We start from the raw sequence: 72,089 nt of genomic DNA on the forward strand, positions 1-72,089 counted from the left end.
AATTTTTTTTTGTTTCTACCACCAAGGGACACATGAGCAGTGGTTGAACAATTACCTTTTCATACAATATTAAGTTGTGTGAAAAAGTTGGGATAGTCCCCCCCACTAATAAGTGAAACTATGAGTGAGTTTTTTTTTTTATTTCCTCAGGTGATCTGTGTGAAATATGAAAATTTGTTTCATCATCTGAAAGCATTTAAGTCTGACAAAACCGCAAAAACAGAATGAATCTGTAAAGGGCCAAATACCTTTCCACAGCACATTCATGCTTTCCCATGAAACAGATTTTGAGGGGTTATAAGTACTTCTTTCTAAAGTCACTCAGCTTGCTGCGTGTGAAAGATTGCCTCAAGTAGGTGTGATGTTGCCGCAAGGAGTGCTGGGGCACCTAAAATTCAAATCATCATCTGTCGTTCGCACCTGCGCTATCTCAGAGAAATGCCATAAATAATGAGAAATCCCTCGAAAATGTTTTCAGGGTTGAAAATGCATTATTTACAAGTTAGAGGTCGCAGATTTCTTTTGCATAATTTTGAGTTTAATAGCCCCTTTTAGTTGGGAGGAAAATGGCATTTTCGTGCAAATGATCACACTTTGGGGAGTGCAAGCCGAGTGCACTCCTGAACCAGAAACACATAAACCGAGAAATCTGTTCTCTCATAATGGGCCCACGTTTTTTTTTCCCATACCGAAGAATAAGGTAGCGAACATTTCACAAAGGACAGCTCCAGCGGTTTAGTCATGCCAGCCGCAGGCTATGAGGCTGTGACACTTTGAGGGGAATAAAAGTCAAATGTATTGACAACGATGTGTATCCCATCTCGACTCTGTGATCAGAATTTTCCAGTTGGAAAAAATGATCTTGAGCATCTTGACAAACCTTCTGAAACTAGAATGCTGACTGTTAGGAGTGTCTTACCAAAATCCAACTGCAAATCCAATATGGCCGCCCAAACTAAAGTAGTAAACTTTAAGGGTGTTTCTCTTCTAACAGTTTACATCTTACCTTTCCACACCAGAATGTTTAGTCTGCTTTAACCAAACTCCATTTAATTTGCCCAGAAATATTACTTTGTAACACGACATTTGTACTTTTGTGGCTTTGGTAAATTCCAAATTTAGTCTTTAAGTACAAAACACAACATCTTGCTTTGAGACGAGGCGTGCACCGATTGCAGTTTTCTGGCCGATTACGATCTTCAAAAAACCTGACCTGCCTATTCTGATTTTGTTTAATACCTTTTTTTTTTCTCTGAATTGTTGCACCAATAAACCGGCCAGCTGATAAATCGGCTGGGCAATAAATCTGTGCACCCCTATTTGGGGCATTAGTTACTGACCAACCGTGTGCTTTTGGGGGTGTTTTGTTCCAGCAACCAAAAATCATTTTCTTTATTGTAGTCATACTTTTCTGTAGAGAATACAGTTGTATGACTACAAACACTACTGGCAGTAGAGCTATAATGTTTGTTTTGGTTTGAGCAGGAGTTACAGTCTATATTTAATTGGAGCTAATGGTGTAATATGTGACAGGGATTACTGTTATACAAATTTTAGTGCTGTCAGTCGATTAAATTTTTTTATCAGATTAAGTACACTCTAGTGTTGTGATTAATCATTATTAATGGTTTCAAAAACGTACATATAACATGCTTATAAATGTGCATATAAAATTGTCTGTTTTCCAGGTTTTCATATTCATCCATCCATCCAGCCATCCATTTTCTGCCGCTTATCCGGGGTCGGGTCGCGGGGGCAGCAGCTTCAGAAGGGAGGCCCAGACTTCCCTCTGCCCAGCCACTTCTTCCAGCTCCTCCGGGGGAACCCCAAGGCGAACCGCTCCAGTGAGAGCTGCAGGTCACGACCTGATGAAGCCAACAGGACCACATCATCCGCAAAAAGCAGAGATGCGATCCTAAAGCCACCAAAAATGCGCCTAGAAATTCTGTCCATAAAAGTAATGAACTGAATCGGTGACAAAGGGCAGCCTTGGCGGAGTCCAACTCTCACTGGAAACGAGCCCGACTTAGTGTCGGCAATGCGGACCAGACTCTGACACCAGTCATACAAGGACCTGACAGCCCAGTGTTCCACGACCAGGACGAAAACCACACTGCTCTTCCTGAATCCGAGGTTCGACTATCTGACAGACCCTCCCCTCCAGGACCCCTGAATAGACCTTACCAGGGAGGCTTAAGAGTGTGACCCCCCTGTAATTGGAGCACACCCTCCGGTCCCCCTTTTTGAACAGGGGGACCACCACCCCAGTCTGCCAATCCAGGGGAACTGCCCCCGATGTCCATGCGATATTTCAGAGTCTCGTAAGCCATATTCAGGAAGGCTTAAAAGAAATGTTAATTTAGAAATATTAACTACAAACCGCTTGTGATTTGGTGGAAGGTTCCAAACTTATTTTTTAAAGCAAAATATGCCGCTCCTGATGCTCCTAGCTCATCTTTTCACTCGCATTTGCCAATGTGCATTGTTGACCGCAGTGCAAGACCGTGTGCATCTTTGATCTCAGTAATCCTCTATTGAAGAGAGACTTTAAGTCAAAATAGGTCATTTTTTACCAATTTAGGTCAAAATAGGTCAATGTTAACCAAAATAAGTCAATGTTAACATTAAGCATCTTTATATTAATAGCATGCATTTGACAACCAATTGTAATGTCAATTGTGTCAGTCGTAGCGTTGACATCCCTACTTAAGGCATACTAAACCTTTGAGCATTTTTGCTACAATCTATCTCCATGGCTCATAAAAAATAGAGTGATAAACTGAAACTAAAATTTCACTTTTTTGGAGTGAGATTGAAACTTTCCTTCCATTTTTCACTCTGCCCAGCTAAAGCAAAAATACTGTTTCACATGTTGATGTTTTTGCTTGATTATTGGAAAAAGACTTATCTACACGAGTTTCACGTTTTGGACTGAATCGCTGAAATGAATAAACCAATGGTATTATGATTTACTGAAATGCACATATCTAAAAACAAAAATGGGGCCCCAAATTAAAATCTGTTTATGGCCCCAACCAGTCTTGGACCGACTCTGCTCACCATCACCGTTATCATCATCAACCTCTCCTAAAAACTTGACTCCAGCCAATGATCTTTCTCGGAGTTTGTGTTGCCCTCATCATGATGCGCTGGCTCGCCCTCTCGCTGTCTCACTATAAAAAAAAATCCCGAGGAATAAAAAGCTCTCTTTGTTGAAGCCAGAGATCATTCACTCACCAGCTCGCTCTGCGAAGAGGAGCAGCAGCAGCAGCAGGAGCCGGAGCCCCGCAGCCTTCCCTGGGCGTATATTTCGGTTTCTCGGGCATTTGAGCAGAAGGATTCCGGTCCGGGTGATGAAACCTGCCCCTCGCCTCGCTGCCCACCTCCGGAGAATGTCTCAAAGCGCGAGGACGGCCCCAGCGTGAACTCCGCCGCGCGCTTCAACTTCTCACGGGGGAGCGACGGCACGCGCGGACCCGCCGGCGAATTAAAGTTAACGAAGATTGAGAAAACTAGTTGGAGTTGTCGCCTGAAAATACGAGATTACCCGCGGGGTTTTGGTCGGATTTGCGAATCAGGACGGCTTTTCACCAGGATAACAGGTTCTCAGGAGCGCACCCTTTAATATTTGAAGGCTGAAATTCGTTATTTATTTGTCACTTTTTTCTCCATCTCTCTCTGGATGTTATTTCGGACTCCTGACAATCACCCACATCTGCGCCACGCGCGACTTTTTTCACCCCTACCATCCGTCCTCCCTCCAGTCCGGAGAGAATGAGGTGTCGCTGGGTGAAGCATGAGCCGTCAGAGGATCAGTCATAAGCGGCTGTCTCTGCTATGGAAGGGGCTTGCGGTCCTCAGCCTGTGGCTATGCTGCGGCTGGACCTCCGGGGCGGCCGGGCAGGGCGAAGGCGCCCCCGGCTCCCTGGAGTGGCTGCTGTCGGATAAAGGACCATTTCACCGGTCGCTGGAGTTCCAGGAGGCGTTGGAGAGATACCAGCAGGGCTTCAGCACCCGGTATAAAATCTATAGGTAAGAAGACCCCCATTCTGTTGGAGCTTTAGGTTTGGGTTAGCATTTTGTTCAGAATAACAGACACAGGGGCATTTCCAGAAAGTTTTAAAAGGGCGAGCAGATGGGGGCCACTTTTTATCCACCAAAGTGAATAAATTTATATTGCCTTTTTTAGTTAAACTGACCAGTCAAAAAGCCTTTTAAGCCCAGGGGGTAAACTGTAATTGACCCCTCGACCTTCCTATTGCAAGAAAATTACTCTATCCAACTATAGGGTGAGTGAGGAGCATTCAAAATGGGTACACTTTTTCAGAATTATTCAATATATTTAAATAAATAAATATCACACTCACTAGTGGTGGTTCTAGATTAAGTTTACCAACATAAAACAAAAGGTCAATAGTTCATTGTTTGATATATTAATTGATCTAGAAAATGAAATGTGTGATCTCAGGATGGCTAAAACCTAAAGTGCAACATCTTGATTTTTAATTTATTGCTAAAGTAAAACAGTGAAGGTAAAAAAACAAATTGGTCCAAAAAACCAATGAGCTATATACCACTGAACAATAAAACAATAATAATATATATTGAGATAGACACATGATCAATATCAATAAATAATAAGTCCAATAGAATATTCGATATGTAGAATTGATCCATAACCGCACAGCATTTTGGGGGTTGTAGGCAAAGAAAAGTCTTTATCCGGTTCATGTCCGGTAAGCAAGGTGAATGGCATCAACTAACTCACTCAGTTTGGTTACCTAGCAACGACCTATTGAGTAACTTGTGCAGCAGCAGTTTCATGTTTTGCAACTGTACCTCATAATGACTTAAAAAAATAAAAACAAAACTGTAGATAAAATGGGAAAGGTAATGGCAAAGGTTTGGCAATATTTCAGATATTTAAAACTAAAAACTAACCAATAGTTATAAATTTTGACTGATATGAAATGCTTATATTGTTATTTGTTTTTCAGCCATCGTCCATCGTATCGTCCAGCCCTATAGCTGTGGTTTCTGTGTCAGTGCATATCATCTTTGTGGCCATAACAGAGGCCAGGGCCAGTTCTGACACAGGCGCTGGCCCCTGTTGGTCCCCCATCTAGAACCGCCCATGCCATTGATTGAAACTTTTTCTATTCTTCAGTGAATTCATATTTAAATATGTATTAATGTAAGGACAGGGGTCAAGGAAGCATTTATGCAGGGGGGCAAAACCAAAAGAATTTCTGTCATATTTTCTGGGAAGGAATACATAAATAAATATTTATCCTTTATTCAATTTATATAAAAAAGTATAATGCATATCAGACTATATTTAGAAAGTTTTTAAGTTGAAAGCCAGATTTTTATTATCTAGTTTGGAGGGAGATTTGAATCTCAGGGGGTCATGTCTAAACCACCAAAAGTCAAACCAGGATTTCATTAGCCTCCGCTACCAAATAACAACAACAAAAAAATAAATAAATCAGATTCAGCATATTTTCTAGCCAAGTGTGGCAAGTGGGAGTGCTAGCAAATTTAAAGGGATGACTATTGCCTCTCCGGGCCCCACTTTAGCCCCTTACCCCTACTGTTCTAAGCCCCAGTACATTTTATCAGCAGAAACTAACCAGCATCATGTTTGCAGTTAAATCTTGCGTTGCCTCACAGGTATTGACAACCGCATCAAATTAGCAGACGAGCAAAGCCGAAGGACAACTGGAGCAATTCAACGTGTGCCTTTGCTTCCGTCGTTAAGTATTCCGACCGCAGTCCCCCCAAGCCCCCCACTCAGACTCGTTCCCTCGGATTAGGACTCTGGGATATTTTGGGTCTGCTTCTTGTGAATGACCTCTGCTGCAGGAGAGCAGGAGTTAATCCCCTTACAGTGCACGGAGCGCTGCATCCTTTCTGCCACTTCCTGCAGCTGCATTAGCAGAAGCTTCTGCCACCTTTGTCTAACTGTTCCTCACAAGCATTCCTGTGTATGCAGCTGTTAGGAGCTCGTCGGAGCGTGCGCCTCATATCCCCCCCCATCTGTCAGCATTTAGGCTGCGCGCAGAGGCAAATAAGCCGGTCTGAATCCTCTTCGTGATTTAACATGTTCACACATATTCTCCCTGCTCTCACAGTCCTGTGGGGTTCGGTTGAATAATAGAATGCTTCTTTTCTGCGGGTGACCACTGCCAAGGGTTTAACCAAGTGGAAAAAATACTTAGCGGGCTTCTTGCAGGCGAATAAATCAATTTCTCCATTTTCCTATCTCAGGAATCTTTTTTTTTTTTTTTCTTTTAGGCTCTGCTGCTAATCATTTATTGAGACCCGCATTGTTTGTTATTTTGTTTTTCCTGACGAGTCCGCTGCATCAGCTTTCTCTGGAGTCCCCTGACTTCACGCCTTTCCTCTTCCGAAATTAGTGAATAATCGGAGATAATTACAGAAGATGTTGACTGCCTGAGCCGTCGGAGGCGACCGGCATCGGTAATGGCCTGCTGCCACCGTTCTTCCTACGGGGTGTTTTTAAACGCTATGCTCAAGTCCCATTTCCTCACATTTCTGACCCGATGGCCACTTGGAGGGATTATGGATTAAGCATTTTAAGCCTGACAGCAACATAAAATACAACTTCTACACAGCTCTGCATTCAAAACATCCATCAATGGGTCGTCTACTTGAAAAAGATTCCCACATCTGTGTGTCCTGCAGGCTCAACATAACAAAATGTGGAACACCATAAAAAAGGATGGGCAGAATTTGTTCAAATTCATTCATGATTTATTATTTTTTTGCTGTTGGAGCATTTAGAAAACCTTTCATTTCAGCACATTTAATCAAAAAGAAAAACAAATTCTATTTCGAGAAGTAATTGTTTGAGCAGGATTACAGGAGGCACATTTATAAGTACATCTAAATAAATAATAAAAAAAACAATTTAAGTTGGACAGATTTTCTAGGAACTTTTCAGTGATCCTGTTTTCATCAAGGTTTTTTGATACACATCTTGAAGTATCATATTAAAAGTCGATGAAAACATAAAACGTAAATAACTTTCTCAATATCGTAAAAAACGATTATTTTTTTTACGCTAGCTTGAGGTGGATTTGGACTTTTCTGAAAAAGAGTAAATGCGCTAAAGTGGAGCTGGAAACATTTTCTAAATAAGGAAACTTACTCATACATCAATGCGTCAATGCCTTACCAGAGGCATGAAATCCGGAAACATTTACAAGTGCAGACCACCTGTATGAAGGGGAGTACTCTCCATTTTTCCTTTTTATTACAGCCATATGTAGCATCAACATCTGACAGAGTTATGCAGTGCATAGCCTGGTTGATTTGTTTCACACCAGAAGATGAAAACACGACTAATTCGTATTTCCTTTCTGTCATTTTTAAAAGTTCACTTGAAATTCACATGACAGTTGATGGAAACATACACAATGATATTCGGCTTCTTGTTTCTCTCAGGTATAAATATACAACATTATATGCAAACACAAAAGCCTGTTAGCTTTAGTTGCTGGTCATTAGGCTTCATAAGTTGAGCCACACATGTAAAGATCACTGTGGTAAGGAAGGCGAAGAAAATCTCCGTAACAGGGTTTGAGAACAGGAACATCTTTGGGTCGCCACATTCCTGTAACAACCATTACATTCTACCAAAAAGTGTACTGGATTTTTCTTCTATTATTACACTTTTAAACTTACGGTGGTTGATTAACTCTACTAGGATTTTAACTGGGACTTTTGGCATCGACCAAATGAGACTAAAAAGTCAAACTTTTCAAAAACAAACACCTAAAGCAGGTTTGAAGTGAAACAAAGGATTAGTTATCTCATGCCAAAAATATGGTAAAAGAACTGTGGGCCTGTTTCCTTTTCCAAAAGATCTTGAACCCTTGTTACAGTGCATGACAACAAAGACTCTTTTTTTCCCCAGGAAAGTGATTCAAACTTCTTTGAAGTCTTCCCTGGAAATTTAAAATTTGACTGATTCCAATTTTAATTTTCTGTAGACTGTAACACCTAAAAGAGAAACATGGTGCTGGTTCCTTGTTGAAGGAAGTAGTTTTAAACCCAATAGAAAAAGAAGGAACTACAGTGGTATTTGTGTGGTTTATTGACCACAAAATGCGAGAGTCCCTCTAAAAACATTTCAAACTTCACATTTTAATATTTGAAACATATAATTTGTGTTACTATGCTTTATTGCGCACAACAGATACTATTTTAGTACTACAGAAGCTAGAGTCTGTCTTCTGAGTTTGGAAGTCGACCCAATCAGTGCCAAGGAAAATGAGTGGCACTCCAGGATTGGCTGCTTTGCAAACTCCAGCTAATAGTTTGCTCCTTGGTTTTTCAGCTTCCGAAGTTGGATTTTTTAAAAAATATTTTAGATTTTCTCCATATAATTAAAATCACTGAATAACCAATTTTTCTGTGAATAATTTGGAGTTATGTTCCAAAGCAAAATCTGCTAACAGGAGAATCTGTTAATACTCAACCATGAATTTATCCTTATTTATGCAAGTCCTACCTTTTATCAAACCTCAGAAATGCATCAAGGTTAGTGCTGTTAGTTGAGGCATTTGCAAACTGTAAATGACGGAGCTCTTAGATTTGATGCATTCCCAGTGTTTCTCAATCAGAGTTAATTAAGGGAAAATTGGCCGATTTCACTCTCTTGCTGTTTGACTGGTGCATGTCCATCCAAATCAACACTGAAAGGGTTTAACAGACACAGAATCGAACTTTGCCTAAGTGCTGCCCTGTTGGAAAAATACGTTACTGCCGACATGAGCCACCAATAACCATTCAGGCTGTGATTTTGTGAAAAGCAATTATTTCTTAATATTGGATCCTTCCCACTGAATACATGTAGTCAAATTAAAAGTTAAAAATTTTCTCCCAAAATATTTCATTGAGAGATTACAAAACTGTTATAAAAGTTGAACACATATTGAGGTGCTAGTTAAAGCAGCAGTGACGCCTGAGATGATTTCTCTACAGCCTCCTAAGCAGCCCGTGGGAATGGAGTGCAGTTCTACCCCTCTGACCTCTGTAATAGGCCAAACTCCACAGTGAACATAACATAGCTGTCAGTCATGTGGCAGCATGTGATTAAGCCGTCAGTTTGCTCCCCCACAGCGGCGCATTTCAAACAATTTTCCTCCATTTCCAAAAAGTTTTCTGTATCATGGCTGATTGCCTTGTGTGCACACACCGAGGCTTCCTGTTTACCCAGAGCTCCACCTCCTGTCACCTCTGCTGTTCGCCACACGCTGAGGGAATAGCTGCAGGCTCAACCGCCATCTGTCCAGCAGAGATGGACGCTCATCCCATCCTATTGTTATGATGATTGCTTGTAATGACACACTTCACACCGTCCCAGTTCACCAATTATCTCTTGTTCTTCTCATGGCACTGATATAATGGCCTCCCGGGAGGAGCGGGTGGGGTGTGTATGTGGAAGAGCCGGCAGCGCTTTGGGAAAGGTACACTGACCGACTGAGCGAGGGGTTAACGAGTATCTGGAGTTCAACAAGGAGTTTTGTCTTAAGGCCACGAGATAACAAACACGATGCGAGACGCATGTGAGATGTGAGATTTTGGTGTTGTGGCTTTTTTTTTTTTGTGCTGGGAGTTTTGCATTGCAGTAAGCTCTGTTTTCTATATGTCTTTTTTTAAAGCTAAAGTTCTGCACAGTAAATCACATAAAATATTTCCCCACTGGGCTGCTGGTGCTTTTTTTAAAGACAGCAGCCATTTCTGAGATATACAACCATGGACAAGTCAGCCGGCAGTCCTGATAAATGCGTAAAAAACCCTGAAATAATTTTAGCTTTTATTGCAGGTGGATAAATTCCATTCTGAATAAAATTTAGCCTTTTATTTGAGTATGCTTACCATATTTTAAGAATTTATTGGTTTTAGCACAATCTCAGGTTGTGCAATTATTGATAGCAATATCAATAATTGCACCATTAACTACCTTTAACCTTCCTGCGCTGATAAGAGATGGGGTCATTTGGACCCCACAAGCTTTTTACTTTGTGTGCGGTCTGGAGGGTCACACTCCACATGCACTTTTACAATGTTTTTTGTGTGTGTGTGTCGTTTTGGGAACTGATAGACTTAAGAGATTTATGGGAGAATGCAACTTGGGAAGAAGAAATATCCAGTATCAGTGCCACTTGACACACTATTAACTTCCATTTGCAAAGCAGCCAATCCAGGAGAGTCAATCATTTCCATTACTCCCAAAAGTGGAGACAAGGAAGACTCTAGAGACGTTAGGTAGACGTTTTCTACTTTGCAAATTAATGCAAGTTAGGATATACATTGTTTTTATCTATGAAAATACTCAGTCTTAGGAGGGGTCATGAGTATTTGCAGATTTTATTATTTCACAGGTGGCTGTGGTTCCCAACACCCACAAATACGTAACCTGGTGAAAACAGGCCCCTTGTTTTACGCTTTGCTTCGTCCAGAGGTTTTGGGCTCTTGCCTACTGAGAAACAATTTCTTCCCGGAAGCACGGAAATGTTAATTCAATATTTGGAAGCGTGGCCAACACGGACTGAACGTCAAGCCAATGTCCAATGGCAGTCGTAGTTTAGGTTCCATTGCTGAAACTACAGTCAGACTACAATTATAAAACAGCACAAAAAATTGACGACATCCTTCACAACTTCTCCGTTTGTTCTCTGATTGGCTGAGATTCTACTGGAGGAGTCAATGGGAAAAGCACAGATTGAGCTGTGAAGCGAGATTTGAGTCGATCGTAATGGCAAAGAAAGACAGTGGCCAGTCTAATAATACGGAAAGTTCACTGTTTACAATTAACGAGCATCAATCAAGGCCTGCAACATGTCAGATCCACCATTCTGTACAGGGCAAAATACATTACTGGACTGCAAACTTGGATGCTTCTGAACAGGACAGTTTTTAACAGGATCATCAGATGCTGTCACTATATGATTCCAGGCTGGTGACATTGGATAATCCACATTTGACTTATCTTAGAAAACAGTATGCGTTAGTCAGCAGTATCCAATGCAGATAGTAAGACATTGTGACAATGCACAGCAACCTTTCTCAGATTTAAAACACTGAATGCATATGTACGGCCTGGATCAAGAGCTCAGCCACATAAATACTTACACAGTATGTATGTGTAGGCCACATACACAAATTGTGATACGATGTGTACCACGATATTTGTTAAGCGATACAATTCGATACGATTCAGTGCATTTTTACGATTTTCTGAAAGATTTTAGACGGACAGTGATTTTAGTGACATTTTGTGTTTCATAGACTTGAATTTACTTAACTGAAAACTGATTAAAAGCACCAACTACACAATACCTGACTCTGATTGGACAGTCTAACAGTCTGCAGCTGGACAAAATGACTCAAAGATGCAGTGAGAGAATTACTTTCTGTCATTTAATTCATGTGGATTTGACATAAAACTCAAAAGTTTAAACGGTAATCCAGGAGCAGAGTGGGGAGATTATCAGCCTCTGTAGACTCTCAATATGCAAATAATTGCGTGTTTTTTCTTTTGGACACAAATGCAGTCTTTTGGACTATGGGGAAAAAAGCTTTTCAACCTTGGCTCCCGGAGTTAGCCGTGGCTGTAAGCTGCTTTCTTCTAACTGCTAAAGTAGTGGCTCCGCCTCACCCCGTAGTGATCGACTCCCTGCAGCTATGCAGCGCCGCTATTCCCCTGCTTGGATCTCTGAGTAGCTTCCTCTCAGACTGCCAGGATCTCATCGTACTCTCAGTCTCTGATACTCTTTGTCTGTTGCTAATAAAAATGATCGATCCGCCATTGTTATCATGGAAATCCTCACTGCGCCGCGGATTCCGGCTGGAGGTTTTTCCTCTTCGTCTTCCTGCTCAAAGCACAGCGCCGCTGCGCGCCCGCTTCGGATGTTATCAACCCATGTTCATTCTTCAGGTAATCATTTATATACAGAACAGAAACCGCTAAGCTAAAAACTAATTACGAAGTGAATGCTACCAGTCGAAATTTGCCTTAATTTCGCGATCTCACTGCTGCGTTCGCGCTGCTACTCCTTTCCGCTTCTCCGTTGCGCTTCTCTATTACGGTTACTTGCGCAACTTTACTTCGTTTCACAGGAACAAAATACAGCCCATCGTTATTTATTGAAGATTTTACATTTCCAAAAACACAGGAATCTAATGTTTCGTTTCGTTTTGTACGTTTGGAAGCTCATTCCCTCTCACATAATCGGAAAAGCCGGGGAATGGCGGCGCTTTTGACATTTCTCTGACAATCAGAAAAATATGGTTTACTAATTTTAGCATAACTCCGGTTATACTTGGCCTATTAACACAATTTAAAAACTGGTGTGTAGTTTATAATATGCACTTTAAGCTCGTGTTGAAAGTGAGACTGAGGGAGGCGGAGTCTTGCTGCTACGCTGTAACAAACTAGACGTTAAAAAGAGCTATAAGGCTATGGACCCCTGTGGTTTAACGGATCGATACTCGCGGATGAAAAATCGATACTTTCCGAGGGCGGAAAATATCGATATATATCACCGAATCGATTTATTTATACAGCCCTATGAGGCACCGACTTAATTATTTACAAATCTAGACCCCCTTTATGTTATTGTTTACATAAGGAAATTTTGCGCATGCGTACAATGCTGGAGGGCATAAAGACTATTCTTTAACATATGATGCTTAGCTGCGCCGCCGCCGCAGAATAATTCCGTTATCTCAATCAAACTTTGACATGTAGATATTAATTTCATGCTGTGCTTAACAGCAAAGGAAGAAACCTTTAAAGTACAACTCAAAACCACGTCTTTCTCGTTCTCTGTATCAGCGCAGCTACTGTAGGGCTAGATCGCTGTAACTGTCTCTTACTCTGCAGTTGTGGAGTTATAATGTCTGGGTTCATGAGCGCCCCCTGCCATGAGGCAGGAGAACTGCCTTCCTCACCTCGAATCTGTTCTCTGCCGTGTATGATCGCTCCTCAGCACACGAAACACGTTACACCCACAGTTGGTGACAATAAAAACACAGTACATTAAATGCATAAGCTAAATTATGGAAAATCAGATCATACATTAAGTGTTTTTAACCATTTTATTGGCGACGTACAGACAGGAGGAGCATGCTCTCATAGAGTGGCAACCGGTGCAGTAGCGAGAGGTTGCGCAATCCCAGGTGAGGCTCAGCTTGCTGCTGCCTCACCGGCTTCGCTTCCAAGCATTATAATGGGAAAATGCGGAAATCCAGCGATTTTGAAGAAAAAAACATCAGATTTGGTTAAATTAAATGGAAAATAGGTACTTTATAGTACAAACCACAGGGTGAAAATATCTTTATAAATGATTTTATTATTATATATTATTTTTCCATGATGACAGGTGAGGCTCTGCCTCACCTGCCTCCCCTGACCGCACGTCACTGATATATATATATATATATATATATATATATATATATATATATATATATATATATATATATATATATATATATGTATAAAAATTTAGAATTTGGGGTTTGTCTTCATTCCGATCTCTAACTCGAGACGGTTGAGACTACTGCTAATTAGCTACACCCTTGCCAGCTAGCTAGCTAGCTAGCTTTTTGTTTTGCGTCTGTCACGGGTTAAGTGCAAATTTATCACTAGTTGGCTGGACAAGTTTTTACATTTCTGTGGAGCTGTAGGTCTTACATTCCACCCATAGTGGTATTTAAATGAGTATTTAAACTTGAGTTGTTGAAAGCTGATTAGCTGAAAATGTGTGTAAAATGGTTTGCTGCGTCTTACATGCGTCTTTGACCAAAGCTCACAGTTCTAATTAAAGTCCCAGTTGAGTTTGCCCAACTCTACTTTAATGTTTGTGATGGTAGGGAAAAAAATGCCTTTTTTGCAGCTTCAGACCCAAATTGGATTTTAGCTTGTAGATATCATCTAGCGGTTGCTATGGAGACTTGGTGACACTCAAGGTTTGGAGGTTTTTCTTACCTACTCACTGTGCATGTTGGCAAGATAAATATGGCCATGTTTAGCCACAGCCCAGTCTGTGGCAGAATGTATTTCCAAATGGGAAAAGACAGACATTAATTTTAAAAGTTCCCCCTTTTAAAGTCTGACCATCAAAGCAGCATATTAATTAAAAATTTACTTACCTGTATGTTTTGAAGGAGTTAGGGGTACTAATAATTGTGGAACTGGGTAAAAGTTTATTTTTTTAAGTATTATTTATTAATATGACATTTATTTCCAGCTGAATAAATATAGTTTCTACAGTTTCCATCTGTCAGATTATTTTAATACATAAGGTTAGGTAGTATTGACAGAGATTTGTGCAGAGAATAATAATGAGGAAAGTTTATCTAAGGTTATTTGCTGGCATCAGTCCATAATATACTGCAATATTGTAGTATTTTAGTCGAGAAAAAGTACAGTGACTGAAAAATGAAAGAAGTTCAGTTAAAAAGGAGCTCCTCTGTGCTAAAGATTAAGTTGACTGCAGTCTCTTCTGCTCAGTGCATGAAGGATATGAGGAAATATTCATCTCAAAGTAAAGCTGAAATGAAGGCTTTACTAGTTGAACTGCAGTAGCAAAATAAAAGACGTTGGCGCGCGGCATTTAAAACATTTGGAGAGTTTAATTTATCTCCTGAATGTCAGCTCATCCCATGGTGCTCAGCTTGTTCAATAACCAAACATGTCAAATTAACTACATGGCAGCTGCTATAAAACATCTTTTCATTTGGCTGCTTCTTTATAGTTTAATTGTGTTCCCTTTTTACTACTAGAATTATGCAGCTATGTCACAAAGACTTAAGACAACATAAATATGACTTAAAATACTGAAAATGGAAGGTATTAATGTACCGCAGCCAATGTCCAATTTTTGTAAAAAAAAAAAAAAAAGCATTTGAATAAAACAAGCAGCATTTTTATTATGTATTTACGCTTAGTGAGAGTATTACCTACAGAGGTTTCAGTAATCTTCCTTATTAGAGTAGCAGAGCTCCATTGTTGGGTGTAAGTACAGCAACAAACACATTTTATTCAATTAAAGTCTTAATTTGTCTCATTTTATTCTATCATTTCTGCTAACTGTGAGATGATTGCCGTCTGAAGCAACGGAGGCAGATGACTGATTCCAATGAGCAATATTTAGAAATTGGCTCAGCTCATGGTCAGTGTCCTACGCAGATTGGTCTATTTTCTCTCTGGCTGATATGGCCAAAGCAGACGTCTGTTTTTCATTCAGGGACTCTGCAGATCTGATAGTGGAGATATTCCAGTTTCCTCTGCAGATCTTTGGTGATTTTCTCAAGCATTCATGTTTTACCAGCCTGTTTGAAACCTGGCCTTGCTCAGACTTGGCTTTGTAAATTATTCCCGTAAAGAAGTGTAGGCTTATATAAGTCAGGTAGTACATTGACCTTCCTCTAGTAAACACATAAGTGAAGGTTGTTTGCAACCACAAAAGAAGAAATCCTCTGGCTTCACTAACTCACATCAGTGATTAGCCAACTGGACACTGAAAATTCTAATATTTTTCCATCATACATAAGCTCTGGTGGGTAGCACTAGCCAACAACACTGTTCAGTGTTGGTGCTTTGACTGACTGAAGTAAATTCAAAGTTTGCTATTTTCAGTAGCAATGAATTCAGAGGAAAAGCATAGATTTAAGGAACGATTTAAACCAAATGATATTTCCTTTGACATGCTATGATATGTCTGCAATTCTTTAAGGAAACCTCAAACCTAAACCTCAAACCATCTTCTTTTTAAGCTAAGCGTTGTGACTGTGCAAATTGTGACATTTTCATGTAAACTTGTTTAAAAATGGGCTATTTTCCAGGCACATGTTCACTGTTACTGTCAATTGACATGAAATGTATGTATCAAAAATAACTCAAAAAATATTTGACTTCACGTCACAGCTGTATTTGACACCTTTGAAATTGGCCTCTGTCTCTTTAAGAACCTCCTTACCCTTTCCGACACTGCAGCATCTTTTTGCCATTGATGCCGTTTACAGCCATATTCTTCAAAGAAGTTTGTATAATGATCTCAGAAGATGCGCAGTTCCACTAGGTGTTTGCTATTTGCTGACCACACCCCCACTAGACCCCTCCCACCCATCTCCATACTTGACCACGCCCCTCACATTTTCTTGGCACCGCCCACTTTGGTGGAATTTTTCAAATTGTTCCTATTTTGGGGATATGCTTCACATCACACATTGGGTTTAATCAATCAATTAATCAAGTTTATTTCTGTAGCGCATTTCAGGAACAAGACAGTTCAAAGAGCTTTACATCATAAAAACACAAAAGTACAAAATCATAGAACACAGTCAATAATTGAAGCATTACATTTTGTCAAATTCCAACGTTAAACATCAGGACATCGGTTAATGTGTCATTCATAATGTTTCATAGGTTTTTAGCCTAGGTTAGTTCAGTTCCACTATTCGGATGTTGGAGAGCTAGCAAGCTCTCTTACAGCATGTCATTACTTAATGGTTTTACCACTCCACCATCACTTTACCTTCTAGAACATTGTTACAAAGAGAGTCTGAATACGTGACGGTGCCAGTATTTATGGCAATCAAAGCAATTCTTGCAATATTGATGCTGTGCACAGTGCTGATATGCAGCGCTAATACAAACCAACCTGACTCTAAGCCAAAAGAATAATTGAACTTGCCCCCTAAATGCAATATCTTAATAATTTCCCTACAACTTCTATCCAGCATTTGCAATAACTGGAATGAAATCTTTTACATCTCTGTGGAGGGATTTTGACCCACAGTTCTTTGCAGAAATGATTTAATCCACATTCCAGTGGAGGGGAGGGTGTGAGTGTTTCGTTACTGTGGCGATGCCGCTGGAAGAAATGCGACAATTTGGGTAAATATAAATGACTCCGTTTGTATCAATTTGGACGCAGATGAGTATGTTTGAATAATTAATTTTTCTAGTATTGATTGTATTGAGATAGCGATTATTCTGACAAGCCTAAGTCAGGCAGCTGATGCCTGATTCATAATTTATCTCCACCTACTGGAATCCCAAAGTCTCAGAAATGGTTTTGTAAAACTTTCAATGCCTTTTTTGCCTATATTCAGAATCTCTTTGAGTGACTTCTACTCTGGTAGTAATCAGTAAAACTAAAACTGGGCAATACGTTTTTCACACAGACCTTCAGGAAGGTAAATTCTTTTTTTCAGCACATGAACGCATCTATGAAGTTCTGTTGTTTTTTTTAAATAAAAAGCTCAGAGTTTGTTTCTTACAGTAAATGGTAATGCTTTTAGTTCAGTTTTCTTTCCAGTTCAGCGGGATGCGATGGAGCTTTGCTGTCAGCTTGACCTGAGCCTCTGCATGTCGGTGTGTTTTCATCTTTGCTGGCGTTTCAGCAGAGTTTGCTCTGCTTATAGGAGAGACTTCAGTCGTTTCCAGCAGGCGTAGCTGCAAATGGTGGCAGCAGCCGAGCAAGGAGGCTCAGTCCAGTCTGGGTTTATTTTCTCTGTGTGTAAATCTACTTTTCAACTCAGCTGCTCCTGTGAATCAAAATGTAACTAAGCAAAATATTAGATTCGGTGTGTTCTGCCTTGCAGAAGTTTTCATAACCCCTGGAATATGGCATCATTTATTGGTCTATACTGTAAAACCCCAATAAAATAGCATCAGGTTTACATAACGGAGTATTAGGGCCATACTAAGAAAAACAAAGTAAAGTCATAATAATACGAGAATAAATTTGTACACGAATAAAGTCGTAATATCAGGACTTTATTGTCGTAATACTACAACTTACTTAATTCTCTAATCACTTTATTCTTGTGCGACTTTTTTCTCGTAATGTTACGACTTTATTCTGGAGCTATTACGACTTTATTCTCGTAATATAGCAAAACTAAAGTCTTATTACAAGAAAACAGTCGTAATATTACAATTTATTCTTGTAATGTTATAACTTTCTTCTCGTACTGTTACGACTCGTAATGTTTTGTAATATTACAAAATTTCGCAGTGTGACTTTATTCTCACAACTTTATTCTCATGATACTACATCTTCATTCTCATAATAATACAACTTGATTCTCTTGAGTTTATGTCATTTTTCTGGTAATTTAGGGTTGTTGTTTTTTTTTTCTTAGCGTTGCCCTAACACTCTCCATTGTTAGTGGGTGTAACATTGCAAAAATATTAAACAGCACAATGCCACATTACATCCTAATACATCATAACTTAATGCTGTGTGTTTGCAGGGAGTTTGGTCGATGGAAGGTAAACAGCCTGGCGGTGGAGAAGCGGGACAGTTTTAGTGGCAGCGGCGGTCTGGCTTTGCCCCTCGACCCCGACCTGATGCACACCATCCGCCAGCTGGGGAGGCGGCCCACCCTCCAGATGATTACAGAGAGTCTAATCAAGAAGTACGGCACCCACCTCCTGCTCTCTGCCACCCTGGGAGGTACTGAGAGCGCTTCACTGCAGGCCTGATTCCCACTGCTGCTAACGGGATTTTCTTCTGCTTCTCCAGCACTGATTTTACCATCTGCTGCCCACCAAGCAACAAAGCACATGATTTTTCTTTTTTATTCCCCTTAAGGATGTTGTTTGGCAAAAACATCCAATCACTTGGTTTAACATACAACAAATACATTAGAGGAAACAGTGTTTGTGTGGTAATCTTTTTGGAAATGCTTTCTTTCAAAGCACCATTAATGACCTTAATTTTGTCTTGATTTTTTTCCCATCAGAACATTTTATAACAGCAAAACAGAGAAGAATTAAAAAAAAATACAAATCAAGTAGAACATTTTGAGGTTGAGGGGGAGATTTAAGAAACTGAAAATACCAATGATGACCAGGCAGAAGTTTTGACTGGTTTTGAAAACTAACATTTGGTGTATCATAATAATATAAAACATCTTCTATTCTTGTTTTGTAAGGTGTAATAAAAATGCCTAGAATTATTGTAATTCAACAACATGCATCTAGGTAAGTGATCCAGGCAGATGCAGGTGTCTGAATATATTTTTTCAATATAGCTAATTATTTAGCAATATTATCTTGTGACTCTTAATCACCAAACAAAACAAGCAAAAAGAGCACTATTTTTCAGCTGTTGGAATAAATCTTACTTATTTCTCCTGGTTACATTCAGTTTATTATTTTATTTTGTTATTTTTTTAGGGTACTGTATATTTTTTGTATTATTGTCTAGAGTTACAGAAATTCACTGTCAATCAACTTCCTGTATGCTGCTCAATGTGCTAATGGTGGAAAACCAACTTCCTGTTACAGGAAAATTGTTTATCCACTGTCATCAGTGACTATGCTAACTGTGTTGTGGTGAACCAGTTGTAGCTTAGCAAAGAGCAAACGGGATAAGGTGAGCATGAGAGTGATTGACAGCGCTAAAACACTCCCCCCTTGGTCTGATTGGTTGTCTCTGACTGATGGGGATTTCACAGATTATCTGTCTTATATTGTCCTAACATAATTATGAAAAATTTTGTTTTTTCATAGAAGTGACATACTGCAGCTCTAATCTAAGATAAAACAATCTTCATTTTATTGACATATGGTGTCACATTGGGAGTTTTTAGTGTTTTAGATTCCAAAGTGTTGTTTAACTCAAAAACTATATATTTTTTTCTATTTTGTTTGTCTTTTTTGTTTGTTTTCCCTGTGGTCGGTTGGCAGCTATGTTTATATCTTAACAGACAGTTTATTCGCTTTAAAAACCGAAGTCTGCAGGAAAATCAAACACTGTTTTGCCACAGAGCAAAAACTTCAAGGGTAAGCCCACACCCACAGGAATAAAATATATTTATATTAGCAGTTATTTTTCTGGGCATGTTTCCTGAGCAGGAGTTCTTGATACTGAAAACCTGACAGAAAATAAAAAGCTGTTTGGAGAGGACGGTGCAGCCGGTGGTGTAATCACCAATCAGGAGACTCAAGTGTCAATGGCAGCTGCAGACTCACTCGCACTAACAAACTTATTCATAGCTGTTCATTTATGTTGCACTGTTGTTGCCACTGTGTGTTCTCATGGAAACCGCAAATTTAAATTCACATCCGTGAACAGAAAAACTCGCATTACAAAGTGAACGAGTTGGATCCTTGATACTAGAACCATTTCTACCAATCTTCTCTCTAATTTAAACACTTATTTTTAATCTGAAAACCCTCATGAAGCCACGTTTGAAATGGTAGTTTTCATTGTGCAAGCATTGTCATTCTGTGCAGTCCCATAACCTGCAGTATTTTGTTTATCTAGGAGATTTAAGCAGATGCTGGATCTATACATGTGGGTTAGGTAGTGGAGCCCCCAGAAAATTCTCCTGGGGTGACCAGAGACCAGGCCAGTAAAATATTTCTAGGATGACACAACAATAAGAATTTTATGTACATATTTTAGTCCTGTCAATCGATTAACAAAAAAGATCAGATTAATCACACTAGCACCGGGATTCATAAATAAGCTTGAAATATAAACATGCAGGTTTTCAAAAAAAATGTTTAAGAAAACTGTTTTATTGTCTGAAACCAAACATGTCTGAAGGAAGGCTTAAGACAAGTCACTTTGTTTCAAACCTTTCTGTAGAAATGTTAAAGGGGCAGCATTATGTGTTTTCCAGGCACGTAGTGCCATTTTATAGCACAATGAAGTAACTATGTCATCTTCAGTTGTTGGGATATATGTTATATGTATCAAATATGGCTTTAAAAAATTTGGCATCATAATTTAACGCCTTGAAATTGGGTCTCTGTCTCTTTAAGAAACTCCTGCTCTTTCTGAAACTCCGCCTTCTGGAAGTAAACACAACATGACTCCTCTATTAACCCTTTCACAATGTTTTCAGCCAGCATTTTACTGAGAAGTAGCTGATATAATGAGCTCAGCAGATGCTCAGTTCCACCAGGTATTTGCTAATTGGTCCTGGCTAGTCTGAAGGAGCTGAGTGGGAGAGTTGCAGGGGTGGGGAGCTCTGAGAGACAGAGCTTAGAAACGGCAACTCTTTGAAGGAGCTTCATTTTAGAAGGTGGCGATAGGTCCACCAAGGCATTTTGCACAACTGAATGGTTGCCATGGAGATTAAAGGATTATTTTCAAACATGCGTGAAAGAATCTAGGCAACAACGTTATTACATGAAGTAAAGTTCAAAAAGTTGACTTTACATAATCCTGCTTCTTTAACAATAAACTGTGCCTGCTTCGGTTGAAGGATAAATAATTGTTGCAATATCTACATACTAACCTGGTTTTATCCAAACTTCCATTAGGTGTTTTTTAAAGCTAAAATTGCTTATTCACATTTTTTTTTTGCTTGCTTTATTTTTCTACTTTTTTTTTTTTCAAGGTGGCCATGGCCCCCTCGTGCCCACCCCTCGGGTGCACCACTAGTGTTTGGAAAAAGCTTCCTGTTTTTGGTATTGAATATCTGTCACATCCAGCGGAGATCATTAAAGTTAAAGAAAAATCAATGCATTTACTTGACAAATACTGCAGTATGGACATCTAAGTGATTAAAGAGAGCTAGAAAGACTCAGCCAGTAGTGAGTGTGCTGGACTTTATGCTTTTGTTCTGAGGTGTGAGACTGACTGAGAAGAACATGAAATTCCTTCAGTATGTCTTGATTTCTGATCCATTCATGCAGATGCATAGTTTAAACACAAAAGAACTAAATCTGACTGAAGAAAAAGGTTTCAAGTATACAACTTTTGTCTCAAAGTGTGTCAGCCCTGATCTGAGATCTGTATTGTTTTCTTTAGATTTTATTTTCTGTCCATTATGATTAAGATAATCACGATCATTAGGGTAACTTCATTAGGGATCTCAAATAACCTCTATTTATTCATGAGGAGTCTAATAGATGCAGAGACCTTGTTTGTGTCTCTTCCTCCAATCATCCAAGCCATCAGTTCCTCCACAACACTTAATCACCACTGCGCTTTTCTATCTGAAAAGATCCTAATGAAAGGTGATTAGCGCCGCTCCGTCTGAGCTAATGAACCGCTCTGTCTGACTGTCACCAGGGGAGGAGTCTCTGACAATATTTGTGGACAAAAGGAAGTTGAGCCTGGACTCATCGCCCACAGGGGCCGACGGCGGTGGCGGTAGGGGCTCCAACACGACGGGGGCGGTGACTCTGGAAGCCCTCCACCAGCTGGCCGCTTCCTACTTCACGGACAGGGAGAGCACCCTGCGCAGGCTCCACCACCTGCAAATAGCCTCCACCGCCATACGGGTAGGTGAGAGTACAAGAAGCACACTTGCGGGAAATGAGATCGCCACGTAGTCGGCGCCTGAAGGCATCTGTGTTGCCCCTCCTGCCCCCCGCCTGGCGGTTTGTTAACCCTCCAGCATTCTCACTGGGGAACGGCCACATATAAAATGTTGATACTGAGCCAGATTCTCTTTTTGTTTTTTTCAAGGTGGGGTTCTGAAACCTATTCAGAGTAAAATAAAATAAAAAAATGATTCAGGCAGGAAAAAATATTACTTCAGAACTGATAAATAAATGCATATCATTGAATCAAGTTTATTTGTACAAGACATTTTAGCAACAAGGCAGATCGGAGCGCTTCAACATGATAAAACCTCAAAAACGAGAAGTTATAAAAATCTCAGACAGACAATAATTGAGATACCTCTTGCAGACATTTTGTTGAGTCCCATCCTCAAACTCATCATTACATATCAAATATGTTGGCCAATGTTCCATTTATTATGGTTCAGAAGCAACCAGGTGGGTTTTTAGCTTTGATTTAAAAGAGCTCAATGTTTCAGCTGTTTTGCAGTTTTCTGGAATTTTGTTCCAGACTTGTGCATAGATACTGAACGCATGGATGAGTTTCTCTAGATCTTCCTGACTTTGTAACAAAAGTCAGATCAGAGTCCATAACTCCACCTGGGTTTCGGGCCTGATCTCTGGTTTCCAACTGTAGTAATTGAAGCTGTGCTTTGACTCCAGATCGTACCTCTTTAGAGTAAAAGATAACTTCAGTTTTGTTTCTGTTCAGCTGGAGAAAGTTATGGCACCTCCACACATTTATCTGTTCTAAGCATCTGTTCAGTGATTAGATGGGTTCAGTGATGTAGAGTTATGTATCATTTGCATGGTTATGGTAGCTAATCTTATTTCTTGTTACAACCTGAGCTAGTGGGAGCATACATATATTGAATGAGAGGGGTCCTAGAACTGAGCCTTGGGGTACCTCGGATCAGACTTGAAATCCCTGCTTTTCATGAAAGAACCAGTTGAGTACCAGACCAGAGAGTCCTACCCGACTCTCCATTCATTTCAGTAATATGTCCTGGTCAGTAATTTTGCTGATGAATGGAAGAACGACGATTGACTTGTAATTAAGCAGTACTGATTTGTCCAGACTTTTCTTGTGCGTTTACTATTTAAGTCAGATCAGATGCAGTGACGAGCAGAACCTTCTTAAGGAAAGTTGTGGGTCTGATAAAGATGTACGATGAGTGAAACTGTCGTACTGTGAGCCAATATAACTACCACAAATGACTGGCTAACCTTTGATTCAGAACTCAGTTTATTAACAAAAAAAATATGTCAGCAGTAGATACTGACATGTTTATTAATGTCCTAAATGTTCAGCCAATCAGATCACGTCCAAAGACACACAGCTCCATTTTTCATGAACTCATAACAGGGATTTGTCAGAAGAAAACTCAATGGTAATATGTTCATTTTCTCTATTTATGTTTCTGAAATTACAGTATCAATATTTTAGAGTAGCTTGAAACCTAATTTTAATTTTAGATTTAAAAAATGTTTTTGCTGTTGCCAGTATTTCCAGATCTATGAGGAAAAAAACAAACACTCCTTTGGTCAATAAACTGATAAATAAATAAAAATTATGTTCCTTTTGGTTAACATTAGAGCTTCTGTTTTGCAAAATCACAGCAACCTGGCACAAACACACCATAAGAGACAATGTATAAAACAAGGATCCCCCAACCAAGGAATAAGATTAAAAAAATTGATTAGGATTTTTCTGTGATAAATTGGCTCTCATTTTTCTGCAGTCTCTTACTTTGACACCACAAAGGGAAAAATAATAATTACCACCAGAAAGCTCCCTGTACAGCCCTCACATTAAAATGGGTGGAATTAATTTTCTGGAGTAAAACACCAGAACAAGTTATTAATCCCATAAACTGGGGCAAAGATTAGTCCTGCTGCTAATTGTCTTCTGCTAAAGTCTTTATTTCTGCGCTTTAATAATCACCTCTAAGACACAAGCCTCAGGATGTTACATGAAATCCTATTGGTTATCCGGCCTTGGATTTATAGAGAGTGTTCTTACATTTATAGAGTTACTATGTGGAACTTAAAGGTCAAAGGGTAAATATGGAGGGCTGGAGTTTGATTTTGCAGAAGCAGAGATAAAAAACCGTAAGGTTTTGCAGATTTTTCTGTGTATTAATTTAGGTTTCTGTGTTCAGTTGAGTCTTCGTGTTGTCCCGTCTACCCCTCGATTGTCCTCAGCTGCCCCTCGTTTCCCCTGATTACCTTCCTTGTGTATTTAATCCCACCTGTGCCTGTGTTTCCTTGTCTATTGTCATTATCTTAGCCAGTGCTACCTGTGTTGTGTTTCTTTCCTCTGAGTTCACCAGTGCTGCCTGGACTTCTGTTTTCCTGCGAGAACTTTGATTAAGTCATTCATTTTCTACATAACCTGGGTCCTGCACTTCCATCCTTACCATTTCCAACCACAAATCATGACAAAAACATATTCTGATTCAAACCTGCTAAACACAAAAATCATTTTAGCAATTCTATCCACATGTTATGGAGGCTTATAAAAAAAAACTGGTTTAGATAAAAGAGAAAAAGACTTGGTCGTCATGATGAAGTTCAGTGGGTCATGATGTTGGGTGCATACCCTCCAATAACACCAGAGCCTGTTTAAAATGCCTGGGTTGTTGTGTGCAGAGGAACATGACTAGGAAGCAGGATAATACTAGTGAATATTGAAATCTGGATGCATCTTTTGTGACGCACGACATTGCAGAGTCAGCAGTTTGTGGAACCATCTTTAGGTCCGACCACAAGCCAGGTTACGTCTCTAGCATACAGCGTATAGACCCACATTTTTATCCATTCTTTTCTGAATAGTTTACACAGACTGATTGAATAGCATCTATGAAAAACTATTTTCAGGTCTTCTCACAGATTTTGAATTGAATCTAAACTTTGAATTGGCCATAGTAACACATGGTGGTACTTTGGTCCAGTCCAGTTGGAAGACTTAGGATCAACAGTAGCAGCGTTTGAATTATAAATGTGTACAAATAGTTTTCTATATTTCGCTTATGTCGGGGGGAAAAAAACACAATTGCTCTATTTCTGTGCTTGTTCATGTGACAAGTGATGTGGAAAAAAAGTGTTTCCGTTGCAGTTTTGCGAAATACCACCAGAAAGCTCCCTACAGCCAAAAAACTACCGCATCCTAAGACAGAAACATTTTTACCAAAAAACAAGTCTTTTTGAAATTGTTGTGTTTCCATTAAGCAAATTTATTTTCATATTTTCAATTTGTGCAATTTTACAGTTAATGGAAACAGCTTGTGAAAGATCACTACTTGTCTTCCCATCAGAGTCTCCCACCTTAGCTCCTGATCTCCAGTTCTTTCAGTGTTACAACCGCTCTTAACTCTCACTTTAGTTTTTGATTGATTTTTATTTCACCTGCTTTGGTGATTTTCATATTGTCTGACCTCACAGATGGATTACTTTAAATTTAAGGACTCTAGGGATTCTGATTTTCTGAACTCCAAGCTAAAGCTCGGAACAAGATGTCTCCTTTATCCAAGAAGAACATTGACAAACTACTCCACAAAATAGCAGGGATGGAAATGAATTTTTATCAACTCGAAGTCATTGTGGAGCGATGATTCAAAACTGTGAACATACTGACTGACAGCTAACCTGTCCATGAACCTCCATGCAAGTCTCTCTGTGCAAAGCCGAAGGAGGAATCCCTTCCTTTATATCTGTGAAGACGTTTAGCAGGAGGAACGCTGCAATTAGACCGAAACAAGTATAGAAAAATACCTCTTCAACCTCAGCGGACTGAGGTCAAAACAAACGATAACACCAATACATCTGTAACACAGGAGTTCCGCTAAGAAATATGTTTGCTATACTTCTACAAGAATCAGAGTCCCCAAAGCACAACTCAAGTTCAAACACCAGCGAGAGGTGTGAGGCAAAATCGAGCTCTGAGCAGTTTCCTCCTAAAAGATTCAGAAGGAGCAGTGCAGCAGAAGCAAGAAATACCACCTTCAGGTGGGGGTTGGCATTACTTAAACCCAATGTTTTTGATCAGTTTTGCTCTAGAAACTCAACTACATATGGAAAAATGAGGTGATATGTCAGTTTTGCATGAATCCTGTGAAAAGCTGGAGGAACTGACTGTCATTTGGTAGCATGCAGATATAAACTACTTTGATTTGACTAATATAATATTTGGCCATCTTTAAGGTTTTCCTTATGTGTCCCTCTTGTGTCTGGAGGGCCATTTCAGTTGCGTTTCCATGACCAATGTTCACAAAACTACGCAGAAATTCCGCTATTGTTGAAAAAAAGACAATTTTGCAACTGCAGTGTTTCCATTAAATAAGAAACGCAGTTACAATCTCATAGATAAGTTACTTACGTGATAAGTCATTAATAAACATGCTCCACCATGATCTTCCTACTACTTCCTGTTTTCTTTGTTTTTGCCAGTAAAAAAAAAAAAAAATCTCATCCTAGTGGCAAAACTTTTTAAAAGAAACAAGTTCTTTTTTTAAATTGCATGTTTCTATTAAGCACATTTATTTTCAAAATGTCAAATTGCACATTTATACGGTGAATGGAAATGCGACAAATGACACAAGTCTTTTAGTGCTTTATGTGAGAGATCAAGTATGTTTAACATTTTCAACTAAATGGAAGCTAAATTTACTTCCTAATTTAATTTAAAAAAAAGTCAAAAGTTGTCCAATAAGGAAATAATGAAGCACAAAATTTCCAAGGCTGCTTCCTTCCTGTACTCATCTACAGCAAAGTTTTTATTTATGACACTTGAGAAACTTAACTGGAGGACAACTTAGACTCACAAATCCTTTAATACCAGCTCAGGGACTTTCTACCCGTAGCTTATTTAATCAGTTAGATTAAGAGCAAATGCTTATTTACAGAATTGGCCAGAAAGTTGCATCTCCTGTGACTGCAGGCGAGCACCAGACTGTCAGATCTGTTTTCCTCTTTGATGCAGTTCGCGCTCCCAAAAATCTCACAGAAAGATAAAGAATTGATTGATTCTATGCAGAATCTCATGAATCACATCTCTGAGCCGCTGTAGCTAACATCCAGCCATACAGCGTATTAATAAACATACGATGCAAGCCTTTTTTTCTTCTTTTTTGGAGACTTTGCCCTGCTCTGTGGCAGACTGCAATCAGGAGGGTGAGGAGGCAGAACGACGCGGCGGTTGTGTATCCTCTCGTATAAAACACCAATCATCCATTTTATCATCTGAAGTGGCTATTAGAGCGCACGCATTAATCAGCCCGAGGGGCAAAACCTAGATGCTAAAGTGAGTGGCCACTGATGAAGACAAGTGCCCCCACCTAAAATGAGAACGTGTTAGCCTGGTTATGCATCAGTTTGATGGATTGAAGATACTGTTCCATTCATTTCCAGCCAGCCTGACTTCCATTCATTTGCCACTTTGAGGCGCGCGCCGGAGTTTAGGCAGATTGAAGATCAGTGAGAATGAGAGGAGGGAGATGAACGCCATGTTTTGAGGGATGTAAAGCTGAGCCTGCAACATGTGGACCTCCGTTAAAGTCAAGCATCAAGATATGGGGAGAAGGAAGACAGCGAATTAGGCAAAAAGATGGAAAACAAAAACCTCAGAAATGTACTTGTTTTTTCTAGAAAATGTTTGAGCTCCAAACGCCAAAAATGTGTTAGATTAAGAATGTTTCTTAGATTAGAGGAAACTTTTAGACGAGTCTCAGCAAATTTCTAGAAACCCCCCCCTCACAAAAATCAGTTTCAAAAGTTTAACATTTTTATTTTTCACTGAGAATAATTCCAAAAGTCAAAAACGTTTAGTTTTCTCACACATTTTCATCTTTTCGAACTCAAATATCCAGGCTTTTGGTAGAAAAATGCTGAAGATTTCAAGATTTCTAATTTTTTTTCCCCTAACATGAATTAGTGTCGACATTGAAGATAGAAATTCAAGAACATTATACTTGGTGCGTCTTTTCCTTTATCCTCAGAATCCTCCTTCTCTTTGACATATTAAGGCCATTGTAAATGAAAAAAAAAGTAACATTCTACCACAAAAACTTATATTTCTAAGACTGAAAAGTAAAAAAAAGACTGAAAAGTAAAAAAAACAAAACAAAACTTGGAAACTCAAAGAATAATCCCAGAAACTTTCTACAAAAATGTTTACAATTTCTGAGTCTAAGTTGAAAATTTGCTGCAATAAAACTCAAATTTTGAGTGTAATCACAGAAAAGAGAATTTAAAAAAAAAAAAAAAACAGCTTGTTAGAAGCAGTTTCTTCACACTTGTGAATTAGTTTCCAGTTTGGTAGGATGATGACCTCTTCCCCTCAAATATTCTGTCTGGGGAAGGAAGTCATTTTAATTAAAAGACCTTTATATTACTTCTGTCATGTCAAAAGTCCAGGTAGCAAAACAAAATAAACTCTGTTCCAAATAAGCGGGTCAGGGCGGGGCCTGCCACAAGGATTTCAGTGGATAGTGGTGAAGGAGGCGGGTCCATAGGTGGTGCAGGAGGAGGAGGTGGAGCCCTTGGGGGAGGTTGCTTTTCGGCTCGGGTCCTGTCCCTCTGTGCCAACTCCAAATCCATCTCTCTCGGTCAATTGTGTCCCTTTTACCTTGTCCTTTCCCTGAAGCCGCTTATCTCACCTCTGTTTTGATCGGGTCCTTCTGCAGTCACTTAGTTTCCCTGCTGAGACTTCAGGCGTCGCCGTGACGTCTAAGGGACTATCTGAAGCAGAATTAACCTTCAAGGGGTGGCCACAGGGGAATACAACCGTCCATCTCCAGAGATTCGGGCCAGCCTTGATACTTGTTGCTGCTCTTACCGTTCTTCATACGCTGCTTGAAGTGGCTCTGGTTCTCGATGCCCTTGGTTCCAACAAACTCCCAGCCGTCTCTGATGGCCAGCTCCTTCGCAGCTGTACTACCGAGCTCCTCAAACAAACGTCTAGACCAGGGGTGTCCAAAGTCGGTCCTCAAGGGCCGGCATCCTGCATGTTTTAGTTCTCTCCCTGGATCAAATGATGGCTCATTAGAGGCCTCAGAAGAACATTGACAAGCTGAGGAGTTTGTTACTATCACTAGGGAGAGAACTAAAACTAATCATTAAGTTTTGTAGCACATTGTCAAAGGAAGCAACAAACAGTGCTCCTTCATAAAGGGGCCACAGAAACTTCAATAAGTCGGACATATCTCCTGCCCACTAGTCTCCAATAGTTCGCCTATGTGTTAGATTCTAGTGTTAGATTAGAATCTATGTGTTAGATTCTAGTCTCCAATAGTTCGCCTGTCACCCCATACACTAAAGCTATAAAGTCCTCCATCAACATCTTATCCTCCGAGCAGAATTTGGGGCCAATGATGTTTGCAGCTCCAGACACCAGCGGAAAGCCAAATGCTTTGGAGGACAGGGTGCTGAAAGTCCACATTTGTACCTCCAAGGACATGATTCAGATTGGCTCCTCTTTTGTGCCAGTGTAGATGTTTCGCAAAGATAAACTGCTGTCGCCTCCAAATAATGCGCTTGCGAGCAGCCAGATGAAGCCCACCAGGAACAGAATCCCAGCGCCCCCCTTTTGTAAAAATTCCTGCCAGCGCCCCCTGCCGTCCTCTGAACGCCCACCGGGGAGGGGGGCGGGGGGGGGGCGGTACCGCCCACATTGAGAACCACGAGTTTAGACTGTAGAGTTAAGAACCAAAAGTCCAAAATCCCAGTCTGCATTTTATGATGAGTTCTGTCGGCAAAACGAGGAAAAACTGATTTTTATCCTGTTATCACTTCCGGATGTGTCCAAGTGGGGTGTAGATGGTGACGAGAAAAGTGGTAGACCCAGGTTGAAGTGAAGGCAATGATGATTTAATGACGAAAAGCTCAATCCAGACAACACAAGTGAGCAGAGGCAACAACTCACACTGGTAGTAAAAGAACTTGACTTGAAGACAACTGACAGAATAGACAAGAACCTGACAAGGAAGCACTGACACAGGTGGGATTAAATACACAAGGGAGTAATCAAGGAAACAGGACACAGCTGGCTGGGATCAATCAAGGGGGAGACACAGACTCAACTGAACACAGAAACCTAAATTAAACACAGAGACCCAAATCCCCACAACTGCTTTGATAGTGTTATTCCATTACTCATATCTTTGAGGCAGAATATGTTTTTAATGTGCTAATATGTTCTCTTGACCTGCTTTAGAAGGATGAAAAGTTAAGTAAGTGTATCTTATAATTAATGAAAACTAACACAGATGGGATTTTTCTGGGTATTCTCCATGTCATTTCAGGTGACTGAAACTAGAACCGGGCCTCTCGGCTGCAGCAACTATGACAATCTGGACACGGTCAGCTCTGTTCTGGTTCACAGTCCTGAAAACAAGGTTCAGCTGCAAGGTAAATGTAAAGCATGAGAGATTGTGTGAGAAGCTTACACACAGCTAACGCCACTTGGGGTTGAAAATACGTTCACAGACCATAGATGAGGCTAAGGCACTTTAGCCTGACAATGCCAGAACACATAGTATTGGAAAACACATAATATATCCCTCTAAAAGAAAAAAAAACCCATTGTGAAAGATTTATGCCGTCAACGAAGATGCATAGATTTCATGCGCACCTAAATAGAAGCGAAATGTTATGAAAGCAAACATCTGTATCAGAAAGTTCAAAAAGTTTCACCGCCTCCTACTGGACTGGCATGCACACTGCATCGTTTCTGGTGCTAATGGTGTTTTCATGTAGTTCTGAACTGTTTCTCAGTTTCAAAATTCTTTTAAAGATTCAAAATAATTTTTCTGTTTCACATTTTTTTCAGTTCTTTTTCAAATGTATTTATTTTTAACAAACCTTAAGGCCCTAATTTAGTTCCATATATGTTGCCTAAGTGAGGGCAATATGCAATTCTGATAATAAAATTGCGTATTTTTCTATGGGGTGGTTTGAATTGTAAGAAGCCTTTTGCTAGTAAAACAACCACGGTTCTAAAAGTCTCCAAACTGCTGAAATTTTCCCACAACTCACTTAACATCTCAGAAGTTCTTTTTAACGAGATACCAAAGAAGGGGTCAGAAGATTGGAGCAAAGACTGATGCAACACTGCCCCCTCCCCACCTGTTGCTGGAGACTTTTCCCTCACTTGAAAGAAGAAAAATAGGTTTTTTTTGTCATGGAAAATACATACAGTCATGATGTGAAAACTGTAGGACAATGCTGTGAAGGCACGTTTTGATAATGGTTTCCGAAACCAAAACCCAGGTGGTTTATGCAACACAAGACAAAAACAATGAAATCAGACTAACACAGCATTAATCTGAAATTCTATTATCATAGCAGTCATAATTTTTTAACCCACTGACCAAAAGTAGAGTTGATTTTAAATTACCTGCACCAAACTTGGCTCTTTGAGAGAAAGGAGGCAAGGAGAGCTCCAATCAGGAAGGCAGTTGGCTTTCAATAGAGGTGATTTTTATACAATTTCCTTGTGGCTAAGATCTGAAAGTGAATTAAAATCACTTCGAACTCAGAAGTAGTTTGCACAAATCCATTCAGACTTTAAACCAGTGAAATAATCAGCAATCGCTGGCAGATGTGATCACTCATCACTTTAATCTATGTCTCAGAACCAAAAGGTAAAAAAAATATTTTACCTTTACCGGTTAAAATCTTTTAATCTTTATTTCTCCCCACATCTGAAGAGATGCTGAAGCAGAAGTTCAGTCACACTCCCCTCACTTAAACATTTCCACTTTGAAGGAAGTTTTAAGGTTGAGGAATTTTCTTAATGTATTTGAATCCAATCTGTGTAAAACCTGGTGATATGGAGCATGGATGGCTGGATCTAATCTAATGCTGCGTTTGCAAATAGAACTACAAAACTCCTATCATATAATTCAAAGTGAACAGACAATTTGACCAGCTTTTGGGACGATGACTGACATAAAATGCGACACTGGTTCCTGCATAGAAAACTCACTTTAATTAACCAGTTTGTTATGCTTGTGTTAAAGAGCAGAATGGCAAAAAGTGACAATGATTTGCTCAATAAGTATTTAAAAATAACCACGAAATTTAATTTGTGTTTTCTGTATTTCTGAGATGTGTGTGGAAATCAAAATGACGAAAGATTGTAGATATTTTAATAGTAATTGTTATTGCATGCTTGTAGGAGTAGGGATAAATGTTAGCTTACTGCATTAAATAAAAATAATTTGATCACTTTGTGAATTTTGTGTCAGATATAAAAACTGTCATAGCAGTAGTTCATCTAGCTGTTAGCATATGGTGGTTAATTCAGCCTCTAAGCTAGTAGCTTCTAGTTCTGTTTAGCTTAGCTGTGTCTCACATCCTGGTCTTTTGCACTTCACCTACAGAAAGATGACTGTCAGTTTGTTGTCTTGTTACCAAGTCTTGATGCATTAATGCAGGTAATTTACAAATTAATATGCAACATTTGAGTATTTCGTTTTTAAATTGCTTTAATTCCATGGCTCAAACCTCCCAAAAACTTCTGTAAGAGTGTTAAAGTGTGATAAAAACAAAATTCAGCTTTGATGTAGCCCCACCATTGCCTTCCTACAAAATTCTGCTCAATTCTCGTCTCCCTTATGTTTCATGTCTGGGATTTCCGCCATTGAGCTCGATTTTAGCAGTTGATTTTTCAACCAGACCAATCAGCAAACAGACGGATGGATAAGCTACTTTGATTTTCTCCTCAGTTTAAGAAATGTAGACGAAGTGAACAAAGCCATTTAGTCTGCATTAGCCACCCTTCCAAATACAGCAGCACTCTATATTAGCTTTGTGTCGCATGTAAAATACTTGGATGTGAAGTAGTCGTCGTCGTCTTCTTCTTCTTGTGTTTATTAGTAGTTGACAAACGGCTATAAGGTGTGCATTAGCACCCCTCCAGGTCTGAATGTAAATATTGTTCAGATATGCATAAAAATGATGAGCCAAGAAAGATGTGAATTATCTCAGTTTCCAAAAGGAGAATTATTTACATTTACATTAACTTTACTTCAAATTGAATATGGCACTATGATGTTTCAACTTTTTTACTCTGCATTGTGTTATACTTATAATATATATTATAATATATATATATATATCTTATACTCATACACTGTTTTATATTCTGATGTTTTACTCTGTCAAAGCAATATGTACCACAATGGTTGTTCAATGACAAAAATAAGTAATACATAAAATGAGTAATAGATTCTCCAATAAATTATTTGTATACGTCTTATTACTAAATCAGTATCAAAGCATTTAAATCAATATTGAATCAAATTGTGACTTTCTTAACCAACTGTTTGCAGCCAACATATTTTGAACTGTTGTTTGTTTTTGGGTTGAGTCGTACCGGCTAAATGTCACACTTCATGTTGGAAAAGCTTTGAAATGATTACTGATAGTCCTTGAGATTGCTGTGATAGTAAAAGGCCCGCCACGATTAGCATTTAGTGTCAACGTTATGCTGTTCTTTCGTTGTTTTAATGCACATTTTAACAAAACACTTGCTGCTTTATGCGCCGGAGGGGGGGGGGGGAAAAGTGTAATTGTCTGCGTGCCTCCTTCCACTGTCAGTGGGAACAAGTCGTGCTGTGTCAAGCCATCTTGTTCATCATGAAGGGTACAGGCAGAATAATCCCCAACTCTGTAAAAAAAAAAAAAAAAAAAAAGACAGAAGAGGCTTATTTTTCAAAATGTCAGAGCTCTTCTTTAAAGGACACCTGTGATGCTCTTTTTGCTTCTCTTATTGACCCAAACCTGCAGCACATCGGCCTGTAAATTTGTACTTCCCCACGACACCCTGTACCTTAAAACTTTTATCTTTCATCTCCTCTTGCTTCAACTCGGATGTTCATGAAAAGATGACTCAAAGAACACGGCGTCCTTTTTTTGTTGGAGCAATTGCATCATTGGACTAATACACGTGATAACATTCAGGAATACAGCACGAGGAGCTGTATCATATCCTAAAACCAGGGTTATGTTGGTGGGTATTATATGACATGACAAAAATTCATGGGAAAAATGTCTAAATTTGGTTTAGTTTTTATTTGCTGCTCTGTAATTCAGCAGTCACTGAAAGGCGCTACACTTGCATCTAAAAAGTGAGAGTTTTATGTCGAGTTTTTTTTTCAGCTGCTTTTCATCATTGCGGCTGACAGCTAATGAAATCAACAATTCAATTCCTCAGATAATTTGAATATTACATAAAACCAAGGCTGTCAATGTTAACACTTTAACACATGCGATTAATCTGAAAATTTTAACTCGATAGTACATAATGCAGATAAATCAAACTACCTGTTTTTTGAGGTGTGCCGATAGATTGGCCACCGATCATAATCAGCTGATTTCTGTGAAAAAGTGTATGATTAGTGATCTTCAGACATGGTTAGTTTGAGACAATAAAACATTTTCTTAAACATTTTTTTGGCAATGTGCAGACAATGGCAGTTTTTCATATAGGCTGTATGGGGAGTTGCCCAGGGCAGTATCAGGAAGGGGTTGGGTGCCCAAGAACTAGAAAATAAAGTTGATCTCATCTGTAAGATTAACAGGTTTGCTACTACTTGTATGCATGCGTTGTGGAGTAAGTTTCCCTTAGTAACTGTTGAATAGTGGGAGACTACATTAGATGCTTTCTGCTTCAAAAACAAAACAGACAATTTCTTGTATTTTAATTGGTTGGTGTGGCAGAAGGAGAGGCTTATCCAGGGCACCATTCCTGCAAGAACTGCATGCATATTAATATTTTAAGCTTACAAGGTTAGGCATAGTGACTAATCAGGATTAATCACAGTGCTAGAGTGTGATTAATTTGATTAAAACAATTTATATCGGTTAACAGCACTACATAAAACCAGTAAAAAGATTCTCTATACAGAAATGTATAGTGGAATCAAAGTGGACGTCCACCTCAAGCACGCACGCCGCTTGTTCCTTGTGCACCTTTACAACTACATTTTTCCTCCACTCAACTTTCCATTTATATGGCTGGATACAGGCAGCCTCCTCATCTGATACCCTTTATGGAACCTTATCTTGTCAGTCTTCCCCTTGATTGAGTATGACATAACAAGTATGAAATATCTTTTAAAGGAGTTTTATGAAATATTCTGGCTGAAAATCTGAAGGGGGATTTATCAACTTGTGCATAACTAATCTATGTGGGTTGCACTTTTTGACTTACTGAAGTACATTTCAATATAATTGTAATCCATTGACATGAAAATGAGCTAAAATGTGTTTTTCTCTATTTCTTCCGTCTTGGACCCACCTCAGGGTTGCAGGTGATCCTTCCTGGTTACCTACAGAGCCGTTTCATTCAGGCAGCCCTCAACTACATCGGCTGCAAGTCAGAGGGGCAGTTTGTTTGTCGCAACAATGACTGCTGGTGCGAGTGCAGTGTGGACTTCCCTCAATGCAACTGTCCTCACTCTGACCTGGACACCCTGGAAAATAGCCTGCTGCACATCAGAGATGCGCTGAGGCTGTCCAACAAGGACTTTGAGGAATCTGGTGAGCAACAAGTTAATTTTGACCCTTCCAAATGTAAACTGAAAATGTCAGCTTGAATTGTGCTTTTAGTGCTGCGGGAGGAAAAAACTTGTCTTTTAAGACATTCCTCTCTAGAGTTTGAAGCAAAGGTGGTCTCTTTCTCTGACAAATAAAATGAATTTGTTCCTCTAAATATGAGCTCAAAAGATTTTTTTGCATTCTTTTTCCATTCTTCAGTGACTGTAGCGATGGAATGCACTGTAGACTCTGAATTCAAAGAACAAACAATTAGCATTCAGTGATTGATTTGATGTTTTAAGTGCTTAGTTAGTTCCTAAAAAAATCAATTTGTTTAGCCCAAAAGTGTATAAAGAGTCCCTGAGCAAAAATAATGAACATAAAAATATGTTCTCTAACTTCATAAAAGGGGAAAAAGAACCACCCACTGCAGTGTACATTATTCTAACACAGAAAAAGAAATATGACTTGCAGAAATGTGCAATTTGTTAGCTCCGACACAGCTTATTCATATTTCTTCTGTTTCTGCCTCGTGAAACAAGATGTGAGAACGCCATCATTTTTTCTAAGTTATCATTTTTACATAATGAAGAGTTTGAAGGCATAAATCATTTATTTCCTATATAACCGAAAAGATTATCTCTGCATACTGGCAAAAAGCAGCAAGAGAAGGCGCAAAGAAAGGAGAGAATCAGATTGATACATAATGGGAGCAACGCTACATAAAAATAGTAGAATGTGGTAAATTGTACTGAGGCTGCGACATCAGCCTGAATGCCTTGAGCAAGTTACACAAGCTTGAGGAAAAACAATTACAAAACAGGAAAGATTTTCTTTTTTTTTTTTTGAAGCGAGACAGTGATTCAGACATCCGTCACAATTCTGTAGTCTCCAGCTCATGTGTGCCAGGGAGCTGGTGTGCCTTGCTGCTTGACAAAGCACAGAGTAAAGTATTTAACATGTTTGTTTCCCAGATCAGGACTTCAGTTGTGGTTTTGCTGCCCACCAAGACATGCTTGTTTGATAGAACTTTGTTTTGCTATGACCAATTACACTTCTGTCTCAGCTCAGGTGCAGAATCCCGGACAAGCTCCCAAAAAGTGTTGTGGCTAAAAAAAATCTGCATGTTGCTGGATTTTCACAAAGTTCCCTGAAGTCTTCTTTTATGTTTATGTTCATTTTTAATAAAAAAAAAAGAGTGATAAACTCAATGAAAATGTTTTTTTGTTTTGGGTTTTTTTTTTTTGAATGGAATATATTTCACATTTGGACAGATATTAAAACAATGCTGTGAGAAAAGCCTTTGCCCCATAATAGATTTATTGTGTTTTTGCTTTTCTTTTGCTTTTAAAGAGAACAATAACTGGGGTGAATAAAAAAGTAGATTTTGAATGAATTAAATATTTAATTAAGGGGGGAAAGAACCCTTTTTTGATATGGAACATTTTTACCCCCCTCATTTCAAAGTCATGATTAACTTTTTTGTTTTGGAAAGCTGAGTTTAGTTTAATATTGCCAGACCACTAGAATCAAGAAGTCCCTTCAGTAGAACCTATCTGACAACACTAAGTAAGCAGACATGTCTGAAAAAATAAACACATCTTACCCAAATCTAAGAAAATTCAACAACTGAACCCAATATCAGTCCCGTCTGTCCGTGACTGACAATTACTTATTGAAACCATAGTTTCATTAAGTAATTGGAAACAATGTGTCACTGTTTCCAAAACAGTTTCTAAATTAGTTTTGGATCTTTAATGATATATGTAGGCCTGTCACGATAGCAAATTTTGCTGAGCGATTGTCTAAAAAATTATTGCAATAAACGATAATATTGTTTCAAGACCTTTTGACACTGATTTAATGGAAATGATGTAATAATGCTTGTGATTTCCTGCCATAGATAGATACACTTTATTTTCAAAAGAACACATAACACTGGAACTGATAAACTAAATAAACAAAACAACCAAAAACAAAAATAAAATGGATTCTCAGTCTCCATTAACAAAAACCGTACTTGAATGAAAACTAAACAACATAAAGCCAAAGTGGAAATAAATACTGCATTCAACAAAAGAGTCCAGATTATGAAGTCTGTATACTATATTCCCCTTCAGTAATCACTAGATTTAAATAGAGAAGATGAGCACATCCGACAACCTAACGTAGTTCACACTACATGATTTTTTGCTTTCCCCTTACTATAATCTCAGATCGTTGGCCGATCTGAGATTGTCGCTGAGATTTCATAACCGATTATCTTGTAGTGTATTGTGTGTTACAGTAGATCGTTGTGGCCGCTCCGATCTAAATCAGTTTTCCCCAACTGGGAGCTTAACGCTGAATGTGACAGGTAGCCAATCAGAAAGCGCGGATTCTCCTCCGTGTTTTCTGAGGGGAAAGAATCACAAACAGCTGCCGCACCCCAAAATCCAGCGGACATTGGAGATATGTGGAAACAACTTTGTTTATTTAACATTTCGTGCAAAGAATATAGAAATGACAAGGGGAGGAGTTGGAGCCAAATTGCTACCGCAGTTGATAAACCCGGTAAGTTTTCAGCTGTTCTTCGTTAACGTGACATAAATAGGTTAGAATGATTTTCATTCAGTCAGGACTTTACGCTGACTAGCCACGTGCATCACAGGTAGATTCTAGTTTAATACCTGATTTTAAAATGACTTAACTATACTGGTAGCCCTTATTTTGTGCCCATGTGGCTGGACACCACACAGGATCGAACCGTTAGGATTTCTGTCGGCTAATGTTTGATCTCTCAAGTTTTGAAAATGGACCGACAGTCGGCCGACAACTCCTGTCATGTGCGCTGGACATTACACTAAGGAAATGAGGAAGGGAGGGCCAGTGGAGAGCACCGGAGGTGAGCCCTTTTTCATTCAGTGTCATCAACAGAAAGAAAAAAAGACGGGAAGAGACGATAAAGCCGATAATTAAAATGAGGTCGATAGGTTTAATTTATCGTGCGATTAATTGATTTATCGTTTATCGCGACAGGCCTAGATATATAGATTTTATAAACATTTTATTTATTGTTTAGCAGGTAAAACTAAAAAAGAAAAATCAAAAAACAAATTTTTGCATTTGTAATTAATGAATTTTGTGGCCTAAAAGTATTTAAAATTAGTCAGTTTTGGTTCCTGGGGAAAAAGTTTTGGACAAAATGAAGGTCTTTGAGTGGCCTAGTCAAACTCCAGTCTTAATTGACACATCATTTCTGGCCTTTAACAGGCCATCAATGCACGCTCCAAAATTCTATTCTGGCTAAATGAAAAGTAATTCAGCAGAGAACTGGTGGGCAAATATACTTCCACAGTAATAATTTCTTTTCCCTTAATAAATTAAATCATCAAATGATCTCTTCCTTTGATGATCTGAAACTTATGTGTGGGGAGAAAAAAGCAAAAACAAAAAAAATTATTAGGCTAAAGCACTGATTCTCACATTTGAGATCTGCTGTTCAAGTTCAAAGAGAGGAAAGATGAGTTTTGCCCATCTCCAAATCTGTAATAATGCATGATTAATGGCTTATAGATTGCAATGTGCTTTAGTAGTTCATTTCTTACTGGAATTATGGATCCCAGTAGCACATATAGTCGTTTCATTGTTTTCTGTTTGCATGTTTTCTGCTATTGTGTTCATTAAATGGAAATAATCTCTTTGGACCAATTTGGGTTTAATTTATCACTTTTTTATAGATTGTGATAAGTTAGAGTGGTCATGAGTTTAAACAGTAAAACAATGCAGGTTTACAGGAGACATTTCCAAATAAATTATGCAGCAAACCTCAGCAGTAAACCTGTGGTGTTTTATGCATCCAACCCTAGATGTATAGCAGCCTACTGTTCTCTCCTCATGTGTGCTTATATATTTACCCTAACCCTATTTATTACACAGTTTCTCCACTGATAAAATACCAAAAGCACAGAATACTTCATTATTCTTTTTCGCTTTAATATTTAAGTCAGTGCTATGCACACAGTAGCTTCATGGGAATGATTAGCAGCCTTTTTATTTTCTCCACACAACACTTTAAAATATTTACAACTAATAAATACCTAACAAACACCATGGAGCCCCAAATGTCCGAATCATTCTTCCAAAGTTGGAGCAAGTTGGAGCTTAGACAGGTTATTAAGGAGGACCTATTATGTAAAATTCATATTTGCACGTTTTTGTACTTTCCACATGCTTTAAAAAAAAAAAAACACCTAGAAATTTTGTGGCAGTATTAGTCGTTTCCACTGGCACTGCGCCGTTAGCTAGCAACACCAGCCGAGCCCAGCCAGTCACCTAGCAACCTAGCACATTCGACTGCTGATTTTATTGCTGTATGCACTGTAAAAAAAGTTCATTTTTATTGACTCACCATCCAGAAACCACTTGCTGCATTCTTGTTTTTTGTGCAGGAGGCTCCACTACTGCTTTTCAAAAATGTACGGATGTATAACTGCACGTGTTTGAAGCCATTTTCACATGAGTGTAAATGCTGAGTTGGGGGTGAGGGTGTGGCCAACAGTAACTTATTTGGATTTAAAGTGACAACAGGTCCTAACACAGTTCATTCTGGAAGGAGCTCAAAATAGACAGAACTGAGCATAAAAATGTAAAAAAAAAAAATTAAAGAACATGTTTTGTATAGACATTTCCTAACCTGTTAAAGAAAACATAACAGGTCACCTTTAAAATGCGATTGGAAAGAAATGCAGAAATGTTCGTTCGTACTGCAGCAGTAATACCATGAGAGACTGAAAGAATTGTCAGGGAAAAATGTGTTTCTCTTCATGGTTTTCATACAGTCTTCTGGTAATTATTAGAAACTTGATAAGGAACAATAGCACAGAAAACTTCTACAGAGAGGTTGGGGTGCTTTGTTATTATGTTTAGGACGTAGTGCCAGTAAGTACAGCACTACCTTCAGGGTTCTTTTACCTAAAAACCTTTATGCACCAGCCTTGTTGCTGGTGGTGAGTTGCGAAAACGCCTCCATATTGCACATAACTTAGCATAGGCAGGTTGTTTTGAACAAAAACCTCAGCTTTCCATTCACTTATTCCATTCACTGGTGTGTTTGGTTCAGTCAGACACATTCATGAAAATAAAAACAACTTCATACTTTAGACGTTTGATGTCACACCTATAATATCTCTTACATTTTCAAATTTGCTCGCTATTTTTTTAATTTAACACCCGTTGTTTCATAGGTTAGCTCTAACAGTTACAACAAAGTTCATATTTGGGAAGTAACAGGAAAAAGATGCATAGTTCTCAGTGCCATATAAGTTATCTAGTCAGTACATAAGGTATATTGGTCAGTTCTTTAATAATTCAAAAGAATTGCTATTTGAGTTGTTTTTTTTAAATAAATTTTAAATTAAGTTATTTCTTGATAAACATAACAGTAGTAATGAAGTTTTAAAATATGTGTTTTATGTGAGAACTATTCTACTTTTGGGAGCGCCATATTTGCATGGATCCATAAACAGCAGCTTAGTGTGCTTATGCCTTTTGCTGGCTGTGTGCTGATAAGGTGGGGAAATTATTGATGGTCTTTCATCCACCTCAATAAAACTCTTTATGGGGTGCCACATGGCTCAGTGGTAGAGGCTACAGTCCTGTACGCAGTCATCCCCGGTTCCTTTTCTCTCTGCCCGTCTTCCTGCCTAGCTACCAAAGAATAAAGCCACAAAAAACCTTCAAAAATTTCAACTCTATGTAAAAATTATTCAACACCCACTTGGAAAGTAGAGCTTATTGGCAAAGTGTGTAAACTAGCAGCTGTTTGCAACAGATCATTCACAATTAATGTTTGTGAATCAATGCAACCACGACATTCCTCCAAACTTATTCAACCCTTACTATCCTTCATGACAAGCATCTTTCATTTTTAGTAAGGCATCCTTCTGGTGCCTGCATTTAGCGTTTCCTGTGGTTTCAAACTGTAATGCTTAATCCATGGTTCATGTAAAACGCTTCAGTCAAAAAAATGTGTCATGAAGAGGAAAAAAAACAACATATACGTTGCAGGGCCTCGCATCCGAACTATGAAAAAGCTGCAACTTTTTGTCCAGAAACTACGGTACCTTTTAGTCTACGTTAACAACATACAGAAAAAAGTTTTTTTCTGTATGTGGAGAGTGGAGAGTATTAGGCTCACACTAAAAAGATTTTAAAAAGCTAAAATTGCGAGAATAAAGTAGTAATACTATGACAATAGAGTCATAGTATTATGAGAATAGTCATTTTACAAGAATAATCTCATAAAATTGAGAGAACAAACTTATAATATTACAAGAATAAAATCGTACCAGAATTAAGTCTAAATAAGAAGGATCGAGTCATAGTCCTATATCATATTATCTTTGTATTTTATTTTTCTCAATATGGCCCTAATAATAATGCAATACGTCGTATGAATGGAAATGAAATCCAAAAATTTAGATAAGAGCCAGAAAAATGAAGGTCAAAATGTGAAACGGGTGTGAATACTTTTACATTCAATGCTAACATCGACACAGCTTTCTTAGCCAGTCGCTGTCGCTTGTTTTCTGACCTGACCAGCAAAGACTACATGCAAAACGTTTTCCTCCCGCTTCGCCGTGGTTACTTCTACTGTTTTGCCGCTCCATTGTGCCAGGCAAACAACAAAGGATGAAGTAACTTTTTTTTCTTTTACTTTGGATGTTGTTCATTTGTGGGTTTGTAGCCACGGGCCGAGTTCATTTATTAATTTTCCCTCTTCCTACCAGAGGAGTTCCAAGGCTTCGTTGGGAAGCTGCCAGTCCACTACGCTGTGAACACATCTGTCGTGGAGCACTTGTGGCGCATGGACAGCGGCCTGCTGCAGCGCCACAGGCAGCTGGAAACCAGCAGCAAGCAGCTCCTGGCCAGAGCCCGCCGCACCACTAACAAGCTCTTCAGCCTCAGCAAGAGGTGCCGAAAGCCGCCGAGGATTATCCTGCCGAGGCCGAGGTAAGACGCGGGACGGCCGGGGGGAACGAGAGGGGAGGGATGCTTGCGTTAACCCGAGCTGCTCCCCGGAACCCATAATTACCAGAATGATTTATGCGTGAGGCGGAGAGAGAGAGAGGGAAAGAGAGAGTAAGCAGCAGAGCGAGACGGCGCTTATTAGAAGGCACTTGAGGAAAAGTAGCCGGCGAGAGCGGAGAAAAGTGCTGACGGTAGCGAAGCTGCTTCCCCAGCCAGCCGAAGACAAAGGAACACGTCTGGCAAAACCCCCTCAAAAAAACAACAACAAAAAAAACCAACACAAATTTCTAACCATCTGCACAGAATCACTCTAATTTCTCATCAAATATTTGATTCATTTTATTAAAAATAACAGTGTTCCTGCTGCTGCGGGGATAGATAAGTTAGTCATTTCACTCCCACCTGGATGCTCTCTCTCTCTCTCTCGCTCGCAAATTTGATGGCTCTCTTATCAACACTCCATACTGAAAGCTATTTCTGGCAGGAAAATTAGCTAAATAATGCCGAGCCCATCAGTGTGCTTCTCATGTTAGTCCTTCTGGCTCCTCACCATCACACTCTGACAGCAACTCTGCTTCAAGCTTCTTCTATTAGAGGAGATTGAATTGGTTTGGCCTATTTAAATTTTTTTGTCATCCACAATTTACATGTTCTTTTTCCACACAAATTGTTGTTTTCATTCTTGTAATTAGGCCTGCTGAACGATAAATTATCCCACAAGTTACTGCGATAAACGACAATATTGCTTGTTTGGAGACCATTTTCAAGTCACATGATGGTGATGGCATATTAATGCATTTCTCAAAGATCAATAAACTTAAAATTCTGATGAACGTTTAACACCGGATCCTTAAGATACTTTAAATATCCAACAATAAATAAACAAAACAACAGAAACAACAAATAAAATTAATCATGAAGAAAAATTGCTCTTCTAGTTGAGACTAAAGCACCAGACTGAAGACTTCAGTCATCTAGATTTTGGTAGAAAGGGAGAGAGGAAAGAGAAAAACAATAAATCACGCAAATGGATATTATTGAGCTCATTTCAATTTATCATGTGATTAATTGTTGTATTGCTTATTGCAACAGGCCTGCTTGTAATTGTTTTCTACCCCCTTTGGACATGATGTGCTGGTTTGTATTAATCCATTGTGTTTTATAACTTCCCCCTTTTCGGTTTTTGTTGCTACCCTGTGTTGCCATAAGCACTCGCTCACCCCTCCGGATGATTGAATTCAGGTGTTCCAATCACTTCCACGGCCACAGGTGTATAAAACCCAGCGCATCGGCATGCAGACTGCCGGTAGAAATATTTGTGAGAGAATGAGCCTCTTTCAGTGGCTCGGTGGGTTCCAGTGCAGTGTCGTGATCGGAATACCGTCTGTGCAATAAGTCTAATTTTCCTGCATACTAAATATTCCAGAGTCAACTGTTGGTGGAATTATAACAAAGTGGGAGTGATTGGGAATGACAAGTGATCACAAAATGGAATGCCACTCAAAGTCACTAAGCGAGGGGTTCAGCTGAAGTTTCTTTAGAGAAAACAGATACAGACCTCCGAGCTTTATACGGCATTCAGAGTAGCTCTAAAAACTTTCATGGAATCTGTTTTCTTCCCCGAGCAGCTTATGTGAACAAGTGGAATGCAAAACGATAAATGAATTGCCGCGAGGTTGCCCACCACTGGACTGTAGAGCAGTGGATACGTGTTCTCTGGAGAGAGGCCTTTACGATTTATGTTTAGCAATCCACCGGACGGGTCTGGTTGCAACAGTTGCTTGGAGAACAGTAAGTTTGGTGCAGATGCAATTGTAGTGTAGGGCAGTGGTCCCCAACCTTTTTATTACCACGGACCGATCAAGACTTGGAAATTTTGCTGCGGCCCGGTTGGGGGGGAGGGGCGTGAAGCTCTACGTGCTTCACGCCCCTACGTGGCGAAGCAGTTTGAAGTTTCATTGCCTCATTAGCAGCCGGTTGCCGCATGTTACGCAGAGCAGGCTTGTAATGTGGGACTCATCTACCAGTCTGGGATAAATCCATTCTCCTGTCTCTTCTCTGGGCCTTTTCCCCTTTCCAAAGACATCTGATCTGTTTCTTACTCATTTTGTTGCTTGTGGGCTCAGCGTTGGCGCGCAAGTAACCGAGAGAATCCGGTTAAAGGATTTTCAAAATAAAAGATCCATCTATCCATCCATCCATTTTCTTTCACCCCTGTCCCTCAGTGGGGTCGAGAGGGTTGCTGGTGCCCATCTCCAGCTAACATTCCGGGCGAGAGGCGGGGTACACCCTGGACAGGTCGCCAGTCTGTCGCCAGAAATAAAAGATCCTCCAGACTCAAATAATACATGAAACGGAAATATTGAATTATTTCTTGCGTGGCCCGGTGCCAATTGGTCCATGGACCGGGAGTTGGGGACCACTTGTGTAGGGGATATACTTCCTTACACTGGCATCCTTAAAAACTCCTAAAAAAATAAATTCATGCAGTAAAATGAAAGCCTTAAAATGTCTTTAATTCATTTTAAAAATGTAAGTTGTCTTAGATATCTTCAAAAGTTTGAGTCATTACATTCAGTGACTCTAGGCACTCGGTAAGTACCTGCTAATAATCCCTTGCTATTTAGCCAGCTGGCTTTTTTTGTTTTGCATCCATCATGGAGAAGAACAAGTTGGCTGGACGATGTTCGTTTTTACCACAGGCTCATTTCTGTTGCCAACACTTACGAGCCAGCAGGACCCCCCAATCATTCTCAATAGTTATAATTTTTCCAGTCTTAAATTTCATACAAGCTGGCATTACAAAGTCTTACATTCAACTTGCTGAAATCTGCAGATACCGGGCCAAAAATTGCAACATTTTGGTGACTTTATACATGAATTACTGAACTTTAACATCAGAACATAATAGGGTGAGCACCTAAAGGGAATCCACCTCGAATGTTACTTTTTATGGTGAAAAATGTATATGGCAGCTTGCAAAGTGAATAGGAATAAGCCCAAGAGCAGTAGCTAGGAACTCTAACAGACTTGCACACTACCCAGGGATTTAATAGCAAGCCCAGTCTACTAGTAATTGGCCACAGTGGACTGTTTGTCACCAAAAACAGAAATTCAAAACACAGAAATTCTCTGTGTTTTGGTCCATGCTGTAGTTTAGGTGCTAGTTCCAACCAGCAACGCTTCTCTGCTGCTCAAAAGTCACTATAGAAGACTCCACATCAGCAGGCCACGAAGTGCTTGAGTTAAACTTAGAAACAATGGAATGGAACAGCTGAAAGTCAACATTTTCTTCACACAATCAGTCTGTGTTTTACTCATGATGCTCAACCTTTATTACTGTAATGTAGCCAAAATGGCGTCATAAGGACCCCAAACTCAAACTGTCCATCTACAGTTTGTTTTCTCTCACATTATTTTTTCTAAAAAAAAAAAAAAGGCCAAATAAGACTAGCTAATTATTGTTCATAAACAAGAGTATTACATTAAACAGATATTTGGAGAGAACGGTCTTATCTATATGATGAAGTGATCCGTGGACATCCGTGGTGTTTTGCACAGAAGACACATAAAAAACATATAGATAGTAATATTACCTTTTTTTTTTATTTGAGACACTTCATGCTCACAAACAACACTTATGTTTGCCTCAATAGTCTGGCTGTTGACTCTGCTAGAGCTTCTTGTTTTTGTCATGTGGTATTTGTTGTGTCCTTGTCTCACAGTCAAGATTCAAATGTCTTTATTGTCCCAGGACACGATGCGTTTCTAACAGAGTGACTGTTTCCATGGAGACATTTGTCCTCTTTACTTTCAAAATCTTGTCCACTTTTCCTGTGTAGAATTTTGGGGAACCTAAGATCATCTTCCTTCTTTCCGGTGCCATCACACACACATAGGCACACATCTATTTGACATATTCCTGTTTTTGTCAAAAAAAAAACTGTTTCTAACAATAGACATAAAACAATACAGATACGGTAGAAACCAGATATTCACACACATTCACAGGTGTGCCTTGATTTGCCTCAAATGTGTCAGTTATCATATCAGAAGTTTATGGAAGGAAACCCAAATGGTTTGACCCAAGACATACAGTTTAAAAGACAGTTATCCCTGATACTGATCAAATGTATGTCAACTTTTGAATATGAGGAAAGTTACAAAACAAATTCTAAAAAATGTCCTCGCCAAGTTTTCTGGGATTTAGCAAATAGAAATAAATTTGGTAATTCTAATTAAGCTAAAAGTTTGGTCTGATTTAACTTCAGACAGGGAGAAAAATGTGATTGTGTCTTTTTATACAATGTGTCAATATCTGGTTTCAACCGTATGCTTTAAAAATTAAAGGCTCCAAAAGTCCAAAGTTATTGCTTTAAAATTGTGATATTTCAAGTTTTTTTGTCAAACTAAATGCCACTTTAGAGGGCTAATAAATTATTTTATTATCCTAATGGAGCCAGTAGAGCAGCGTGGCGTCTCCAGACCCGATGTCTTCTCAGTCAGCTTGTTGTCTCTCCCATCAGGTCCCTGCTCTTCTGGCTGAACGGCGCTCTCTCCACGCTGTACTGCAGTGAGAACAAGCAGGTGGGCATTTACAGCGAGAGGAGCCGCAGCTGCTCCTGCCCCTACGACCACCCGCCGTGCCAGGGGCCGCTGCCCTGCTCCGTGGGCGACGGCCCCCGCTGCGCCTCCTGCTCTGCCGAGAACCGGACCCGGTGCGCCGGCTGCAACCCGGGCTTCACCCTGACCCAGGGGGCGTGCCGCCCCGCCGTGCCTGACCCCACCGACCCTTACCTGGGCATGGAGAGTGACAGAGACCTGCAGGACCTGGAGTTGCGCTTCCTGATCCAGCGCCGCGACCCGCGCCTGGCGCTGCATGGCGTCTTTGTGAGCAACGACGTGCGCATCAACACCTGGTTTGACCCGTCTTGGAGGAAGAGGATGCTGCTCACGCTCAAGAGCAACCGAGTCAAATCCAACCGGGTCCACGTGCTCCTGGGACTCGCCCTGCAGTTCTGCCTCACCAGGAACAGCACCCTGGAGCCCACCCTGTCACTGTTCGTCAACCCTTTCGGGGGCAGCCATTCCGAGAGCTGGACCATGCCGATCGGTCAGCACGGATATCCCGACTGGGAGCGCACCAGGCTGGACATCCCGCTGGACTGCTACAACTGGACGCTGACTCTGGGAAACAGGTGGAAAAGCTTTTTTGAGACCGTCCACTTCTACCTGAGGAGTTACAGCCGGGACTCGGCGGGAGGAAGCAAGAACGCGAGTCTGTACATCGACCCACCGGAGGACCCAGAGCCGTCCAGCAACGTCGGCTACATGAAGGTGAACAGCATGCAGCTGTTTGGGTACAGTGTACACTTTGACCCCGAAGCCATCCAGGACCTGATCCTGCAGATAGACTACCCGTACACTCAGGGATCCCAGGACTCGGCCCTGCTGCAGCTGGTGGAGCTGCGTTACCGTGTCAACCGCCTGTCTCCACCGGGGGCGCCGCATGTGGACCTGTTTGCCTGCCTGCTCCGTCACAGGCTCAAGTTGTCCGGCGCCGACGTGACGCGGATACTCACTGCCCTGCAAGCTTTCAGTGCCAAACATCCAAACTACACAGAGTACGAGGTGAATAAGCTGTGCAGCTAATGGCCTCGCTACTCAATGTTTTTCTTTTTCCTTTTTTTTTACTCTTTTCTCGGCACAGACAGGACCAGAATCCATGGGCAGCTGGATCATATTGTGTTGTGTGTGGTATGTTGTTTACGGCTGTGCTGTACATACACAACGTGCAATTAAATTTGATGTTTTTTTTATATTTTCAGTTGCAGATTTCTGGAGCTCCTTTCCAAAAAAAAAAAATTTTTTTTTAATCATCTTCATATACGACGCCTTTGAGAAGTATTCACCCCTTGAAATTCTACCCATTTTGCCAGGTTGTCTCAATATTTTAAAGTTTTAATTGGAAACCTATACCTTTTCTGTATTTTTAATGATAAAAAACTCTAAAAATCTGACATTAGAGTGTGTATCCTTAAAAAGTCTTAAATTAGTGTATCTAAAGTCTTACATTAGGGTATTTGCAATTAAGGTCTTAAAATGTCTTAAATTCATAAAAACAAAATGTACATTGACTTTCAATATGTTAATCACAAGTCTTAAATTTGCTCTTTGCAAATATCTATTTGTAGATATTCTATCTTATAATTCACACTCAGACGTCTTCATTGGGTTCTGTGACTTGAGACGGTTGAGGCTACGGTAACTTACTGCTAACATACCCTTGCTTGCTAGCTTTGTCACGCATATATGGGTAGACAAATGTATTGTTTGTTATAAGTGAACTAACCCACTCAAGACACCAAGACACACTGAATGTGTGCCTTAATAAAATCCTGCAGCTTTTTCTTTGTCAAATATCCTAATTTTGCTTATAAATAATAAAACAGTCCAAATCTTTCATTCACTCTCAAACGAAAAACGATGTTAAGTGATGTCAAGATGACCGAAGTTCTTTTTTCATTCCCCACTTAAAAATCACATTGTATGCAAAAAATACTTTAAAAAAACTGAAAATGTACTGGCAGAAAATTACCAGGATCAAATCTGTCCAACAGACCTGCGCCTTTAATGGTGGCGGAAGATTGTTCTATCAAGTACTGACATCCGACTCCAAATGTACGATACAGTTGTCAGAATTATTTTTTTGTGCGATTTGCCTTCCACTTCACTATTAGCAGTTACTTTCCATTTTATATTGGCATAAAACCATAAGAAAACACACTGACGTTTGAATTCTTAACATGAAAGTGAAAATATTCAAGGGCCGTGAATACTTTTCCAAGAACTCTGTAGTTTAACACTTAGACTCTTCTCTGGATAATCTTTGAGAATCTGAAATGTGTGTTTTGTTGGGGGGTTTTTCACACATAATGTTCAGATTTTATTCTCCCTCCCCACACAGACACACACCGTTCCTCTCCTTCCCACTTGAGAGTCTGAGTGGTGTGTGTGCTGTGTTGTTTTTGCCCATCTGGAACCTCAGAACACAAGGTCCCCATTCTCCATTCAGCGAGCGGCATCGCCACTGATTACTAAGTATATAGTGAGAGGAAGGAGGGCTGGGAGTTGCCTTCTTCGGTTCCTCCGCCGTCCCTGTACGCCATTCACAGTTACTGTGATGGATGAGTGGGGCAGCTGCAGAGACATGCCCGGCATCAAACAACAGCAGAGCGAGGATATCAGCCGCACGGACAGCGCTCGCGAGCTCACCCAGCGCACCTCGCACGCGCTCTCTCTCTCTCTCTCGGTTCTGGCCGAAATGGAAATCAACTTTAATCCCCCCGAGGGTTGTCGGCGTCGGTAGCCACAGGGTAGCCGCCGTGGTGCTGCTTTGATTGGGCTGGCATCTAGGTGAGCTCGCGAAACGAAAAATTGTGGCTTCATCAACATTCGCCGCACGCGCTTTCTCCCGAGATTGAAGACAGACACAATCTTCTCTGATGCCGTCATTCCGAATGAATGGGAACGAGGCCCGGGCGACGGTGTTTTGATTGTGAGATGAGCGGCTCCAAAACCCACACGCACAGTTACTGTACGACGCACCCAGCCGGAATGGTAATCTTAAATCGGTTTACGTGGCAGACGATCGATTGTCGGGGCTTAAAACTGAGCCCGAGGCACCGACTTCATTACAAGTTTTAGCACCACTTCCAACAGGCTGCTTTTAAGCTTCGGCATTGATTTTTCAGTGTTCAGTGGCCGGTTTTCAGACACAGCTCTGTCTCCAGACTGTGAGCCTTTTTATTGAGTTATCAAACATAACACGAGTATTGGCTAATTTAGCCCTCTCTCTGAATAATCACTTTTTATAGTTCTGTTTTTACAACCTGACTGCTTCCCCCCTCCTTCCTCCCGCCTCCTTCATGTTCTCGTTAAGTTAAAGTTTGTAAAGCTGCAGCTGGAATATTCAACCAAATAGAAAGTTTTGCACTGTGTTCAGAAAGGACTGCGGGGGAAAAAAATATTACAAAAATCTGGACCGAATCCCAGGAAAGGGTTAAGTCCTTGGGTTTAATAGGGAGCATCTGCTGTGCTTTTAAACCTTTTAAACAAGCAAATATTCTGCATCTGGGCATGAAAATGTGCTGCAGAGTTGTTGGAAATGCTCCAGAGTAGCTCTGGCGTGTTGGGAAGAAGGGAATAAGAAACAGTGGTAGCGGGGCTTCCATTTGGAAAGCAAATATGGGTTTATAGACGCTCACCTCATCCCGCTAATCAGTCTGTAAAACTTTCAGCTTGTTATTGGCTGGAGCTGCTTCGCAGGGCATCCATTTTAAATGATTTGCTTTCAGGGTCACGGCACAGAACACCGCGAGAGGAGATGTGTTGATGAACCGTTCCAAACGGCATAACTAAAATGCTCTTTTTTCCCCCCCCCCAGCTGTCAAGAAGGATTGATTCGTTGGTTTGTGCTCGCCTGTTGTTTGCCACAAATGTTATCTCCAAAACGGACTTTTACAGTTTATGTAAATGAGCTGAATGACCTCTTAGCCCATCATGATGAATTATTTTTGGAAGAACAGTATGGCGTGGCGTTTGTGAAGTTACACAGTAAAAAAAAAAAAAAAAAATACTGCAATTTTGTGGTTTCTTTAGCCTGTGGGTGTTTATATTTCAGTCGTGTTTTCGCTATGTTAGGCATAAATATATGAATGTAGCTGCTTCAGTAGAGCAGCTACTGATGTTTTTACCCCCAAAAATATATTGATTCATTTTTGTAGAAATAATTTTCCCTAAAGAAAGAGAAAACAGGAAGTCTTAAATTTTGATAGCCGCTTTAGAGGTTCACAACATCAAGTTTTAATTTTGATAGTCCACTTGCACTTATGTGCAAGCTGATTTTAATATTTGCTAAATATTTAGCTAGAAACCTACATTTTTAATTAGCATACCAAATATTTAGTTAGGGAGCTAAATATTTAGCTATTGATCTGAATATGTAGTTAGAAGGCTACATATTTATTTAGCTAATGTAATATTCAGCTAGCAACCCAAATTTTTAGCTATCAACCAAAATATTTAGAAACTAAGTATTTAGTTACTACCTTAATATATAGTGAGGAAGCTAAAAATTTAGTTAGCAACCTTATTGTTTAGCTAACCACTTACATTTCCAGTAAACAACCTAAATGTTTAGTAAACAAGCTGGATATATTTGCTTGCTTTGCTAAATGTTTAGCTAGCAATTTAACTTTTTAGTTTAGTTTAATTAGAAGTCGAAATATTTTGTGAGCAAGCCGAGTATTTAGGTCTGAACTAAATATTTAGTTTGGAAAATAAATATTTACTTTGGAACAATAATGAAATGAAATATTTAGTTTTAAATTTAGCTCAATGACTTCATTAATAAATTCAATGACATCCAGGTTTAAGTCGGTGACTCAATCTGTTGGGTTTATTTAGTTAGGAAACCATTTTACAAATTGGCAAAAGAAACTGATCTTCACTGCTTTGTTTTGCGTCTAGGAAAATACTAAAAAAACGTGATGACTGGTGGAACCGATTTTGACTTTTTATCAGATCAAGTAAAGAACGTAAACTCTTCGCTGGATGTCGCCGCGTTGATCTGCCCTCCATGAAGAAGCCATTTAATGTTCCTGCCTCGACGACAATATATGCATCATTATCCTGAAAAATGACCTAACCTCCTCTGAACTGATGGAATGAGAAAAATGATATTCTGCCTGTGTGATTCCTGCAGAGGTAATGACTGTCAGCTGCAGTGCTCCACCTGACACGCAGCCATACATCATCCATGACTGTCAAAATATGCTTGTTATCTTCATTTCTTTTCATGTTTCACTGAAAGTGGCATCAAACAAATTCCAGCACTATCACCCCGGTCAAGGAATCATCACTGAATCCCACTTTCATTCAGTCATCCAGTCTTCACCATGGAGGTAGGTTTCCATTTCCTTCAGGCAGTTTATTTTTTACATTTCTGTCATAAGTTTTATCCACTTTCACCAAACATTTCTGTCAAACAGCTGAAAACCAGCCTCTCTTTAAAAACCTCTCTGAGTTCATTAGCCACCAGTGGAGGTATCCCACACAGATGGAAGCTCTCTGAAGTTGCAGAACCGCAGGAGGCTCCGCGATTCTGGCTGCTCTGAAGCATAAAACACATCAGCAAAGTCAAAAAAAAGAAGAATAATTCTGCCTCTGTGTCTGTTAACCCCTTGTAGATTATTGCTGCAAATTTGTTTTAAACTGCTTCAGCTCGCTGCGTAAATTTGGTCATCTGTGTACAAAAAACAAACGTTTGTATCTTTTTGACAGCAAATAATTTCTCTGTTTTTCTATATTTGCAAGTCGATCCAGGCTGTAAGGGATTAGGCCACACTAGAGGCATCTGGATGTCTTTATTAACACTTATTGGACGTCGTGCTGAAGCGTGCGGTCCGATGTGTGGGTCTGGTGAGAACTGCTGCGTGTCAAATGTTTCACAGTGGGGATCCTGTGTGGTATGATCCTGTAGCCAGCTGGCAGGCCGTCTGCTGTCCACTACATCACAGCCCTGAACAGCACAGCTGCCTTACATAAGCTGACTGTTGCAGGTTGTAGTCGATCGGCTCAGTGGGTCGACTTCAACCCGCCTACCCACTTTAGTTCTTTCTGAAATCACACAGAAACGTTCAGAGGACGACCATGACCCAGTATGAATTTTTTTTGTATCTCCGTGTTTCTTTAACAAAATCTTTTTCTGTTTCCTTTTCTTTGAGGTTTTTTTTTTTTTTGTCCTGGTCCTTCGTTGCCTTAACAGTCTCTCCCATACTTCACTCAAAACATAGAAAATGGCTCTGATTTCCGTTACAAATGTGTGAAAAACTTTCTCGATATTCCGCAAAAATTGACAAAAGAACAGCATTTCACAAATATGTCGATTCCATTAGATTAAAAATGCTATTCAGTTCACACGTGAATGCATTTGCTCATGTGATAAGTCGTTCAAAAACATGCAACTACATCCTGTTGTCTTGTTCTTCCTGGTTTGCAACAGTAACAACATCCTGTTGTTGATCACGTGACTCTTGTGACACGACAAAAGGCGTTTCCGTTTTGTGAAACACACCAATTTTGATTCAGCCAACAAAAAAGAAACACTTCATCCTAAAGCCAAAACATTTTAGTTAACAAACTTTTTTTTTTAATTGCAATGTTTCCAATAAGCAAATTTATTTTTGAAATGTCAGATTGTGTAATAATATGGCCAATGGAAACACAGCTACTGACATGGTGTTCTCCTCCCCTTCCTTCTCGAGGATTGGCCAAAGTCGAACCATTTCGCTCGGGGGTCTGTGGGTGAGTGAGACTGGTCTGAAGTTTGCGGTTGCATTTTTTTTGCAAATATCTTCAACTTGTCCGTTTCCACTATCTGGTTTTTGTATTCGCAGGCAACCAGAACATTTTTGAGGAGCATTTATCAGATATGGTGAGGAATTCTGTACATTTTTATGAGCCTTCAAGAAAACACGTAGATTGTGGTGTTTGATCACACATTGAGTCTTCTGATATTTCTTGTTCTCAGCAATAAATCCTAGATGATTAAATGCTGTGTTACCATGACTCGGGCTGCACAGTGGCGCAGTTGATAGAGCTGTTGCCTTGCAGCAAGAAGGTTCTGGGTTCGATTCCCGGCCTGGGGTCTTTCTGCATGGAGTTTGCATGTTCTCCCTGTGCATGTGTGGGTTTTCTCCGGGTACTCCGGTTTCCTCTCACAGTCCAAAAACATGACTGTCCGGTTAATTGGTCTCTCTAAATTGTCCCTAGGTGTGAGTGTGTGTGTGCATGGTTGTGTGTCCTGTGTGTCTCTGTGTTGCCCTGCGACAGACTGGCGACCTGTCCAGAGTGTACCCCGCCTCTCGCCCGGAACGTTAGCTGGAGATGGGCACCAGCAACCCTCCCGACCCCACTGAGGGACAAGGGTGAAAGAAAATGGATGGATGGATGGATGGTTACCATGACTCCATTCAGGTATAGGTTCCTCGTGAGTTCAGTGTGTTCTGTGATCAGTGTTTGACCCATAAAACAGAAGTACTTCCTGAACAAGACTTGGATTTGTCTTTGAGTCATGAGGAAGCCATATTTGTTGGAGCTGTATGTCGACATTCCAGAGCTGACCTGACCGTTTCGTTAGAAAGCGGTAGGGGGTTTCCCCTGGCGGTCTGCGCCACGTGTGAAAGGTCTGTGTGGATTCACACGTCCAGAAACCACGTGAGCGCGCGCCGACTGTTCGGCTTCGGCTGAAGTATGGGACAACTTTCAAAGGTTTGCTTTTTCAACCTTCACAGTTTGTTCACGCTGCAAAAACACAAAGTCTCATCGAGTGTTTTTAGCTGGTTTCTAGTGTGCACTTGAAAAAATGCCAAACTACCTCACAGGTAACCTTGCGGAAAGATAAAGCAGCTTGTTTTAAGTCAATAACTCTTGAATATTGATCAAAAGCACTAGAGCCACTGGCAGATTTTTTCACTCATTAAATGGGAAAAAAAAAACATCGTTAAGAGTTAAAATAATCTACCAGTGGAACGTGTCGTTTGTTTTTAATCAATATTCAAGAATTATTGACTTAAAGCAAGCGCTTGTGTCTTGCTGAAAAGTTGCTTGTAAGTTAGTTGTATCTTATTTCATGTGTACGAAGATATTTACTGTAGAAACTAGACAAAAATGCTGGGGAAGATTTTATGTTTTTGCTCTCAGATGAATGTTCGCCTGACTGAGATCAACAAACATCTTTTGCCACGCTCTGTGTTGGTCTACCTTCTTAACGGACTTTTATAATCCCATATAAAATAGCGTTAGCTGACCTCTGTCCTGTCTTGACCGTGTTTCCGTTCAATCAGAGAGATGCAGCAGCTTTCTACGGTCACCAAGAACTGTCCTGTAAACAGACTTATTTGCGATATTAGACTCCCCCTGGGTTCTGTGATGATAATTAATCATCTAAGAAGAAAAAGAAGAATAGTTTCAAGACCAAACAAATAATTACACGAGCTAAAAACAGCCTCAGTCTGATCCAGGAGGAAAACAAGTGTTCAAAGGCAAATGTGTAGACGTCTCCTGGGTGCTGAGATTGAAACACAGCAGTGAGAGTGAGAGCAGACGGTAACGGGGAGATGCCTTTTGAACAAGTAGCCTGCAGTTACTAAGAGTCATTGAAAAACAAATGCTGCTGTTTATTAGTAGCAGGTTAGTCTAGTGGAGGAGCATGAAACCAGAGACGGGGGCGAATGTTTGAGAGTCAAATGACAAAACCAAAGATTTGAGCTTCAACTTACAGACACATTGATTCATATTATTTATAGTCAATTTTCATGTAATCAGAGTGAAAACAAGCTAGTAGATAATCTCTGATTTGAGGCATGGATTATGTTCTGTTAGGGGCACTTCTATCATTACGAAGGCATTTCCTGTTTTTCAAAATAAAAGGCAGGTAGTTAACATTCTCCCTCATTTGCTAACTACACTGCGCCTCACTCATGTTATCCTCCATAAAATGTTTTTATGATTAAGAGCCCCCAAGCCCTATGCAATGCAGTAGATGATGAAGAAGTGGGTAATATAAACACAGGTATTAACAAGTGAGGGGAGAAAGATGGAGAAAGGCTACAAGTGAACGGAGATGAGAGGAAAGGAGAGAAGGAAGCATAGAGAGAAGACGAGCCACCAACAGGCGTCTGCTTCTACAGCTGCAGAAAGAGAGAAAAGGCTAAACAACAGAGAAACCACGGCAACAATCAGCATGTTAGTGTAGAACAATTTTGATGTCACTAAAAAGTAAGCGACACAAGTTAATACAAGATGTAGTTAGTGGCAACCAGGCCTCAACGTGGAGCGTCTCCGAAAAACACCTGAATCAAAACACTTTGAGCAGCTAACAGTAGTTTTCTGCATCTGGAAACAATAGAATAAATGTTAAAAATCACAAATTGTAACATTTTTAGAATTACAGACAGTACAGGAGTTAACTTCCTTATCTATAATGAAGGAGTGTTATTGGTGGACTAGTTGACATACTGTTAATGAGAAAATTGTTATTTAAGTCATGAGAAACATGGACTGAAGAAAAATGACTAATTGACTGAACTGAGCTGAATGTTCGGACTTAAACCCGCCGTCGTGTTGCGTGAACACTCGACCGGGACGGAACGAAAAACAGAAACGTTTCTACAACGGCAATATCCACTGTTACTGGAGCAGAGAGGTTTATTGCAGAAAGACAAAACATTTTATTGGAAAAAAAAAATGTTTTCAACAGCAATGGCAAGAACAAGAAGTTTTACTTTGACAGTTCCCCTCGGATTAGATTACAGCAATTTCACTGCTCCGTACGTTTTATTTATTTATTTTTTTTATTCATTGAGGCTCTGAAAGATAGGACTGAGGTTTAAAGGTATTGGATTTTCTTTAACCACCGAGAGCTTAACCTCTAAGCTTTTGAATAAACCTTTTAAAAAGCTTCAAAATAAATCCTAAAGGATTATGGGTAATAAAAAGGCGAGAAACAGGAGTGTCAGCTTTAAAGGAAACCAGTTTTTGGAATAATCCCTGAAAATAGAGGACTAATGAAAAACACTACTCATGCCCTTTGAACTGTTCCCGTATTTTCTCAAGCTGCAGCTACAGGCTTTAACGATGTGACGTTTGTTCATATTCACCTTCACCACCAGACTCTGATACCCCTGAATAAAACACAGGTAACTGCCTTCTGACCTCACATTGTCCACCTGGTTGTAATTTAATCTCGGTGTGAGTGCGGCCGTTCCGTGAAGGCACCAGAGGATTTCATAAGAGAGCAAACGGCATCATGGAGACCAAGGAAAACAGCAGGCATGTCAGGGAGAAAGTGCGGAGACATTTAAAGCAGACTTGGGTAATAAAAGGATTTCGTCCCCTAAGGCAAGGAGAGGATTGATCAGAGGTAACTATGGAGGATCTGTAGTGACCCATATCCCAGTTAGGAGAACGTCTCTACAGCACAACCTGCATTTCACAGATATGCTGCTGGAAAAGGACTCAGACTGAGGTACAGGCTTTCAGGAGGAAAACAACGTTGACCAGACATTGTGAACAAAGAAGTTGCAGAAAACTGAAGAAGCTTTAGAATTGTAGTCTCCCTGTAGTTTCAGCAATGACGGCAAAGGAAGCGGACGAAGACGTTAAGTTTGTGCTGGCCACGCCTCCACTTCTCTCTCGTCAGTGGAGGATGGTCGTTTACATCCATTTCCAGCTGTTTCCGGTAAGCTTCATAGCATCAAACTGGCGCACTGCTTATGTCACGGCCAAACGTTAAGAGATTTAAGTTTGAAATAATACCTAAATGTTCATTTAACAGCAGAGAGCTCAGACCTCCGACACTAAGCGAAGCGTAGAACAAGGGCCTGGTTTCTACCACGGAAACTTGATGAGACTTTCTCTAAAAATGCTTTGAACTGCCTATAATAGATAAAACACGAAATATACAATAGCTTTTACCGTTCGTATTGCTCGGCATTACAGCAGAAATAATGCAGCATATCACTGTAAAAATCTTTCAATTTGAGGATACAAGCATCACAGTTGGCATGCTAACCCCTCAGGTTGTAAGTTTTTCATTTTTCCTAATGAAAATTCCAGGATGGTGGCCATTTTTGAGTCTTTTAAACTAGTGGCACTGATCGCGACATAACCGTTACCCAGATGTTCCAACAAACAAACAAAGCACAAAAAGAATGGCGACATCCGAAGACGTCCCAGGAGCTTCGTTTAAATATTCTTCAATACAGAAGCTCAGTGTGCAGCAATTTAAACAATGGTTGAAATGCAGAGGACTCAAAGAGAGCAGAAAGAAGCAGCGTTGGTTGGGAGGTAGGTTTTTTTTTTTCTGGATATTTGACTTGTACTGTTTGTTCACTACACAGGCTGACCGCTGATGTTTGTCCAAAACTAACATGGCCGAGATGCACTGTTCTGAATTATAGTAGCTTGATGGCGTTTTCAATCAGTGCTGTTATTGTCATCAAATGGTTTGGATGAACTCTTGTCACATCATATTTTTCAACTTTGGCTGTTCTTTTTTTTTAAATACAGCTTTAAAGTAATTTGTAGCAAAATAAAACGTCAAAACTGAAGCTGAGGACTTTGCTGTTTGTGAGTCTCACACCAGGCTTCAGCTGAAAGGAGACGAAGCGTGACACCGACTGAAGTGACACTCATCTTAATGTTTAGCATTAGCTTCTGCTCATTTAAAAAAAAAAAAAAGTGTTTAGCATGAGCAGAGCTAAGATCCTGGTTTAGCGAATCAGTGGTTAGTTTGTAAAGTCCACCACTGGCAGCAGCTGCTGGTGAAACCATACATTCTCTATTACAATCATGGTGGCCATTTTGAAAAATGTCCACCCGAAAAAGTCAACAAAAGATTAAATACATTATTATTATTAATAATATTATCATTGTATTATTATTAGTAGTATGGTTTTAAAGGGTGAATATTTATACAATTGTTATTTAACGTCTAAATTTGTGTAATTGTCATTATTTTGTACAGATCAATCTTCTGTCTGATATTTAACTTTTTTTTATTATTTCTTTTATCAGAAGTGAATCTCTTTTCTTTTTTTTATCGCAATTGATTTGTAAAAGCAAGAAAAAAAATAAACCATCCAAGAACAAAAAAATGACTTTGTGTACACACTACAAATACCTCATGATGTACAATTATACCATATGTTAATTATGATTAAAATGCAAAACAGAAATAAAACCTAGAATCAACATGATTTACTATAAATATACCTATCATCAGCATAATAAGTTGAGTTTCAACTTATTATGTTGAAACTTATTATGTTGAAACTGCCACCAGTTTTTCATTCAGCTGCATTTGCTCCTGCATGAACCCAAGTTTTTGCTCAGCTGTTTCTCCTTCTTCCAGGGTGAACTGAAAGGCCTCAGTAACACTTTTATAAATATAATCCCAAGAAGCTGCAGGATCTGTGCAATGGTGCTGTGATAAAAAAATAAATAAATAAAAAATCACTGTTAACGATATTTTACCATGAACACTAATACTTAAGTGAACAGCACCATGAATAATAAATCCTGTTAAACAACTGATATAGAGACTACTCCGTCACTCTAAATGCTTTTAATCACGCATATTTATTTTGGGAACAAAAGTTTAAAATAGACAAAACGTCAAAAGGTATCTTAAAACTTGACACAGAAAATAAATACATCTTATGAGTACAGTCACATATTACATACTCGGATTACTCTGCAGTTGTCAGGTGCATCAGAAAAGGAAAATAAGTTTACCAAGAGCTGCTCCAGGATCACTTTGTTGAATGATGTGGGGGGAAAACCTCATCTTTGCATGTCACCAAAACAAAGCAAATAATTGTACATATCAAAACAATCAGAATTACATCTAACATTGTTTTCGTCATGGGAAAAATACAATTGGTTGAGAAATACTTACAGTTAACAAATATCATCATCTACAACAATTTTCTACGGATAATTAAACTGCATTTAATTACCCTTGAAATGTTGAAACATGATTTATTTTTCTACTTTAATTAAAAATTCTCAATTAACATAAATTTGGACTATAATGAACAACAATTTAAGATTGTCAACACTTCCTCCACTGCTGAAACTACAGGCAGACTGAGACTGTAAAACGGTGAAGAAAATGAAAAAAACTGGACCAGCTGAGATTCTAACACGGATCCAAGTCGAGGGGAAAAAGTCAGACGGTTCTGCCAAGCAAGATTGTGATTTATTTCAACTAAACAGGAACACAGAAACCAGGATAGCATAATGTAGTCAACAATGTTTTGTTTTTTTTACTGTAAAAATGTATTTTCCATGACAACCACAATGGCCATCTTGACAAATAAAAAACAAAGAATTCCACACAAAAATAGTAAAATACTCAACGAATCCAGAATTCTTCTGGATTCCATGTGTTTCAACTGCCAAAGTTATGACAGAATGCTTTAGATCAAAGTATATTCGCTCTGTTTTTTTATTTATAATATTTAGTGAACATTAATGAACAAGTAAAGTAGTTGTGCCAGTTAGCCAAAGGCTGTTTTTCCATCTGTTGTCCCTGGATGGGTTTTACAAAGTCACTCTAATAAGACAAAAATAATGAATTTAAAACTGCCTCGACATTTAAACCTTACACTATAGCTTCATCTCAACATCAAGACATAAATCAAAGTTAGAAACTCTGGTCAGAAAATGACCAGAAATTGCTGTTAATAGTCAAAGTGCACGTCACACATTAAAGTACATTTTTCCTTCCGTTTTACAATTACTCACCACTTCTTGATCATTTTTCCACATAAAGTCAGTCGCCGCAGCAGGCTGCAGTCTCGCAGGGCTGTGTCTGTTCGGAATTGTTGGCAGATTAAATGGGGCTCTGCAGGAAGTCCTTTAACTCTGCAGGTTAGAGTGAACTGAAGCAGGCAGAAATTGCATGTAGCTGTTAGAAAAAACAACCACGAACATTTACAGAGAACAGACTTTCAGTTCAAGGAAAGCCAGGGCGGCCTCTGTGACTTGGACTGAGCCTTTGTGTGTGAGCAGCTTGGCTTCTTTCAGAGCTGCCCCGGGTTGTGTGGGCTGTCCGGAGGTCGGCTCTTCTCCTGGACGCTCTTGACGCCTTTAAACTTTACATTAAGACTCATCAGCGCAGAGTGTGGAGACTGAATCATCTCGGTCAGCATTTGAACCTAGTTGTCGATGCAAAGATTAGAAAAACCTCAGAAGGGCATTGTTATTATTTTTAATTCAAATGTCCTGTTGAGTTCATGACTGCAAAGAAAATCACTAACCAATTATGGGAAATGTTAACTGGGAAAAAACTATATGTATATATATGTTATTCATTCAGGATTATGGTAAAGATATTACATCTTATAAAATGTCACCAAATTAAAAAAACATTTTATGAAAAGAAATCCGAGGAAATCTGGTAGAATAAGTGGCAAAAGACCCGTATAAGAAAGGAACCATCAAAAAAAAAGAAAGACGAAATGTGACTTTAAAACCTAACAGTACATCTTAACAAAGTAAATAATTTGAAGTAACATAAATGTACAAAAACGTTGTGGTTGCTCGTTTCTATCAACTCATAGAACTCAAATTAATTTGGTTGCTTTGACTCATTTTTGTTTAAGTTTTGTTTAAATGAAAGCCCCACTGAGCATGGAATATATATATATATATATATATATATATATATATATATATATATATATATATATATATATATATAATTATCTGTACTTTGTGTTTATAAGTTCTAATATGGTGAACAAGTCACATTTTTTATGATCACCTACAGAAAACAAGTTGATATAATATTCTGGTGAAGTCTCTTTTTTTCCCCACTGATTACAGAGTGCAGATCATTTTTGTTGTGATGTATGAATGTGTTCTGGCTTTACGCTACATAAAGATGTATAATCATCTCAATCCAACACAATCATATAGACGCAGTCAGATTCAGAAACATACATTTGAAACGAGAAGTTTACATATGCAGAATAAAAAGACAAAACAAAAATCTCTCAAATGTTGTCAAAGTTTAGCTAACAGATAATTGTGTTGATTGTTATTTAGCTAAAATGAGAGAGAGAGAAAAAGAGAGAGAGAGAGAGAAAGAGAGAGAGAGGTTTAGTCTGACTTCACTTCAGACAGCGAGAGTAAAATGTGTATTTAAATTTTTATTCAGTGTATTTAAACATCTGGTTTCAACTGTGAAGTGAAATTGCCTCACAGTGTCGGTGGGTAAGAAGTCAACCAGCGTGAGGAAGTGGAGAGATGGAGAAAACCACGTGATAAGCAAATTATTTATTAAGCTCAATTGTTTAAATACGCCACAAAGTGTTGCGCTGCTTTGCCAAAAACAAGATTCTTTGATGCTTCTTGCAGGGCAGCACATGTCTTCTTTTCTTTTGAAAATAGAAATCAACAGGATGTAACAATTTACCAGCATCTTGCTTCAGCTGCAGCAAAACAGCTGGAACCTTAAAAGAGCCAAACGGAGCTGGAGGAGGAGGCTGCTGCTGCTGCTGCTGCTGCTGCTGCTGCTGCTGCTGCTGCTGCTGCTGCTGCTGCTGCAGCCTGCTGCCGCTGCTGCCGCTGCTGCTGCTGCTGCTGCTGCTGCTGCTGCTGCTGCTGCTGCTGCTGCCGCTGCCGCTGCCGCTGCTGCTGCTGCTGCTGCTGCTGCTGCTGCTGCTCTCTGTTGGCTGATGCTGTAAGAAATGTATTTTCTGAAGAAAGAAAAAAGAAATCAACACAAAAACAAAAAGATGACAGCAGTCCCAGAATGACAACCAGCAGCATGTGGACGTTCAGCTGACAGAGAATTTATGAACGACTACCGTTGTCACGACGCGGCTCACTTGTTTTACCCAGAGAAGCAGGAAGTGATTTAATTCAAATCAAAGAGCCAAACAAATACATGTTCTGTTCTGTTGTTCCATATCAGAGTCACTGTAATGCTAGAAATGTGTTATTTAGTGACACAACCAAAAGGAGGTTAAGTGAAATCTGAGTTTAGCCATAAACTGAGTCTGTGGTTCCAAACTAGCCACCATCTTCCTGTCGTCTTCTTTGTCATTTCCATCAGTAGTAACATCCGACTGGCGATCATGTGACTCGTGTGATACGAAAACACTGCTTCCATTAGAGTTTTGTGAAAATACTTATGTTTTGAAAAACCACCTCGTCCTATCGCAAAAACATTTTGTCAATAAACATTTTCTTTTTTTTAATGTTTCCATTAAGCAAATTTATTTTCATAATTTCTATTCGAGTGAATCTGTAAATGAATTTTATTCAGAGTGAATCTTCTGCACACTCACTTATAATCACTGATGATTGATTGATGATTCTAGCCAAATACATTTTGTGTTCATGTTCACAAGGGTGTGCATGTTCCATCCACTGACCACTAGGGGTTCTCCTAGAGGACGACCACCTCTTTGTTTGTAGACCTGATGTCACACCTGGAACCACTTCCTGTCTAAAAGCTTCGCTGATCAATTTCTGCAACATGTTCGACTCTGAACTGAAGACTCAGGTTTGTTTTTCTGTTTTTTGCATGTTCAGTGGGGAGTTTGATGAAGGTTCTCTGCCATTTTCTCTTTCATCTAATTTCTTCCCAGTTTTTGTGGCCAGCTGGAGAGTTTAGTAATTCGAGTGTTTGTTGTTTTGCTTAGACAAGAGTGATTTGTTGTTTTATTTCCTCAGAAACCCTGAAGTCTTTTTTTTTCCCCTTGTGTTTTTAAGGCTCTATGCCAGCGGAAAAACAGAAAGATAATCAACATAAGTTGAGTTTTCTTCTGGTTATTGAATTCCCCCACCCCAGACTGACTGACAGGGTTTCCATCCATCCATCCATCCATCCATCCATCCATCCATCCATCCATCATCCATCCATCCATCCATCCATCCCCATCCATCCCCATCCATCCATCCATCCATCCATCCATCCATCCATCCATCCATCCATCCATCCATCCATCCATCCATCCATCCATCCATCCATCCATCCATCCATCCATCCATCCATCATCCATCCATCCATCCATCCATCCATCCATCCATCCATCCATCATCCATCCATCCATCCATCATCCATCCATCCATCCATCCATCCATCATCCATCCATCCATCCATCCATCCATCCATCCATCCATCCATCCATCCATCCATCCATCATCCATCCATCCATCCATCCATCCATCCATCCATCCATCCATCCATCATCCATCCATCCATCCATCCATCCATCCATCCATCCATCCATCCATCCATCCATCCATCCATCCATCCATCCATCCATCCATCCATCCATCCATCCATCCATCCATCCATTCATTCATTCATTCATTCATTCATTCATTCATTCATTTTCTTAACACCCTTGTCCCTTAGTGGGTCAGGAGGGATGCTGGTCTGATGGGGTTTCATCAGTCCGAAATCAGTAAAATCTACTTTTTTGATCAGCAATATGAAGACTCACTCTCGATAAAACTAATTTGCCAGATCTGTCTGGTGAAATTTATGACCATGTCTGAAGTCATTTTTGTGTTTTCAGCTGTTAAAGACCTCGGGTTTTGACTAGGTCACTTTGGTCTTGTGACTTTGTCTCTGCACAAAGACACAACAGTCATTTTGGCAATGAAACGTCACTTCTTGCCTTCTGCAGATCACAGAAAAAAAACTGAAACTGTAAGTGTGACTGTATACACACGTTGTTGAGGGTAAAAAAAAAGGTAGTATAAATATACAAAAAATATTGCTATATATATATATATATATACATATATGTGTGTGTGTGTGTATAGGAGAACATTAAAAACAATATTGAACTAATAAGACATACAGTAAATATGCTAATGAAGAACTCAGGTTAGAGGTCATCTATTTATTGTCATGTAGATGAAAATTCAGATTTCTTTTTGTTGATTTTAATTTATCGTGTCATCAAATAAATACACAGTTTTTGATTGCTGAAACAAAGTACTGTTTTTACACATCAAATAGAGTTGATGATGATGATGGTTCAGTTGTTCAATCAGATAATCATCGTCTCCAGACCCAGACCGCCTCTGCTGGGCATCCAAACCGCCTGAACGCCTCACCCATCATTTCGATTGTTTTCTCCGTTTCGGTCGATCGCATTATGAACGCTTCTAGCCATGTTTCTGCTGGCCTTGTGCATCACTAAACACACCTTGTCTTCAATCTGGCCGGCTAAATCCACATGAAAACGTTGCCATGATTTTTCTGGCCATTCTCCTTTGGTTGAAGGGGGCTGGACTGCGGCGTGCAGCAAGTGCTCTGCCATGAAACCTGGTACGGTAATTTCATATCAACCGTGCCAGTACCGGCTGCAGAGAGCTTTTCTGCGGTGTGGGTGGAATGATCACTCCAAGTCCCTTTAAGAGACGAGATGCTTGTGTTGTACCTTCATTTCTTTCACGTCCATCATTGTTTGCAGCCATTAATAGTTTGGACAACACAGGGTTGGTCTTGGTCTGACGTTTTGCTTGCAGAGTAGTTAAAGGAGCCTTTCCTACTTGGCTGAAGTAGAAGATGCCTTCTTTAGGTGGATTTGCCCTCAGTGTATGAAGTGGTGGCCCTGATAAGTCATTAGACTGTAAGGCCTCAGGTTGGGATTAGTGGAAATGTCTAAGCCAATTCCATGAGCTGAGAGTCTTCCGCCTGCCTCACAACACACTTTCCTCTCACTTCACGATCAATAAAGGCCACCTGAACCGAAAAACAAAACAAAACCGTTTTACTGATGGTCTCAGCTTGAGGAATGTCAAATATGAAAAGTGTGTGCGTGGAGGACAAGACGGATGGTTAGAGTTATATTTGAAACTAATATGGTCTAATGTGGGTGGAATCTGAAAGTCTAGTAAGTGTTCAAATCCACCATTGAGAGAGGAACTAAGGATCAAAAGCCCATGTGCGTTCAACAACGTGCTAAAATCACAGCGCCATCTAATGGCCAGTCATGATGACTACAGCTGATCGAGGTGTCTTGGCGGTGCCGTTTAAACAAAGAACATTTTCCCCCCATCAATATCCAAAAGTACCCGCAGCTGCCAGGCAGCGTCTCGTGTAAATGTAGCCTAATTATCAACAGGCGTTTTCCTCACAAAGCCATCGACATTCCCTGGTACTGCTGATTTCCCGTAGTTTATTCTGTACGGTTTGAGCTTTGCATTCCACTTGCTGCTAATGGTGATGCTAATGCGGCTCTAAATCAAATGGGTTTTTTTGGGGGGTTTCTAAAGCGTTTTAAAGTCTGAGCAGGAACATTTCACTCAATCTGAGTTTTCTATCACCAAATTGGGGCCAGTCTGACGCCGCAGGCGGCTGGAAGAGGCGAGATGAAATGTAAACAACAGGCGCGGCAGACAGTCTGATGCAGCTGGTCATGGCTCGGAAAACCACTTTGGAACCGACACGCGTGCCGGGATGTGTAGGAACCGTATTTTCTCCGGTAAACGCGGCGGGCCGCTCACATGCGTCGCCGTAGAAGCGCAGACTGTTTACACTGGAGCCTGATGGCAGGAGCATTCGAATTATGATGTAAACAACAACAACAACAACAAAACAAACATCAGATCTGAGCAAAAAACGAGAACCGAGCAGTCAGAGCTGCAGCGTGAACATGCATTTTATACTTAAAGGTTTATCACCGTTCTTGCTGTTTTATCTGTTATTCTGTATTGTTCTATTTTGGTCTTCATCTCCCTGGAGTTTTTCTGCATTTTGTTTCAAAGCACTTCATAAACTAAGTTACCATTATTATAATCTAAGTGCCTAATTATCTGGATAAACAACGGACAGAACGAAAATGCCAGGACCTTATATAATGGGGTCATGAACTTTATTTCAAATATGAAAATGTTTAACTCTGAATACACTGGTCTTCTCTGTCAATACGGCCTGTACAGTATAGAATAGGTGAAACTGTGATTGGATTTTCATGGAGTTATTATGGTCTGGTACAGGTAGGAAAAGCACATTTCAACCCAGCTGAAGACAAAACATGAAAGGAATTGAGAAAATTAGGACATGAATTTAATTGTATCTTGGTAATAATTAATTCTTTTGTGTGGTAACTGAAGGCCCAAATGCATCATTTCACTTAGTCCCAGTATTTTCTACAGGTTTTACATGCAGGATGTCTGGAGAAAAACTGAAGAAAAAAAAATGAATGTTAAATCTTGATTTTTGTTGTTGTTGTTGCTGTTTTTGTTGCATAATTGGAAAGAATTTTAAAATCGCTTCTCCTTTCATCCCGGATGTCCACAGAGAGGGCAGGGAAGGTCAGATTCTGAGTTTCTGTTATAAAACTTTTCAGATATTCCACTAATGTAAAAAAAATAATAATAATAAATCACAATTGTGGCGTTTCCTTTATATAAGAAACAAAATCACTCGTTGGTGAATATGTTTGTTCAAGTCTTTTCCATGCCATCACCCTCCTATCATTTCCTGTTGTCATCTTCGTCATTTCCACCAGTAGTAACATCTAGTTGTTGATCACATGACTTGTTGAGTGTAAAAAAGAAAAAAATGTTTCAAAGGCAGTTTTGTGAAAAAAAACAACTAATTCCAATACTTCCGGAAAAAAAACCCCATTTCATCCTAGCGCAAAAAGTTTCAGGTGAAAGACGGGACTTTTTTTCTGAAATTGGTGTGTTTCCATGAACTGAATTTATTTTCGTAATTCTAATGTGTACAGCCACTGAGATAGAGGTTCACTAGTTGTACATTCGATTACAACAACTTTTATTTCAGTCATTAGCAACTTAAGGCTTGACTTTAAATTGGGCGTAAAGTTCGTCCCTTTGACCTTTATGCTTCTGCTGTTGGTATAAGACATTCCCATCGGTTCATATTTTAAATAGGAGATATTGCTGCAGTTAAATTCTGCCTGTGTTCAACAACTGGGAGCAGAGTGTATGGAAGTTCAGACTATAAAACCGACGCTGCACCACTGGGAAAACGGGGACGTACACACTGAGGCGACATGAAAACACAAGCTCCACACAAACAGTGTGATCTGAAATTACTTTTCATGTGGCTCCAAGCTGCTCTGATCTCCTTTTTTTTCCACCCTATGCAGTTATCATCACTTGCAAACTGCCTGTTGTATTTACTCTGGTTATCTTTGATATTAACATTATTTGACAGCATTTATAGGTGACTAAAAAGCAAAGAGGGGAAAAAAAAAAATTAAAGAAATTTGTAACGATGTTTTTCACAGCACAATACCTGAACAGTGAAACAGATTTCAGTTTTCATTTCATTTTAGTTTCTGCAGGTGGAATAACAGGGATGTACATCCCATTACGTCTGGAAGCCCCGCAAAATACCAGGCAATTACTCTGAGGCTGGGGATGCAGCAGAATGTCGTAATTTAGTCTGAAATAAAATAACTTTATTTGAATGATTTTTACATCACCCACTCTCAGCGCTGTCAAATTCCTCTGATTGCCTCGACAACACAACCTGATGTGTAAGAGGTGATGGGTAATTTGGTTTCTCGCTGTTTTTGCTAATGTTTTCCGCATCTGCAAAATGTCAAAAATAAAATACAAAAATGCAGCGTCGTTCTGTGAAAGCACATCTGGAATGCTGGATTATGTGCGGCCAGGGAATGTTGTTGAGAGAACTTTAGGAATTTGATGAAAAGTCATTCAGTTCCAGCTAAAGTAGACATTAAAGGAATGTAGAAAACGTCCAGTCGAGGTTGCAGAAATCCAGTGGTGAGCCATGGCTCCATTGGACCGACGGACGGATCGCAGAAGCAAAAACAATCGATCCATTTTGATGGATCTTTTACTAATCCGTATAAAAGTTCCAAAACTTGTAACACGTTTTGAAAATAAATGTGTTTAATGGAAACGCCAATTTCGAAAAGTTTTGGCATTAGGATGTGGCCGGGGTCTTTTGGCCCTAACAAAGTTGGTTTATTTCTCAAAACTGCAACGGAAACACTTTTTCCGCATCACACGAGTCATATAATCAACAACCGGGCGTTGCCATGGGCGCAAACCACAAAGAAGTACTTGTGGTTTGCGCCAGTACTTCCTGTCATACTGTGCACGACAGGAAGTAAGTCGTGCACAAAATAAGTAAAAAAAAAACAACATACAGTATGTTTTTTTTTATTTTTTTTTTACTTATTTTGTGAACAAACTTTCTCACGTGTGATTTTAATTGTGTTTTTTTATTTAATGGAAACATCACAATTGCAGAAATTTTTTATTTTATTTTATTTTTTTACATTAGCCGAAACAAAGTTTTGTGCACATTTGTAATGGAAGCACAGCTTCTGAAAGCTTAACTTTGAGTGTTTTTAGTAACTTTAGCTAAACAGGTTAGCATCAAGTAACCACAGCGCCACCTGGCTATGGAGCACCGTTTGTAACTTTACAGACTCAATAATGGGCAGGTGCTCAATTCAAGTCACTTTACCATGTTTAGCTAAGTATTTAGCTAAATGTTTATATATTAAACATTTAATATTTAAATATTAAAATGCCTTGCAGCAACCTTAAACTGGTTGCGATAATGAATTGATGGTTTAACATAGCTAGCTAAATCGCTAAAATTAGCTAAATGTTTAAATATTCAGCTAAATCTCAAAGTATTTAATGTTTACATGTATAAATAAAGGACAATAGCTAAATCTTCAAATCGATGCCTCATAATATACTTATGTACAATATTAGAAACCTACTTTTATATGATGCTTGTTTGTCAGACTAAATGCACTTTTTAAAATAACCTTTAAGAAGGTAAACAAGCTTTACTTTGAGCCCACATTTGTTTAATTGCTCTAATGTAACAGTCTAATATTTTCATTAGCTAAATATAATTAACCAAAATGAAGGCGTAAAAACATCAATCCCAGTGTAATTACTCTACAACATGTTTTGAGTTACTGAAATAAACTCAAAATATAAGAACTCATTAAATCATTAAATCATTTTTAATTTAGGCCTGAAAATAAAGAGGCTGAATCCCCTCCTGATGAGAGAAACTCTGCCTAGTGGCTGCAGACAAGAATTTCTGATTGGCTAATTAATTAATTACCACAAAATACCTGTGAGGTACGGCGCTCAGACAGAAAACTTCACATCAAGCGCATTCTCACTCACAGATTTCTTCTTTCACTTTTTCATCACACTTAAATTCTTCAAGTATTTTAACTAACTTTAATGCCAGGTGAAAATAATCAACTTAAATAGAAAATACAGTTTGAAATGATCATTCAGCTAATTAATGAAAACCGTAAGCTAAATATTCCCTCTCATTCTTATTTTTTTTCTTCTTCTCCCTCTCTGCCTGAATCCACTCTCTCTGAACGCGATGGTTGCTCAGAGATGAACTCACCGTCTTGGATAGAACAATCTGCTCATCCCCCAAACTCGGCTTTAAATTTACTTTAATAAACGTACCAATCAGGTTTAATGGGCACATTAAAAGAAAAATCTATAAAAATGATCAACAAATTAAAACCACAAATCAAAACCCGCACTTGCACAGTCAATTAATCTCAAAAACAAGATCGCAGAAGGATTTGCTGGTAATTAGAAGATGTCGTGTCTGGGTTCGGAGGCGGGCACTCCGCAGCCCTGGTGAGGAATGAGACGGAGCGACAAGAGGGCGTGTGTGACGCTGGGCCTCCGAGGAGACGCGAGTCACACTTCTGTGCGTTTCTGTTGAACAAGCACGGCGGTGACGGGGGGGGAGCGAGTTTATGAAGAGGACGGCCCCGCGGGAGGCATCAGGAATAATAGCTAACAATATGTCAAGAACAACTCAGGCAGCTTGCTTTAAAGGCCAACAGGGAGCGCTTCCTGGGAAACTAACTGGAAAGTGTCGATTCCTCCCCTGCCCTTTTTTTTTTTATTATCACAAGCGGGGACTCGTTATTGATCACCACGTCTCAGCTCAGCTCACCATCGCTTTCACTTGTTTCTTTGTGAAGATTTTTTTTTTTCAGTTCGCTCTCTGTGCTAATCCACAAGTGTCCCCCCCCTCCCCGCTTGTTTACAGGATTTTATTTTTCCTTGTCCCTGTGCGAATCGGCCGGGGCGTTGGGAACAGAACCGGCTTCTCCTCTGGTCGCCTGCGGCGCTGTCTGCTGAGAGCTATTAAAAGCCCATTCAATTAGCATAAGGGATTGTTAATTTAGAAAATTAAAGGGTGGGCTTAGGCCCTGCCAGGAGTAATAAGAGGCTTAATGTTGACTGGGATGATGATAAGGCATCAAATGATGTGGCATCTATTAAGCAAAGTATGATGGCACTTGCAAAAAAAGCAAATTAGATCTGAGACACCATGGTGTGAGTAAAGGCATCGCAGCTGGTCCACGATGTAATCAACCCAGATCAGTTGAGCATCACAGTTTGATGGATTTTAACTTCTTCTTTTTTTAGCACTCGGGTCCCTTCCTGAGTCCTGCATTTGTGAAATATGACTTTTTATGTCAGAGGTGACAAAGGATGGAGTGGAAAATCCACTCGGACAAGAACTGAGCCCCATTTATGGAGTTCAGAAATGAAACAT

General features: G+C 39.6%; 1 protein-coding gene and 1 pseudogene across 1 annotated transcript; one reads left to right on the forward strand and one right to left on the reverse strand.

Annotated features, from left to right (window-relative positions):
* Window positions 1-3,049: 3,049 nt before the first annotated feature.
* On the forward strand, window positions 3,050-48,734 carry LOC103479034 (BMP/retinoic acid-inducible neural-specific protein 3-like). The gene is made up of 7 exons (XM_008433240.3): window positions 3,050-4,032; window positions 18,304-18,506; window positions 22,086-22,297; window positions 30,661-30,766; window positions 35,669-35,905; window positions 42,673-42,895; window positions 47,440-48,734. Exons 1-7 carry the CDS (start codon window positions 3,797-3,799, stop codon window positions 48,563-48,565), a joined length of 2,343 nt encoding a protein of 780 aa, XP_008431462.2. The 5' UTR covers window positions 3,050-3,796; the 3' UTR covers window positions 48,566-48,734.
* Window positions 28,616-30,587, reverse strand: LOC103479177 (protein FAM3A pseudogene; annotated as a pseudogene).
* Window positions 48,735-72,089: the final 23,355 nt, after the last annotated feature.

This window comes from Poecilia reticulata, chromosome 17 (assembly GCF_904066995.2).
Source record: "Poecilia reticulata chromosome 17, P_reticulata-male-v2, whole genome shotgun sequence".
Classification (NCBI taxonomy): domain Eukaryota; kingdom Metazoa; phylum Chordata; class Actinopteri; order Cyprinodontiformes; family Poeciliidae; genus Poecilia; species Poecilia reticulata.

Coding starts and splice junctions, on each gene's coding strand:
- LOC103479034 (XM_008433240.3), top strand. CDS start 3,797: ATGAGCCGTCAGAGGATCAGTCATAAGCGGCTGTCTCTGCTATGGAAG. Junction 30,767..35,668: donor AAACAAGGTTCAGCTGCAAG/GTAAATGTAAAG, acceptor GACCCACCTCAG/GGTTGCAGGTGATCCTTCCT. Junction 35,906..42,672: donor CAAGGACTTTGAGGAATCTG/GTGAGCAACAAG, acceptor TCTTCCTACCAG/AGGAGTTCCAAGGCTTCGTT.